Source organism: Pinus tabuliformis, chromosome 4_1, assembly GCF_031772625.1.
Source record: "Pinus tabuliformis cultivar Carrire ecotype Pingquan chromosome 4_1, CPIR1, whole genome shotgun sequence".
NCBI lineage: Eukaryota > Viridiplantae > Streptophyta > Pinopsida > Pinales > Pinaceae > Pinus > Pinus tabuliformis.
In genome coordinates, this window is record NC_142303.1 from 737,606,206 (window position 1) to 737,678,294 (window position 72,089).

General features: G+C 35.8%; 2 protein-coding genes across 7 annotated transcripts; both read right to left on the bottom strand.

Annotated features, from left to right (window-relative positions):
* Positions 1–31,498: 31,498 nt before the first annotated feature.
* Positions 31,499–57,854, bottom strand: LOC149178261 (uncharacterized). Of its 6 annotated transcripts, none has more exons than XM_089420303.1 (15): positions 57,410–57,854; positions 55,873–56,000; positions 51,405–51,491; positions 51,097–51,210; positions 48,223–48,336; positions 45,569–45,637; positions 45,417–45,473; positions 34,579–34,632; positions 34,408–34,470; positions 34,260–34,292; positions 33,578–33,742; positions 33,205–33,393; positions 32,678–32,758; positions 32,201–32,262; positions 31,499–32,049 (listed from the first exon to the last, which is right to left on the bottom strand). In XM_089420303.1, the coding sequence occupies exons 1-15, from the start codon at positions 57,573–57,575 to the stop codon at positions 31,962–31,964; spliced, it is 1,470 nt and encodes a 489-aa protein (XP_089276429.1). In that variant the 5' UTR covers positions 57,576–57,854; the 3' UTR covers positions 31,499–31,961. The 6 variants fall into 6 exon arrangements, with proteins under 6 accessions (XP_089276429.1, XP_089276427.1, XP_089276426.1 ...); XM_089420301.1 differs by having other exon boundaries at positions 31,499–32,046; positions 34,230–34,292; positions 57,410–57,853; XM_089420300.1 differs by having other exon boundaries at positions 34,230–34,292; positions 57,410–57,852.
* A 12,610-nt stretch (positions 57,855–70,464) lies between these two features.
* Positions 70,465–70,863, bottom strand: LOC149178262 (uncharacterized). The gene has a single exon (XM_089422037.1). It carries the CDS (start codon positions 70,861–70,863, stop codon positions 70,465–70,467), a length of 399 nt encoding a protein of 132 aa, XP_089278163.1.
* Between the last annotated feature and the right edge of the window lie 1,226 nt (positions 70,864–72,089).

Here is a 72,089-nt window from a genome sequence, read left to right on the forward strand (position 1 = left end):
CAGTCATATAGGAAATCTCTAAGAAATAGGAAAGTTTTATGATTTCATGGGATTTTCCATATTTTTAGTGATGGGATGGATGAGTTCGACTTGTATAGATAGGATATGGATAGACATAGCTATTAAAGACATTTTATATCAGTTTGTTTCATATTTTTCTATTTAAGCCAAAATATTGAAGACTTATGGTATGTAGAATTTGTATAATTTCATATTGAGACTTCTAAATACTTGGAGTTAATTTGAGGAACCTGTTCTATCTTCATTTTGATGTTCAATGGTGTGAATGATTTACTGAGTTTTCACTAGCTAATAATCTCTTCAAGTGTGCAAGGCAAGGGTGGAGGGCCCCCACTCCAAGCTACGTATACTACATGGTTAATCTAGCTTGATTTTCATAAACTAGTTTTGCTTCAGAACTGTTTATTTGATTTGATGTATGATGATTTATTATGTTTGTTGATGAATCTTGGTTTATTTATCATCTTTATATGAAAGGACAACCTAGTGTTCAAGTTGAACCCTCCTTCTCTTGGATTAATGAATAGAAACTAAAATTCATATTTCTTGATTTCAAGTGATTTTCTGATTTTTTTAGTTTTCTAACAATGGCATTAATGATGAATGAATTTGTAATGAAGAACAAAAAGAACCTCCTTATTTAGGAGCATCTTCCATTATTTGTTTATGCATGTTAAGCTATTATCCATTAGTGGTTTTTTATTTTTGTTTATAAAGTAGTATTCTAGAAGAAAGACAAATCTGGTTCTCCTAAGTTAAGAGCCACTTCTCCTACTTATTACATAATGAATTAGAAATTACTTAGTTGAATTTTATATTTGTAATATGCACTTCTAATTAGTTTATAATTGCATTTCCTTCAGTTTCCATAACTTATCTTCTAAAGTTGATTATAGTTGATATCCATACTTTTTGGAATGCTTCTAAGTTTTACAAACCTGGATTGATAATGAAATACTTATGTTAATTTACTCTATAAATTAGCCCAACAACATGCCTCAAATAAATTTTATTTACAAATATGATTCATATTTCAATATCACGAAAACAAATGAACATATTATGAAAGACCAACCATAGCTACAAAATTCAACAAGTGAAGCTCTTTATTTAAATCAAAATTGTCACCACTTTCTTCATTATGCTCCTGGTTGTGGCCTGAATACAAAAGATGAATTTACGGGACTATGGGTTCTTTTGTACATTGCTAGACACCTTAGTTTAGATAAGGCCATGGAGGATTCGAAATTGATGATTTACTAGGCAGATAATATTGCAAAAGTAAATGTTCCAATTCTAAATCATATTCTCAGAGAAATCTCTACATAAACAAGGTTGTTTGAATGGACCTCATATAGAGAATTGAATCAACAAACAGATAAGTTATCCAAAAAGGAATTGCAACTCTCAACTAAATCTTTTGGGCAAGATGAGTTAAAAAATGATCAAATAATTAATAGAATAAAATTTCATTTATAAAATTTAGTTTAGAATTTTATGAACAACTCTAAAACATGAATTTTATAAATGTTTTAAACCGATACATGATACATCAGCGTTATTTTCATAGATTTTAATTTTTTGAAATAGTCCTTTTAAACTCCACAATACAATTTTGTTATAGAATACAAAAATAATCCTTAAAAAAAAAAATTGTGAAAATATATATAAAATAAAAATATATTTATTATAAAAAAAAAAAAAGACAAATTACTAATTATCCTAAATAAAAATAAAATACCAAATGCCAAAAGTTAATTTTATCATAAAACTCTTGTAAAATATGTTTGACGAATCTCATCTCACTTAAATATAAATAAAATTCCAAATACCAAAAGTTAATTTTATCATCAAAACTCTTGTAAAATATGTTTGACGAATCTCATCTCACTTAAATATAAATAAACTAAATTCATAGAAGAGGGATCTTGTTAAATATGTTTGAAGAATCTCATCTCACTTAAATATAAATAAATTAAATTCATATAACGGGCTTATTTTCAAGTATCTTTGCATGTGTTGTATAAAAAATGCATATCCTACTAAATGTGAGCCAAATTATCGTTGATTAAATTATTTTAAAATATTTATTAAATGGTATTTTTTTTAAATGTAATAATATTAATTAAATTTTATATTTTAATAAATATAATTGAAATTATTAGTACTAAATTGTATTAATATATTTTTTTTTATTTTTTATTAAAAAAAATAAATGGTATAATATAATAATTTATTTTAATATTTTAGTTTTATTTTTCTATTTAATTTTGTTTAAAATCTTTAAATTTTTATATTTGTATTAAGTAATTTTAAAATCTAAATTCATAAAAATATTTAAAAATACGGAATACATTATATATTAAAAATGTATTTTAAACAACAACAAAATTACAATCACACTAAAATTTGTACCATCAAAAAATTATTTTAAAATTTGTAAAATACTAAATTGTAATTTTATTCTTACATTGATTCATTTTCTTTTTATCTCTACCACATGAAGTAGATAATGCATTCAGTTTTTTGGTCAAACCCAAATAATGCATTGAATTTTTTTGGTCAAACCCATATTAGTTTGGGTTTGACAAAAAAAATTGCAAAATTTCTATAGTTTAAGATTGCATATTAATTTTTTTTATTTTTTAACAATAATTTAATTTATTTCTCTTCAACCTTATTGGCTATTAATTTGCACATCTTATTGCTCATTTCCTCGATTAACGAACCCAAAAGTACGAAGGTCACATCGGTCTTAAGCTAATAGCAGGGTACGAGCTTTTATTTGAAACTGACCACATTCATGATTCAGCCCTGACACTTCTCTTACACTTCGCAATAGGCGTTGCTCATGCCTTTCCTGAGTAGTTGGACTACGCTGAGTCACCTTGTCAATGATGCACTGTAACTCATGGACTTGCGTAAATCCCAATAAAAAAAATTAATGTCTTGGTTATAACAGAAGGTTGTGGACTTGCATATTTCTCCATCTGAATTTTTTATTTATCTTAACATTGAATCTACACATCCACTATCAACCATTTGCATATTTCTTGCCTCCATTTATGTAATTTAAAAGCTTTGGAAAATGTGTTATTATCAAATTCAAAGATCTTTTTGTAAATATTTGGTTTTTGACTTTAGACGATCAAAATGTAAAGCAACCCAATGCAACGAAAGTTGAGTTAAGCTATAAGCTATTTGGGTCTTCCTTGTTTCATAGGTGATTGGAATCCAACCCAACTTATAAATCCAGATTCTTATGGATGAAGATATAATCTAGATAAATGCAAATCGATTGCAAACAGATTAAGGAATAACAGTACAAGTGGTATGCAAGGGAGACCATGAATGAGATATATAAAACAAAATACAATTTTACAAATCTTGTCCCATGCCCAAATGGTCGCAAAAAAGACAGATCTTCCAACTAATAGTCACCTATGTGGATCAAAAAAACAGAAGAAAATTGCACGTGCCTCAGAGCATGACAAAAAATCACAATATGAACTCCATATGCCTCACTTAGGTTTAATAGATGGCATCAATGAGCAAAAAAGGAAAAAGACAGCCCAGTTTAGTGCACAAAGGATCTAGCTTCTCTGATCACTCTATCAATGAGGAACTTAAAGAAAATCATACCATACTATAGAGAGATCCCATGCTTAGAAAGAATGTCTGCCTCCATATTCTGCGCCTAGAACACATGTAGGAAGGATATGTCTCTGAAAGCAGGTAACAAGGCTAAGATATTTTCCATCCAATGGTGGAGAAATGGGACTTCAAGAGAAGCCTTCCCCTGAACCCATTCAATGAATGTCCTAGAATCTTCTACAATCTTAATCCCATATTTTGCGAGCCAAATTGCACATTGGAGGGCTCCCCACAACACAACCACCTCAACCCTACAACAAGTACCGCTCCCTCCATACCAAAAGAACAAAATGAGCGTTCAGGGTAGAGATTTATGAAGACCCCACATCCACATCTACCCACATCGAAGAAGGCTATAGGGAGTGAATCCCCCAGATCCTTGAATAAAACAGATTGGTGCGACGGTCTAAGGTTCCATGTGTCAATCTCATTGAAGAAAGCAACAATCTTGAGGCAAGTGGCCAAGATATTTGGGGGTTCATTTTCAATGATGTAGGAATTCCTAAAGAGACAAATTCCCCATAAGACATATAGAGGGATTCTTTTGTATGCTTTCAGAATGTGATGACCAAAACCGAAGACAAGAGATTGAAGAGGATCTATCCACCTGTACGTGGATTTGGAGAAGGACACCAACTTCCTCCCAGTGTTATGAAACCAGCTCACAAAAAAATAGAAAAGATAGACCAACACCTTAGAAATAAGCCTCTTCGAGGGGGCAACCTCCTTTACATTACACAAATGAACAATTCTTTGATGATACAAATGACAATACCTCCTTTCTATATATAAGAGTCTAAGGGGTCATAATATAATCAGAGCCGACATAACAATAATAATGTAAGGGCACAATAATAACAATAGTGGGCTTCTATGCGGCACCATAATAACAATATGGGGATTGCATGGGCACAACAATATAATAAGGGGGTTGTACTAATAACAATAAGGGGTTACACTAGTAGTATATGGACTTAACATGCCCCTCTCCTTCAAAAAGTGTTGTCCTCAACGCTTGAGTAGTTCTTGATGCTTTTGTATAAAAAATTTGTCCTCCCATGTGGAATCTTCAACGAGTAAGTTCTTCCACTTGATGAGATACTCTGAAATTGATCGATTTTGTAGCTGTCGGGTTCTTGTTTCTGTGACTGCTCCGAGTTCCAATATGGTTTTTCCTTCCTCATCAAGTTCTGGCAATATTGTTTGAACTATAACCTTCTGCAACTTTTGAATGAGTGGCCACACTTCTTCATCCTTCTTCCATTCATCCCTTGCTTCGTTTATCCAATCTGGTTGGATAATAGAAATAACACAAAACAATGCTTCCACATCCTCATCCTTTTTTGAGAGTGCATTTGCAACAACATTTTGCTTCCCTTTTTTGTAGATGATTTCAAAGTCATAACCCAACATATTTGTGACCCATTCTTTTTGTTATTCTAAAGAAAAAATTTTGTTCTAAAAAGTATTTAAGACTATCATGATCCATTTTTACCTTGAATTGTCTTCCCATTAGGTAAGGTCGTCATTTCTTAAGTGCATGTAGTATTACCAACATTTCCTTCTCATAAATAGGTTGCTTGAGATGTAGCCGTAAAAAAACCCAATCGCCTACATCAAAACTTCTTTCACTACGATGTTGATTTCCCTGTTGTTTCATTCGATTCTACACCAAAGTGGCGTTATCCTTTAAAAGTTGGAGAACTTGTTGTTGATGTTCGATGTGATCTTTCACTGCTTGAATCTTTTTCTTCTTGATATGTCCTTCTATCTTGAGAGTTTGAGGAGTGGTAATTTTTTCCAATGCATTATAAGATATGGTCGAGTTCATTTCTTGATGCTCGATGTGATCTTTCACTTCTTGAACATTTTTCTTCTTGATATGTCCTTCTATCTTGATAGTTTGAGGAGTAGTAATTCCGGCCAATGCAGTACAATATATGGTCGGATTCATTTCTTCTTTCTCAATGTGATCTTTCACTTCTTGAACCTTTTTCTTCTTGATATGTCCTTCTATCTTGAGAGTTTGAGGAGTGGTAATTCTTGCCAATTCTTTACAAGATATGGTCAGATTCATTTCTTCCTTCTTAGGGGTTGGTTATTGGTGTATATCCTCTTCTTTTGATGTTTCTTGATCCTTTTCTTCCTCCTCTTCATAATCTATGTAAAATAATTTCTTCTCAGCACACTTATGACCTTTAGTGTATTTGTTATCAAAATTGTGACAAAGCCCTTTTTCTCTTTTTTCTTCCAATTTTTGTGGTGTAAACCTTGTAGGTTGTGGAAGGTAGGAGAAAAAACACTTCCATAAGTATAGTCATGAGTGGTGGGATTCCTTGTTTCCATAATTTCGCTTTCAATTTTTCTTTCCAACCTGAATGCCTTCTCCAATGAATCAAGTTCCCAAAGACGAACCTCATGTTGAATGTTATCCTTTAAATTCCCTATGAAGACATCAATCATTTGCTTCTCTGGAATATCAGTTACCCTTATATTCAATTTTTGAAAGTCCTTAATGTGCTCTACCATTGAACCCTTTTGTTTGAGATTTATCAATTGGCTAAAGAAGGTGTTTCTCTTTGTATCCTCATAATGTGCTATCATTTCCTCCGTGAAAATTGACCACGTAACAAGTGGTTTACGAGAACAAAGCCCTTTATACCATAAAAATTGATCCGGTTCTAAATATGAAGATGCAATACGTACCTTTTATAACAATTACACCTCATGTAGATCAAAATATTACTCCATCTGTAGTATCCAATTTACCAGATCCTTGCCATCAAACTTCATCATATCGGCTTTTCTTGATTTTAGGAGCTTGACCTTGAAACGACTATAACTCTGTAATTTTGGATCTTCTGGTTCTGAAATCGTGACCTGCAGTAACCCTCTGCATCCTCTTTCCAATTCCTCCAGTCTGGTCGAAATTGGATTCTCCAAGAAAGAGTTATGCACAATCTCCCAAGATGACCTACTTATATACCTTTTCAGAAGAGCGAACTTGTATGAAGTGCCACATGTCACTGTTTTGACCTTCGGATCTAAAAACAGATACACAGAAAACTACAGTCTGTCCTCTTTCTGTAGCTTCTTACAAAATTTCATTCTGATGCTTAGAGAGACAGTTATGACGATTTTCCCCGGGTCACTTGTTTGGGATGTAATTCGGGAGCCTGCAAAAACCCTATATGTCTTGGACTATATATCTGAAAATATAGCGAAACAAGATGTAAAATTCAGGCCCGAGATTCCCCACAATTTCTTCTCAAATGGGTTTTAATTTTGAGAGTTTGAACCTTCGTAGAAAACAAATTATAGTGAAACTTCCATGATGACCTGTTTGAGATGAAATTCTGGAGCTTTCAAAAACCTTAACTTGCTCAGATCATATCTCCGAAAATATAGTGAGACAAGATCTCAAATTTGGACCCAAGTTTCAGTGAGATTTCGTCTCAAATGGGTATTTTTAGCTTCTGAAACGTCGTAGAAAAACAGTTATAGCGAAAATTCCATGATGACCTATTTGGAGCAGCGAAACCCTAGAATACAAAGCTCTGATACCAAATGTTATGAAACCAGCTCACAAAAAGATAGAAAAGATAAATCAACGCCTTAGAAATAAGTCTCTTCGAGGGGGAAACATCCTTTACATTACACAAATGAACAATTCTTGGATGATGCAAATGACAAGACCTCCTTTCTATATATAGGAGTCTAAGGGGTCATAATATAATCAGAGCCGACATAACAATAATAATGTAAGGGCACAAAAATAACAATAGTGGGCTTCTATGGGGCACAATAATAACAATATGGGGACTACATGGGCACAACGATATAATAAGGGGGTTGTAATAATAATAATAAGGGGTTACACTGGTAATATAGGGACCTAACACGCAAACAACAATGGCAAAGTGACATAACAAAAACAAGTGAAGGCCATATTTTGCAGCACGGCCATAATGGATACAATAGCCTGGTCCCTGGTATCCTCTCTTCAACAGGTAGCCTAGACATCAGTACTTGCCCCGCCGATACGTATGTAGATTATATTATTAATCCTCAATTGGTTTAAACTGTAAATATCCCATTGTTTTATGATGTCTATGTCGTGAAACGCAAGTCGTGCCCACTACATTTTTTTTAGGTTCTCTATGTCATGAAACACAATTCGTCCCCATCTGCTCTACGCTAAAATGGACCAAAAGCATGCATTTATATATTTATGGCATTAATTACGTGAGATACGTACCTATGATATCAACAGCCCAAATTTTTAGCGCTAAGCAATTCGAGGCCATTGGGCTTATCCAAGTTAAAGTGTAAACAAGAAATCCCAAGTCACAGACTATGGAAATGAGAGGCTTATGTCCATCATTATTATCATAGATGTAGTCATCAAAATCATGCCCATAAACATGATGAAAGTTGGGCAATGATGTCGACTTAAAAAAATAACTCAAGTAACTATAAATATTGATTAAAAAGGGTAAAGATAATATGCATTGGTGAAACCAAACAATTATGAAGCTCAACCTATATACATGCCATGCACAACTAAAAGATACTAAGTATTGGTGAAACCAAACAATTATTAAGTTCAACCTAGATACGTGCAATGCATCTCTTTTCTTTATTTGTATTTTTCAGATAACAAAAAAACACTCTGAAGTGGAGAATCAATAGGTAGGGTCGAACCACTTCTCCAACGATAAAAACTAGGCCAAACTAAGTAGAAAATAGAGATTGAGGTATAGACCATAAAAATAAAAAGTAGAACATGAAAGACAATGAACATGCCCACTTATTTACATATTAGAGATGTAGGCACAATGGCTAAGCCAAAAACTATAATTTGAACCTAAACCAAAGCTCAAAAAAAATTAATAAGGATAATCGTAGCTACCACAACAAGGTAAGGAAAAACTATTTATGTCCATAATTTAACTACACTTAAATTTTTAAACCTAAACCAAAGCTCACGACAAATAGTAGAATTAATAAAACATTATTATCGTCGTTGAGTACAATTGGATTATCCACCGCTATAATGAGAAATTACAAATAACAAAATACCTCAATTTACCAACCAGTAAAACCTAAATTGACCGGATTCTAAACCTTAACACCAACTTGAATTTTGTTTTTTTATTTTAATTCAGTTATGTTTAAACTAAGTGACAGGGACTAGCTATTATGTAGCACTTGTTTTAAATACTAAGTTTTAATCCTATAATAAACTTTACACATAAATATTCACTTAATTTTTTTTCAAAGTTACTTCCCTAATTAAGATGTGTTCTAGACCTACCTATTTCAAACAAGTTCATTACTGCAAATAAAGTTTGGTGTGGTGTCTTGGTTCGGGAATGAGAAATCCCCAAGATCCCAGCTCACTGCGATGTCTATATGCACCCCCGGGACATATATTGAGCAAGAGAAGGCATGAAAGTTGATTGGGGAAGAGCATAATCCTTAAGGGAACCTCGCCAAATTATTCAAGACATGTGAAATGATATAAGGCTTTAGTATCAATGTAACTCCATAATTGTTTTACCAACTAGTCCCTCATCTAATTCATGATACAGAATGAAGTCCTTGGACTTTTCAACTTGGGAGAAGGGGAGACATCATACTTCACAACAACATGATTTTTAATTCATTTAGTATGGGGATTGTTATGATAGATCACTTTATAATGTGAATAGGCCACCATGAAGTAGGAAATAGATTTATTATCGACTAGTTCAGGCAAAAGTAGTGAGTTGGAGAGGTAGATGTCTTCCTTACTATGCAGTGATAAATATGAATTATGGGTAAATGGGTAAATATGAGGACTTAATGTATTCATATTTATCTTAATTGTAGATTTTGTAATCTTATAGAGTTAATTATTTCACTTCTCTCCTATATATCAAATTCTATAATATTAATATTTAATCCAAATAACCTAATGGTAGGACAAATTGTTTCACATAATATGATAATATATATTATGTCTAGATGTGTGCATTCAGAGAATAAATATTCCTATTCATTAAAGGTTAGCTTCTAGCTTCACCTATATAGGATTTTGGTCTCAAACGAGTAGATCTGAACTTGCTCCATTATTGGTGTTATGGTGATGGGGTTGATTGTTATAAGCATTTTTTCTGCATGATCAATATTATTACATCAAAGCATTTCATCTAGATAAGGAAACTTTGGGTCGATGTGATATGTTGAAAGGAAAAAACTACTATTGGTGCTATAGAGATGGGATTGATTGTTATAGGCATTTCTTTTGCATAATCAGTGTTATTACATCAAAGAATTTCATCTAGATAAAGGAACTTTGCGTCCATGTGATGTGTTGAAAGGAAAAAGTAGTGCAATATAGTGGAGTGAAGGAAAAACTCAGACAATGTGAAACATGGGAATGAAAAAAAATTCAAAGAATGTAAGAGAAAATTTGATATGAAACAATAAAAGATTTGTCATATAGATAAAAAGTTTTGCGCAATGTGATATATTGCATGAAAGATTCTTTGGTGCAATACACTAAAAAGGTGAAAACTTCTTCTCATGTGATGTGTCACATAAAAAGTAATTTTCTGAGTAATATGTTTTAGGAGCCGAAAGTTTTGGGCTATGTGATACATCGCTTTCAAACAAAAAAAATTGTGTGATGCAATGGGAGAAACAAAAATATAGGTCCATGCAATATGTTGCAAGAAAAAAAATAGTGTGATGTGGCAAGGTGAAGGAAAAATTTGATTTGCACAATACATCGCAAAGAAAGAAAAATTCAAAGAATGTGATGACAAGGGAAACGTTAAGGAGCTCTCTTAGAAATTTCCTTTTGTCACGATGAAAAGGGTTTGCAGCAATGTGATATGTCACAACCAAAAAGTGTTGAAGTGAAATACATGCTATGTTGCAGCAAAAGCAAGTTCAAGTGTGATACATCACAAGGGAGAAATTTTCTTAAAATGTGAAAAGGGAAATTTTGTGCAATTTTTTGAAGAATTTCAAGGCAAAACAACATGCTCTCCATTAAAAAAATAGACAAACTTTGGTTACATGTGTATCCAATAATAAAAATGTGGTGCAATGCAATAAATCTTTGTTGTAGACATAGAAAGCTTGGCACAATGCAAAATGACAAATATTTCTTTCCCTTTGACTCATTGAATGGACCAAAAGTTTCTACTTACACCACATACCATAGAGAATGAAGTTTTATTCCCTTGTGATATATCGTACAATTGTTTCCTTCATATAACATATCACATCTCCAAAAAAAGTATATATCTATGAGACACCACACCACACCAAAGTTTTGTTTCATACAATACATTAAAGACAAATTCTTTAATTGTGAAAAAATGCATATCGCACCTAAAATGCCTTTACGACGACAAATCACATCACTCCAAATTTCCCTTTGTCGTGACACATTGTTGCATTGAAATTTATTCCCATGCAACATACTACACTTTCTCAAACTTTCCTCTATTGTGACAAAGGGAAATTTCTAAAATAACTCCTTTTCGGCCTACCTAACATTGCATCATTAAATCTTTCTTTCCTTGCAAGTCATCGCATCAACCAAAAGTTTCAACTTGTGTGACATATCGCAAAGGATGAAGTTTTATTCCCTTGTGATATATTGGACAAAGTTTTCCTTAGTGCCACATATTGCATCTCCTCAAAATTCTATCTTTATGACACATTGCACCGATATATTCATTGAGATAGAAAGTTTGGTGCAATGTGACCTATTGCATGAAAAATGTTTTGGTGCAATACAACGCAAATGACAAAAACTTCATCTCATGTGATGTGTCACATAAAAAGTTATTTTTTGATCAATATGTCATAGGAGTGGAAATTTTGGTCTTATGTGATACATTGCATGCATAGAAAAGAATCCTGTGATACATTAGGAGAAAGGAAAATATAGGTCCATGAAACATCTTGTGAGAAAAAAAAAAAAATAGTGTGATATGGCAAGGTAAAGGAAAACTTTGTTTGGCACAATACATTGAAAAGAAATAATGATTTGAAAAATGTGATGACAAGGTTGATGCTAAGGAGAGCTCTTAGAAATTTCCCTTTCACTATGAAAAAAGTTTGTAGCAATGTGATATGTCACAACCAAAAAGGGTTGAAGTGCAATACATGTTATGTCACAACAAAAGAAATTTTAATCACAAGGGGGCAAGTCTTCAAGATGTGAAAAGGGAAATTTTGCGCAAATTTTGGAATAATTTCAAGGCAAAACAACTTTCTCGCCATTGAATAAAAAAAAACAACTTTGGTTACATAGGTATCTCATTAAAACAAAGTGTGTTGCAATGCAATAAAAATTATGTTGTAGACAAAAAAAGTTTGGCATGACGCAATATAACAAATCTTTCATTCCTTTTGACTCATTACATGGACTAGAAGTTTCCACTTACATGAGATATCATAGAGGATGAAGTTTTCTTCCCTCGTGATATATCATACAATGTTTTTCTTCGTCTGACATATCACATCTCCAAAAAAATTATATCTATATGACACACCACACCACACCCAAGTTTTGTTTCATATGATGCATCAAAGACAAAAAAAAATATTTAATTGCAACACAATGCATATCCCACCTAAAATGATTTTCGCCACAACCCATTGTAGGTTTTAACCCCGTACAGAAATTACCTACATACGAATTCTAAAACACAGAAAATAAACAATGCGAGAGCATAACGCATAAAACACATATACACAGAGATTTTCCCACTGGATCCCAAAACTGAAAATACCAGCTTGATTTTTCATTATATTCCTTTCAATGTTATAGTACATATTTATACATGCCAAAGAATTCAATACCATGGACCGAAAACCATAGGTAGGTTCGCCCAACCTAATATAGGGTCCAAAAAAAATTCTCGGGGCGCTACCCCGAACCCCATAGAGGAGGGCTACACACCCCCCTCAAACCCCCTATGACCCCCCCACTACGCAATCAGCGCAACGAAGGGGGGGCTCTACCCCCCTCTAACCTCCCGGTTCACTACATAGGTTAGTCGTGGAAAGAATATAACACAACCCAACATTCTCCCACTTGTTTTCTTTCCACAGGGGGCCACAGGAGAGCTTAGTCATTTTTCCAACCCTAAAACACCCATTGTTTCTATACACCAGGAGAACTTCTCAGAGCTCACAGATTTTTTCAATGCATCTTCAGTATTCTTCAAAGTGTCCACCTTTACCAGCAACATCTTTTTGTCTTCTATCATATCCCTCACAAAGTGATACTAAACATCAATGTGCTTTGTCTTTGAATGATAAGCAAGTTTTTTGCCAAGAAAATTGCACTTTGGCTGTCACAGACCATCCTTATAGCTCCCTGTACTAACCCAATACTTGAACACAATCTCTACAACCAAACTGCTTCCTTGCATGCATGAGTGGCTGCCATGTATTCTGCCTTGTAGTTGATAGTGCCACTACAGATTGTTTCTTACTCATCCAACTGACTGCTCCTCCAAATAGGCTAAACACATACCCACTTGTAGATCTTCTGATTCCTCCTATGTTGTAGAGTTTGATTCTTCCTCCTTTAGCTCAAACTTTATCTTCTCAGGTTCCTTTGGTTGGACTTCATGTTTAATAACATCTTTCACCTCTCTGAACACCACATCTTGGTTGTACACAACCTTCCTTGTTGTTGGGTTCCAAAGCTTATAACCCTTTAAACCATCCTTATACCCAATAAAGATGCACTTTTCAGATTTACTATCCAACTTGGTTCATTTCTCCTTTGGAACATGTACATATGCATCACATCCAAATACCCTTAGATGTGGAAGAGAGGGTTTCTTACCAGTCCATACCTGTTGTGGAGTCTTATCCTCCAACACTGATGAAGGTGATTTGTTGACCAGGTAACATGTTGTCTCCACCGCCTCTACCCAAAATTCTTATCCTAACCCGGCACCACTGAGCATGCTTCTTGCCCTTTCCATCAACGTCTTTTTCATTCTTTCTGAAACTCCATTTTGCTAAGGTGTATATGGAGTAGTCTTCTACCGTGCTATACCACACTTCTTACAGAATTCTTCAAATTCCTTACTGCAAAATTCTCCACCGTTATCTGTCCTCAACACCTTTATCTTCTTCTCTGTCTGGTTTTCCACCAGAGCCTTAAATTCTTTAAACCTGTCAAAGACTTCAGATTTATATTTAGGGAAATATATCTATGTATTCCTTGAGAAGTCATCTATAAATGATACATTGTACACAGACTTACCCAGTGATGGAACCTTCACAGGTCCAAACACATCACTGTGCACAAGCTCTAATATATGTTTCGCCCTCTTACCACCAGAGGGGAAACTCACGCAATTTTGCGTCCCATATACACAATTTTCACAAAAATCAAAATCCAAAGAGCTATTACTCATACCTTCTACCATACCTTTACCATGAAGTATTCGAAGGCCCTTCTCTCCAATATGTCCAAGCCTTTGATGCCACAGCATGGTCTTCTCTCCAGAGACCACTATATTTTCTGCTTCACTTTCAGGAACCACAGAACTGTTGCACCCATCAACAACAGTGCTACCTTGTAGCTTGTACAGAGTTCCAGTCCGAACTCCCCGCATCAATACCAGTGCTCCCCAAACCATCTTGCAAGTATCCTTCTCGAACACTGTTTTGACACCTGCATCATCTAGCTTGCTTACAAAAATCAGATTTCTGGCCAATGCAGGAATATGTAGAACACCCAGAAGTGTTCTAACCCTTCCACCTTGCAACTTCAACTTTACTTTTCTACGACCAATGATTCTATCCTTCCTATCATCCCCTAAAAAGACATCACCACCATCATATTTATCATACTCGCAGAACCACTCTCTATGGGGAGTGAAGTGAAAGGATGCACCTGAGTCAATCAACCATGCCTCATGATCTACATGTGTACTTGAAGAAGCCAAGTACACATCCCCACCTTCATCTGAGGTGGTTTTCGCCTCTACAGAAGAAGCATCATCAGATCCATTTCCTTTGTCAGGAGCTTTAGATTTACAGTCCCTTTTGTAGTGCCCTTCCTTTCCGCATTTCCAGTGTACCACCTTTACAGGTTTTCCTGGAGATTTAGATCTCCCTCTAGATTTAGATCTCCCACTCAATGACTTATTTGTGTTTCTGTTCTAGGATCGTCCTCGTACAAACAAGGCATCACCATTCTGGCTCTCCAAATTTTTCCATCTCATCTCCTCCGTCAGCAAGGATGAGACTATTTTATCAAACTGCAAGGCAGTTGCATTGCTACCTATTACAATAACCAGACTATCCCACGAATCTGGTAGAGAACACGACAAACTGATGCACTTATCTTCATTTGAAATTTTAATATCAACAGATAATAACTGACTTACCACTGTATTAAATGTGTTCAGATGCTCTGTCACTGAGTCTCCATCTTTCATCCTTAGGTTATACAGTTTTTTCTGTAGGAACAGTTTATGCATCAGAGATTTAGATTGGTACAAAGTCCCTAACTTGTCCCACAAAGCCTTCACCGTAGCTTCCCCTGATACATTCAGCAATACTGAATCTGAGACACACAATCGTATTGTGCTCTTAGCCTTCTGATCCAACTTCTTCCATTCTTCATCGGTCACTCCCGTTGGTTTAGTACCCGAATCTACCGCGATCCACTGATCTTTATCCACCAACAAATCCTCCATCTTGAGTTTCCACAACTCAAAACTCTGACCATTAAATTTCTTGATCTCTATCTTTCCACTGTTCGCCATCTTCTTTTGCCACTAGAATCGATGTCGCAGATCTCCCATGAACAGGGTCTACCATAGGCCCGAGCGAAACCCCTTAGCAACAAAGGCGTCCCCTTAAAGCCAAAACAGCTCTGATACCAAATGTAGGTTTTAACCCCGTACAGAAATTACCTGCATATGAATTCTAAAACATAGAAAATAAACAATGCGAGAGCATAACACATATACACAAAGATTTTCCCAATGAATCCCAAAACCGGGACTACCAACTTGATTTTTCATTATATTCCTTTCAATGTTACAATACATATTTATACATGCCAAAGCATCCAATACCATGGACCGAAAACCATAGGTAGGTTTGCCCAACCTAATATAGGGTCCAAAAAAAAAAATTCCTGAGGCGCTGCCCTGGACCCCGTAAAGGGGGGCTACCCACCCCCCTCAAACCCCCCACTACGCAATCGGCGCAACGAAGGAGGGGCTCCGCCCCCCCTCTAATCCCCCGGTTCACTACATAGGTTAGTCGTGGAAAGAATATAACACAACCCAAAACCCATCACATTGTTCAAAAGTTCCCTTCGACGGACATATCATGTTCATTGAAGTTTCCTTTCATGCAACATATTACACTTTCTCAAGCTTTCATTCATTGTGACAAGGGAAAATTTCTAAAATAACTCCTTTGCATCTTACCTGACATCACATAATTTGGATCTTTCTTTCTTTTAAATTCATCACATCAACCAAAAGTTTCAAGTTGTGTGACATATCACACAGGATGAAGATTATTCCCTTTTAATAAAACCCACAAAGTTTTTCTTAGTGCCAAAAAAATTACATCTCCTCAAACTTCTATCTTTGTGACATATCACATCGCACCAAAGTTTTTTTCATGCAATATGTAAAGCAAAAAACATTATTACATAACAGAAACACATAAGAGATGTATAGAAGTGCATATGGACATCAAAAGGACACCAATGGTTGTCGAATGGATCCTACTACCATGAGGTTACTAAAAAGGTATCAAAGGACGCCCACTTTTATAAGAGGAATAGTACATCATTGGTAGCCAAAGCACAAATGGATAGAAGTGCACATGGATGGTTAGAAGGCCACCAATGCTCATCAAACAAATATGATACCATAGGTGACTAAAGAGGAAACAATGGACATTTGCTTCTATAAGAGGAATAATGCATCATTGGAAATGACATGACAAATAGGCTTGACAAAACCTTAGGACAAAGCAAACACCACGTGTCAAAGCTATCAAGGCTAGTGTCAAAGAGTGAATAACAAAGTATGGCACGATGATTATCTAATAAGATCAAAGGAGATGGAATGACTCGGAGATAAAACCGGGATATAGATTAGACATAGACTACATAAGGAGAATGAACTATGGTTGAGTATGGTTTGCCATGTTTGGCTATGGTTGGCTTTGGTTAGACATGGTTATGTTGCATCATAATGTTTATCAAGGGTTTACCATGTTTTACTATGATTAACTATGGTTGACTATGGTTAGACATCGTTAAACATGGTTAACCATGTTTGACTATGATTCACCATAACCTATCGTTCAAAATGTACTATGGTGAACCACGTCTAGCCATGGTTTACAATGATTAGAAATTTTTTACCATGGTTCACCATGTTTAACAATGATTAATTATGGTTCACCATGTTTTAATATGGTTAATGATGTTTGATTATGTTTAACCATCGTTAACCATGGTTAAACACATTTGACTATGGTTGACTACAATCAACCATGTTTGAGCAAGGTTGACTATGGTCGAAGGGTGACTATGGATGATTATGGTTAAAGGGTGATTGTCGCTAACAATGGTTGACCATGTGGGATAATAGTTGACCATTTTTCACTATGATAATGGATGTCCATGGTTGGCTATTATTGACATGTTTTACTATGGTTTAATGTGGTCTACCATGTTTTATATGGTCGACTATTGTTGACCTTCATTATTAATGGCTTATTATGGTTGACCTTGCTTAGCCATGCTTGTTTATATTTGACCGTGGTTGACTACGATTGCACATGGTCAATCATGACAATATTTGACCATGGTCAACCATGTTTAACTATGATAATGTCTGATTGTGGCTGACAATGTTTGGCCATGTTTTTTCCATGGTTGACCACAATTGACATTGTTTGACTTTGACTATAGTTTATCATTATGACTAACTAAACATCATTGACCTTAGTTAAGTATAATTGGAAAGAGTTCCATATGGGTTATAATGGTTAATTAATGACAACTACAATATAGGATGTAGATATGGTTTGACCATGGTGAATATGATTGACCAAAGTAATTAAGATTGACCATGGTTCATTGTGATTGACAGGAGTTGAAGAGGTTATCTTTAATATTCAAATACATTGCAATGTTTATTAAGGGATATGGCACATTATGACAAAGGTTATATCTATTGTGATGCTCATCTAAGATGACTTATATTAAGTTGTCGTGTTCCTCACTAGTTATATTGCATTGAGATATTCATCAAGGTATATTTCACAATGTAGAATTCTTTAATTATTATGTTGGATTACAATCTTACTTAATAATTACGTCACATTGAAACATTCATCTTCGCTAACTTTGTTAAACATCCATGTTCCTCAATGATTATGTGGCAAGGAAACATTAATCAAGGGTTATGACACATTGACTTTGGTTGACTTTAGTAGGCCATGATGGACTATCGTTGATCATGGTTGATTATAATTAGCCATGTTTAGTCATGGTTGACCATGGATAAACATGGTTAACCATGTTTCGCTATGATTGACAATGTTTGAACATGGTCAACTATGGTTGGTGATGTTTGACCATGCTTGACTATGGTTTCTAGTTTCTCATGTTTAACCATGGTTTACTATGGTTCACTATGGTCTACTATGATAAACAATGGTTATATATGTTAAACCATGTTTAACTATGGTTCAGTATGGTTGAATATGTTTGACTATGATTGATCATGCTTGACAATGGTTGGTTGACTTTGGTTGACCATGTTTGGCTATGGTTGATTACAACTAAATTACTACATTCCTAAATGCTTATGTTGTATTGCAACATTCATCGAGTTGACCATGTTTAATGTTGGACACCTAATCCTAAGTGGGTTAGTGTGGAAGTCGAATGGACAAAAGGAGTCCAAGAGACCTTGGGATCTGAAACCCAGGAGTCACAACATTGTATTATAAATGTACATCTCCTGTTAATAAAAATGAACTCACTGATTTATCTTTCATATCTTTTGTGCTGTCCATGTGTGTTTAACATGGTATCAGAGCAGGCGTATTCCTGCCCTGCCTAATTTCTTTGAACCATTTGTTTTATGGTTTCTGCCATCACTTATGAATATTTTCTCAGCTAGAATTTAGCTGCCACCTCTTGCATATACCTGCGCTGCTCCTCCATATTCCTTTCTCTGTGTTTTGTCTGCCTGACCAGCGCTGTCCAAGATAAGCTTTGTGCACTTTCTGCCATAACGGTTGTCTGCTATTCGCTGCCACCCCTGTCTATCAGGTCTACTTCTTACATGCACCCAGCGGTTTCAGAAAATTATCCCTCTGCCATTTCTTCAGAAGTCTGACTCTGTCCCTCTGTCAATTTTCCTGTTTTGAAGATGATTTTCTCCGGCCTTACCGTCGCCTGGAGGAGCCTCCGAGAAGGTCGCCATTGATTAATATCATTGATACTCGGCGTTACTGTCAGCAATGGTGTCGTGCTCGTTCTGCGACTGCAGTTCAAATCACATAAAAGAAGTGCAACGTCCCTAATGCCTCGGCATAGTATCAGCCCAGGGTCGATTTTCTCTCATGATGTCGTTCATTGAAATTGAGTGTACGCTGGATTTGAATGCTAACAAATCGGAGGAACAGATTTCAGAGCCTCTTTTCATATCAGATTGCAATGAAATTGCGTGGCTGTGGGGTCGACCTATGCCAATGGACCGAGTCTGATGATGATGTTGAATTGACGGGCTAAGTGTTATGGTTGAGATTGCTCTACTAAGGCTACCGACAAATGAAACAATATAAGTTTTGAATGCAAAGCTATTATAGATGCTACCCATGAATCTATCGATAACGCCGGAGAGATAGAGTATTGTTTCTTTTCCATATAGCACGAGCCTTGTGGTACAGATGGCCCCGTCCTCGGAGACCCCTGTACTTCTTTCCTTCTGATGTAAGTCCACGAAGCTCCCTGTGCTTGTGAACTGCATTACAGATCCAGTTGATTCGAGGATCATTTCGTATTACCTTGTGTGCCTCGTCAACCAGTATCACTTCATAATACTTGTAGGTGGAGTCCTGATTGATCCAGTAAGAGTTCAAAACTCTCAATACTCCCAGCTTTCGTCCGGCTCTCTCTTAAACTCAGAGGATTCAATCCGTCGTTTTGCAAAGGCCTGAATGCTTGCGGGAGTTGCCTCAAGACTTCCGCAGCGCACCGACTGAGACGAATTGCTCAGGAGACCAAATTTTTCGTGGATCCACAGTTCAGGTCGTTCGAAGAACAATATCTCTGCATTGACCTGCTCATATCCCTGAGCAAGAAAATATAAAGCGCCACAAACCTTATCTGCAACATTTGGAGCGTCTTTAATGCTTTCCAACAGTGCCGCAACAATGGATTGAAGGTTTGCCGGAGTAATCACCGGGGACTGGACAGTGGGGCCATGCAAGAACTCAAAGATTCTACCAAGAGTCCAAGCTGAGGTATCTTTTACTTGATTGTTCTCATCTTTCAACTTTCAAGGCGTAAAGTATAAAATTCAATACCATATTGACAAGCGGTGCGAGTTTTTCCAAGGACGGTCCTTCAATAATAGACCCAAAAGCATAGGCCGAGCTTCTGTATAATCACCTGCAATACACCGCATAATAATGCCTGAGGATCACCTGCTTGCTTAGCCCGAGCCATATTTTCAAATTCAGGCCCATTCTTATATAAACTCTTCCTGAGTTGAGCTTTGTAGTTTAATCTACCACCAGATCCGATTTGGTGATTCCCCCGACAGTTCTTGAGGTTCTTGGAAGAGCACAAATATTTTCTTACTGGCATAACCTTCCTTCTTTCTGCGGCGGGAATTGCATTTTCCACTAGATTTAAGGTAGTCTGGAGTTCGACTCACTGCATCTCTAAAAATATTTAGTGATTCGAATCGTTACCTTACAGGCCTGCAAATTCTGCGGAGCTCGAGGTCGAGCTTCTCGCAATAGGAATTCGTTTTTATTATTACTGCATGTATTTGGAATGTCCTGGATTCTGTCGTGTATCGGTGTTCAGTGCGGTTTAAATTTGCTTCCAGAAGCCTTGAAGAAGAATTTACAACAGTCTTGAGAAAGCCTCTCAAAGCCATTTTGAGCAGACCTTGGAGTATCATCCTAGAGCACATTGTGAAGCACTTGAAGAATTGATTGGTGCAAAACTTGGGCAACTTATTGAAGATACCTTGAACTATCACCTGCTAAATTTCTTGAAGTAATTTGTTGGTTGTTTTTTCTCTTTAAGCTATAGGGCTTTCTTGTGTAACTTGAAGATATTTAGCAGCTTACATTTTTCTGTGGGATTTGGAGTTTTTTTTAAGGTGTAAAAAAATGGCTAAGCTTGAAAGAATATTAGAGTTATTGAGAACTCTAATCATGTCCACTTCTAACAGCACAATCAAAATTAACAAAGCCTCTCTTTCAGACATTCAAACATGTCTGCAATATGCACAAGAAAAGATAGAGTTTTTGCAGCTTGAATCACAACTGCAGCAGGAAGAATTACAGCAGTGGAGTCATCATTCTGAACCTGTTTCTGTTCAAAACAATGAAGCAGACTCCCATAAACAGCTAGTCAATATTGATCAAGTTCATTCAGATTCAGTACCCAATAAAGCAGCAGTTGAACATGCAGAAACTCAATCTGCACTTCCCAAGCCCATCATCACACCTTGGGAACAGCTTGTCCACAACAAGCACAAAACTGGTCTTGGATATGACAAGGACTTGTCCTTTCATATTCCAGACTATGCCAAGCCCATTCAGTTTCAGAGTGCTGGATTTATTCATGACAGTTCACCTGCTCTTCATGACAGTTCAGCTTCAGCTGTTCCAGATTCTGCCCCTCTTCCACAGCAACAACAACAACAAAAACAGCAGATCGTGAAATGCCAACACTGTGACCGAGTTGGCCATTTGAAAGATCACTGTTTTGATCTTCATCCATGTAAGCACTGTCATAAAACCAGCCATTCTTCACACAGATGCTTCAAAAACAAACATCCTGCAAGAACAAAGATTCATCTTGGATGGATCGCTTCTTGGCAATGGGCATCAACAGCCAAGAAGATATTCCAAACACATGTCAGAACTTGTTCCAGAGTATTGAACAGTCTTGCAGTTGAGTTTTCTCCATCATCTCACCTTGTATCTGACAGGGGGGTAAATGATGGTCATCTACAAGCTTCAAAGTCACATCAAGCGAGCCTAAGCCACAACCTGCCACACCAGTTTCAGAGTTGTAGCCAGAGACAAGATGCCTGAACATGCCTTCAGTTGGCAATCTGGGACACTTCCTCTAGCAGAAGACTCCAGCTTCTTGCCAATTTTGGAAGAGTTCTAGGAATTACAGAGTTGTTGGTCATCCTTAAACCATCACAGATTAAGAACACTTCCTCTAGCAGAAGACTCCAGCTTCTTGCAAGTTTTGGAAGAGTTCCAGGAATTGCATTAAGCATTCCAGAGTTGTTAGTCATCCTTAAACCATCACAGATTAAGAACACTTCCTCTAGCAGAAGACTCCAGCTTCTTGCCAGTTTTGGAAGAGTTCCGGGAACTGCACTAAGCGTTCCAGTGTTGGTGGTCATCCTTAAACCACCGCCCTTTATACCAACATTTCAGAGAGCACATTCAGCCTAGTGCTGCCATGCATTTTTTGCACATGTTGTATTACAGCTCTCTTCTTGGACTCATACATAACCCTTCGGATTAAGGGGGGGAATGTTGGACACCTAATCCTAAGTGGGTTAGTGTGGAAGTCGAATGGACAAAAGGAGTCCAAGAGACCTTGGGATCTGAAACCCAAGAGTCACAACATTGTATTATAAATGTACATCTCCTGTTAATAAAAAAATGAACTCACTGATTTATCTTTCATATCTTTTGTGTTGTCCATGTGTGTTTAACATTTAACTATGGTTAATTATGTCTAATAGTCTTCCTTTTATATCTTCCAAAAATTCTTGCTTAGGCAATGTCAGACTTAAACTTTGGTTGATCACAATAATGTGTATCGCACCTAAAATTCCTTTAGCTATGACATCATAATTTTTCAAAATTTCCTTTGTTGCAAGATATCACATCACATCAAAGTTTATTTCTATGTAACACATTGTTAACAACTATGGATAGGTCCAATCCTTTGGATCTTTTAATTCCTAGTGACTCATTGCATGGACCAGAAGTTTCCATTTATGCAACATATCATAGAGGATGAAGTTTTCTTGCTTCATGATACATCACACAATTTTTTCGTACATCTAACACATCGCATCTTCGCAAAATTTTATCTTTATGACAGATCACATCATGTTAGGTTATCCTTGACTTAGTAAATAAGTCATTGTTGTTGAAAAATGTAACTAGTTTCAATGTTCATAATCATCATTGTACTCATGGCATACTATATATCTTATGTAACAAGCAAAAGAAGAAAGAAAAATATTATTTTTCAAGCATGGGTTTCATGCTTCTTTTAATTAGTCAACTAGATTAAGCATGTTCTTCATGCTTCTTGGATTTTTCATGCCACACGAATAAGTGTCATGAGTCAAGAAAGTCAATATCATTTATATAAGACCCTATTGTGCAAATTGCAACATGTAAAAGGATTTATTTTGAGTTTAGAAAGTCAAAATAAGCCTCCAAGCACAATTCAGCCTTGTCAGTGATAAGTCGGCCTAGAAGAGGTTATTCAACCTCCTCAAATGTGTATATATAGAAGCAGTTTCGACCTCATTTGACACAGATACGATCTGCACAAGAAAAAAAATTGATCTGAAGAAAACAAGAAGAAGAAAGCAAGTCTCGAAAGGGTTAAAGAAATAGAAGAAATTTGATTGCATTCTCTCACATGTCTGGAAGTTAGGGCTTCTGCAACTAGTGGGAAATTGAAAATTGCAAATCTGAGCTACAGGTCTGAAATAGATGGTTGAAACTCTTCTTTGACCAAGAATCTTGAAGTTCGGCTTTCGTTGATCTTGTTGACTAGAGCTTGTTTGGAGTCTTTAGAGGGATGACTTGTGGCTTGGAGGAGGTCTTAACTTTGGCCTTTGGGTCTTGGTTTTCTCATTTGATCAGAGTCTATAAGAAGAGATTATTTCTAGGTTTTCCCCTTTGAAGGGTTTTGCCCTAGCTTGGAGCCTATATTTGTATCCATTGTTTTATTGTTTATGCTCTTGATAATTATTTGATAAAGATAACTAATAATATAAAGAAGCTAATATAAGATTGCAAACTTTTATCAAGGATAAGGAGATATGTTTTAATAGTTACCCTAGTAGTTTCTCCAACAATTGTATTACGGTCAACAGTGGTGGTTTACAAGCCCGTGGTTTTGGTAGCCAATGGCTTTATGCCCATGGATTTTGATGTAAAGAGACTTACGATACTCGATTGTAGAAGGCTCAATTGGCCAACTTAGCCAGATTTCATCAAGGGAAGAAAGATATCTTTGGATGGCTTTTCCCATAAGGATTTTCTAGAGTAAATCACATATCAATGATGTGTGCATGATTTACATGTTTTGATGTTGCTAATTGACTATTTCTAACATAGTATTTGGTTATTCCTAACAATTGATATTAGAGCCATGGTTGTTAATTATTACAAGAGGAATGAGTAATTGCCAATGGGGGTGTGCATGCGACGGTACATTTAGCATGTGACCGACCATTCGGGCCTGCCTCCCTTCCACGTGCCCATTAACTCCGCGACAGTGAAAAGACCTGCTCATTACTCCACATGCACGTCACGCCTCCTCGAGCGCTCTGAGGATATAAGCGAACCCATGTGCATGTCTTGGCTCAATTCGACGTTTTGGGCAATGAGTTTGGGTGGTAAGGAGTTGGATAGAGGTCAGGTTTGTGTCTATGGTGCCTCACTAGGGCTCTAGCCTTGGGTGAGGAAGGCAAATGACACTTGCAGCAGCTTGAAGTGGTTTGACATCGGTCTCCTGGTCTGCCCTTGGGACCCTGGTACGCAGACAGTGATGGTTCGGTCCTGCTCCCTCGCTTCTAGTGGAAATAAGGACTTTTCATCTCTCTGCCAACACCCGGATCCTCTCCCGCTCGAGCGTACCACCACGAGTATTTATAGGTGTGTGGGCTTTTATGTGGCTTTTGGTAATTTATGTTCAAAGGTCAGGTCTTGCCTTTGGCCCGAAGGACTTCACAATTTCTTGGCCAACTTTTGGGGGTGGGGGTCCTGTTCATGCGCAGTAATTGGGTGGTCCCAGAGGTACTCCGCTCCGACCCTAGGTTAGGTACACTGCAACCTCTCTCATCGTCCTAGTAGCAGTATTGGGATAGTGGCCCATCCTTGCTCGGGACTGTGGGTTTGCGGGTCAAGTGTTTACTATTTTCTTTGTAGTTATTTGACAATTTTCTCTACGAGCTAATATTGTGAGCCACCATAATCTGGGTATAACAAAATGCCATGTTAATGGGGCCACCCTCGCCACAGACGGGGGCAGTAGGCCCACGCAGGTCGCCATGTACCAAGAAATCACTCGTCCTCCACTACCTCTTCCAATCAAGAAACAGAGGCAGCCAAGGCACTTTCCCCTGCTAACTCGCTAGGCTGCCTAGTAGCTCTTGCCTCTATGGAAACGATCGCTGAGCAGTTGTGGCACATTCAAATTGACATTGACATTCTCTGCGACCACGGGTACGAAGATTGAAATGAAATTGTTACCTATCTCACTAGCATTCAATACAACGAAAATACCATCCTGAAGTAGTTGGACAACCTACAACGCAGCGAGCATCGCACAAAAGAATTTCCGTAGTTTAGAGACACGTGTGGAGCATATTGAATTCCACATTATGCTTGTGTGGGTTACTTTGTAGCTCCCCCTCCTTGATTCGTTGCCATTAGTTTGAATTTCTTTTTGTGTCTCGCATAATATGTTAAGACCCCATAACCATCCGGAAATAATATATGTAAAATGTCTATCTTGGTATTCTCCAACCCCTAATCTCAAAAAATTTAGTCAGAATGAGGGAGCAAGGGCTGTTGAGAACATTTTTGTACACTGTTATTTTGTATATCTAATGAAAGCCACTTTGAATAAGGAAAAACAAACAAACAAACAAACACTTCTATATATGAAATGCCTAATATAGCAAAGTTATCATAAATACTATCAATATATTCCTTTATCCTTACCACCTTTTTATAAAAATGTTTACCATGTCTTTTATTTGTCCAAAATGTTTACCATGTCTTTTATTTGTCCAAAATGTATTGTTTATTGTTTTCTGGTAATAATTTTTTCATTTTAATTTATTGTTTTAAATGTCATTCACTCTTAAAGATTTTATTAGAAGCAAGCTATATTCAACCAACAAAGTGTTTACAATTTATAAATTACTATTTATTCATTTAAAATTGGTTGGCTGGGAGAGTTGATAACGGTGAAAAAGTAAGAATGGGAAAAAAAATCTTAAATAAAGAGTGGAAATGCCCACAAAGTGTCCAAAAATGTTGCAGAAACATTATATAAAAGAATCTTCATTATGGCATAAACACGTAGATCTTTGAATTGATTACTTTGTATTCAAAGGAAGGTCTTTGCTTCAAGAAACAACAAAGCCATATTTTATAATGAGATAAATCTGTTGCACTTCCTTGGTTAAAAAATTTAGCTTTAGGAAAGTACATTGAATGATTCGGCTATAAAGCTATTGTTCCAAAGCTTGCAAAAGTGAGGCAGCGTGGTAATGAAAACATTGTAGAAGCTTTGTTAGGGGTAGGTGGATAATGGATAAAGAATCTAGGTTGTGAATATTAAAATCTTGGTTTATAGGAGGGAATTAAAAAATTGTGGAGTTTTATTTTTGTAATATCTTGGTTCTTTTGCTACTAAATTATAACTATTTGTTGACTTTAGTACTAATGTAACAAAAAAATCTAAAGAAATATGAACAGTTTTCTTTTTCTTAATAATATAATTAAATTGAATTTTTCAAATTCTAAAAAAGTTTAAGCTTCTCCCTTTATCACGTCTCTGGGAAACAAAATTTTAATCTAAATTTTGTCTTAAAAAAAATTCATATATAGTTAAAAGCTAACGAAATTGAGTAAAATACATCTTCCTGTTTCCAGCTTCGACTAAACTTTACTAATCAAAAAAACTTTACAAACGAATTACCATGTTATTCAATTGCAAGTATTTGTTGATCTCAATTAGTGCTAAAATCCTTTTAAAATTGTTACGGATTATCATGTTATTCAATTGCAAAGTATTTGTTGACTCCGAAGTATTTCCAATGTTATTATGATCAAATTCTCCACATCGTAAAACAATTTAAGCTTCTCTTTCTCGCATGTGTATCGGAAACCAAGTTTTAATCCATATTTCTATGTTTAAGAAATCTTTAAACATAGAACGGAGCTTTTATTCTTATTCTTATTCTTGATCCATATTCTCTCCAAGAAAGCTTAGAAAAATTAAAAGGTAGCTCAGTTAACCTATCATCACACTATGTTATATAACATTTTACAATATCACTGTCATAAATAAAAATAACATTATCATCTTTATAACATTATCATCTTATGTTATATAATATTTTACAATAAATATAATTAATAAATAATAATAATAATAAAATAAAACTACAAAAAAATTAAAATATGTGTGAAAACTTTCCAATCATAATTAATTTCAACATTGTGAAATACTAATTAACTTTTCAATTATAATCAATTTCAACATTCGAAAACTAGTGTAATATATGAATGATAGTGTCATATATGAATGATCGGTTATAAGTACATAATATTGATAATGAATTATGGGTTTTGAGTATGTAATATTGATAAGCCATAATATTGTAATAAAACCTATTTATAAATTACAAATCTCTATAATAAAATGGGGATGAACAAATTTGAACTTTTTAAGATAATTTTATGACCGCCATATACACACTAACATCAACATTTACCAGCCATATAATTTATATAGCTATGCTATTAATATCTTGATATACCTTAAGAATATCATCAATTATACATATGCTATTAATATCATTAATCTGTCTAAAAAATATCAACAATATTTACCATAATTTACGAGTAGCATGTGCGACTTTTTGAAAAGTTTAGTCTTGAAGTGCCTCTTTTTGGAAAGTTTTCCAGTTTATTTTCTACTCTAAATTTCTCTAAAATCCAACTAGTATTCATTAAAATCACATGCGTATTCATTGAAATCACATGCTTGACAACCGAAGTCTTCACAATGGAAGTTCCCCAAATTATTCGTGAGTGCAGAAACCATAATATGCAATCAAAAAACCATTTTAAACAACGCAAATCAAGACTTAGCCACAAAAAATTTCACTGAAATCCAATTTAAAATCCGCTAGAAACTCCAAAAAAATATAACTACGTTATTAATATGCCTTAAAAAATATTATCAATGGCTGTACAATGTTTAAAGGAAATGTTTAAAGGAAATATACGATCGTCTCCGAGTATAAGTTTCTGATATCCTTTACTTGACAAAAATATACGTTCCAACTTATTTGCCTTGAGGAATGACTGTACCACTTATTTGCCTTGAGGAATATCATCAATGACTGTACCGTGGTTGAAGGAGAGATGCAATCGTCCCTGAGTATAAGTTTCTGATATTCTCTACTTGACCAAAATATACATTGCAGGTTATTTCATTTTTCAACCACATATCCAATAGAAACAGCCAAAGTAAAACATAAGGAATTGTCAGCAGGGGGCACCAAAGGGGGCTTGGATCCAATCCGCCATTAATAACCCAACTATAGAAAACATGCATTAAATCTGCTTTTATCCAAGGATACAAATTACATATATTCCATTTACCTGTTTATGTAGCAAACACTCCTAAAATAAAACTACAACTCTCGAGTGTGATGCCTAGTAGCAGACCTCGGCCATTCTAGAGATTGTACGAAACTCAATCTCTCTGTAATATCCCGTACTTTCATATGGTACGTGTAAAATGTGATACTAAACTGACAAATTTTCTCCTGAGAAAATGCGATAACGACTGAACGGTGTATGTATTAATTGAATACCTACAACATGATATAAGGTATGTATCCATTAAAGCGTTAAACTAGATATTAGAGGGTATGTATTAATTCAATAACTAAAACATGATATAGAGTATGTATCCATTAAAGCGCTAAAACATATTTTTTTGCGTGAACCCTAGCGTCTGAGTACGGTTCAGAATCCAGATACATCTGGATGTCCGACTCCGCCTTCAGAGTGTCTAGAAGATCTTTTGTGTTGGATTTGACGCCTGGATTTTGTCATGCAAATATTTCATCTTATAGTGTAGTCCAACGAAGCCACAATTCAATTTTACAAGGGAAATTTTGATGTGTTGGATTTGACGCCTGGATTTTGTCATGCAATATTTCGTCTTATAGTAGTCTAACGAAGCCACACAGTAGTCTAACGAAGCCACAATTCAATTTTATAAGGGAAATTTTGATGGTCAAGCTAGGGTAAAGCTTCAGGACTTTGAGGTCTTTGAAGCAGGTTTTTTTTCTAGAGTTTTTTAAGTGTTAATCCATGTTACAACTGTCATTTTGAGGTCCCTTGACGTTTGGATAGCTAAATATTTTGGAAATCCATGTTACAGGTCCCTTGACGTTTGGATAGCTAAATATTTTGGAAATCCATGTTACAGCTGTCCAATAACATGTCCAATTTGGATTTTGAGGTTTGGATAGCTAAATATGAAAATCCATGTTACAGCTGTCAAATTGACAGCTTGGATTTTGTGGATTTTGAGGTTTGGATAGCTGAACATTTTGGAAATCCATGTTACAGCTGGATTTTGTGGATTTTGAGGTTTGGATAGCTAAATATTTTGGAAATCCATGTTATAGCTATCAAACTTGGATTTTGAGGTTTGGATGTAGCTTGAATATTTTGGAAATCGATGTTACAGCTGTCAAGCCTGGATAGCTTGGATTTTGAGGTTTAGATAGCTTGGATTTTGAAGTTTAGATGTCTCAAAAAATTTTAATATTTTGGAAATCCATGTTACGGTCAAGCTTGGATTTTGATTTTGATTTTGAGGTTTGAATGTTTCAAAAGTTCTTGATTTTCCCCAAATTCAAAAGTTCTTGATTCTCCTCATTCGGCAAAATTGTGGCCTCGGTAGACAACGCCTTTCATCTGTCTATTTACAATGGCACGCCTTTCGTCTGTGTCTTTTACAAGGAGTTGTTTTTAAAAAGACTTTTTGGAAGCTTTTCCGGTGAGCTTTTCCGGTCAAAATCCCGCAGCAATTTATTGAAATCGCAAGTTTGATAGCTAATTTCTGCACAAAGCGTCCCAGGGTTTTTCAGGGTGCTGAATCCAAATATGCAGTTAAAAAACCATTTTAAATAATACAAATCAAGAATTAACCTCAATTTTTCCGCCAAATTCCGTGACGAAATCTCCAAAAAAATACACCACAAGCAACTCCCAACTCCCTTTTACAATGGCATGTAGGACTCGAGGGTATCAGAGGGTATCAGACTCCCTTTTACACTCCCTTTTACAATGGCATGTATGACTCGAGGGTATCAGAGGGTATCAGACTCCCTTTTACAATGGCATGTATGACTCGAGGGTATCAGAGGGTATCAGATTCCACCCTAGACAGAAACCAAATTGATGTGGAACAAGGGGCCCAATCTAACCAGTGAGCAAGATGACTCGAGGGTATCAGAGGGTATCAGATTCCACCCTAGACAGAAACCAAATTGATGTGGAACAAGGGGCCCAATCTAACCAGTCATTTGACAGCAAGCCTACAAAGCTATAGCATTACACTCTGGTCAATAGAACATGGTCAGTAAACTGAGATCGTCCTGGCATCCATTAGCAAGCTCGTCCAGGCGTCCCCTGACATGCATATTTGATACTAGTTCTGGAACTTACCAACTAAAACACAATTATACCAAATATAAGTCCAGAAGGTTCCTAAGGAATTAAGGAGATATTCACTATCTACTGCCGTATATATTTCTATATTTCTGAATTCAAAGCTCGTAGTACGTTTTACTTACGCTGTTTACACCTTTAGTAGAAAAGGCGCTAAAGATTCATATACTTGAGCGTATATCATTTATGGTATCATGTCCACTTTGTTAAATGAACATATAAGACTACTTACAGTTATGTACCTACATTAATGAAAACAGTTTCATATCACAGCCAAGTTGAAGATTATTTGGGAAGACGTATTTAGATCAGAAACACTGGCATATTTGCTCTCCTTGCTTATGCATGGAGGGGAACTTGTGTGACCGCCGTTTGGCTCTGTGATGTACCATTCTTGACACACTTTATTTAGCAAAATATATATCAAATCGTTAAAGGGAAAACAAGAAAACGACAGAATACATAAAATACAAACAAAAATAATTTTTTCACAGAAAAGAGAATTGTAGCATTTCCTAATGCCAGTTGTATGGTTAGAAGCATATAATAGTATTTTCTTTCCAAATCTAGTGTCATGTTATTCCTAATGACATCTGTATGATTAGAGGCATATAATAGTATTTTCCTTTGAAATCTAGCGTCACATTACCCAGTGACTATTCTGACCCGGCAGAACTTTTGACAATACCGATTGCAAACAAAAGCAAGTTCTTAAATACAGGCATAAAACAAATGCTAGCCACGGTTAAATGCAAGAAGGCCTACTCCCCAAGGAGACAGAGATACATGGACCAAAGCGCCTCTGCAAATCTATATAATTGAGTTTCCGATAAAATTTGATCTCAGTTTAGCAATAATGGTAAAATTCAAGGTTCTTGCCATCTAATTACGATTGTACATTTCTCTCTAATTGTTTGCAGACTTGACTTGTTAAATTAGAAACCTCATTTTGATATGCTAAACAGCTGTGATTTGCTATAGCACTGCTTCATTTCGCACTGAGCTGTCATAACTCTTGTGACCAATATCCACTAAAATGAGAAATAGAAGCTGCATGGACTAGAACCCTTCAATAGTAGAGATAATAAATAAATCCAGTAACAGGCTGGCAATATACGCCTCAGCTCAACATTCCCAAAAGCCACTCGTTACAAGATTAATCCACAATCCCAATTCTGATCTTCACCTCTATGCGCTTCTCTTTAGACAATAAAACAAACTGCACACAAGAATTGACCCATTTCGCAGAATTACTTGTCAATATGTCTGCGCTTATGTTTCTTGTGTACATGACCAGTGGGATTGTTTCGACCGGGTTTGCGGGCCTTCTTACCACTGCTGCATTGTCAAAATCAGTGAGAGTTGGTAGCGAATATTTTGAGTACTAGAAACCAATATAACTCAATTGATAAAGAAACAGGTAAAAATGCCAATCTTTTTCTCCTAATTAATAACCTCAAGCTCTAAATAAAAGAGTTAATAAACGTACCTGTAAACGGATGAATACGCCATCAATATGCCGAACACTGGCAACGCCAACAAGGCAGATGCCTGTTCATAAAAGAACTAGGTTACAATCAACATAGACATCAGACGGATAACTATAATCAAAGACGAGTCACCATCATAAGGTGTGTTTAGCTGCATTCAACTCTCTCTCTGTCCACACATGCACAACATGCAACCCTAGAGATCACGACAGTTGAATTGTCCCGAAACGGTGCCAGGTGAGGGAGTGTATGCAAGTGCAGGACATATATTTCCATGAAAGAAGAGCCAAGGAAGTAAGTAATTCCAACGGCCCAGGTACGAGCCATAATACTACTCTCATGTGCTATCTATCAGAAAGAAATTCATAACATGACTAGAACCAAATTAAAAGAACCTAATTAAAAAAAACAGACCACATGTTAAATGTGATAACCAAAGCATCTTAAACATGTCAAAGTTAAAAAATAATACGCACCATAAACCAAACGAGCTCTTTCGTAGCCAAATCAGCTGTAAGCTCATACTTTTTTAATGTCTGTCTCACAGAACGTTGCAACTGCAGAGGAAAGACCATTGAGACCGTCAAACTAGTCTTCAATTGGAATGAAAATTTTAGGAAGGTAATAAAACGCAGTTCTCAATATGAATTGCTGAACTAAATACATGTCCAGAGAAAACAAAAAAATGCAGACGAGACTTGAGTTACATTTATGAGTTTTAATGCCTTGAAACCAAGCGTGGCAGAGGTATGCCATAGAACAAGAAACCAATTCCAACCTTGTCACTCATTTCTGCTGTCGTGAAAAATCAAAAAACAGCTCGCTATAACTAGTGTAACAATATATTGCAAAAGCTCCAACCATGTGAACCAATATTGCACTATATGATAAGCTATTTCATATCTAGGGCAAAGCTGCATAAATCAACATCTGGATTCTCACATTTTCTCAACCGCAACCGCAACCGCAAGATAAAAAATAGAATATAGATGATTTATGATACCTGGCGATGGTACTTTGTTGCGGTTGTGAGAAATCTTCCGTAGGCATTGGCAATAGGTTTTGTATATGGTTGCAAAATGACGGTCACTTTCTCAATATGAGGTTGTGAGGCAGCGACAACCTTTTCAATATGAGGTTGTGAAGCAGCAACGACTTGATCTATGTAAGGCCTACAAAGATCCTTAGCTGTCTGTTTACATCCAGATGAAACAGAGAAAACCATTCATGCAAGTTAGAAACTTAGAATGTATTGATTTTAAAAACCTAATATTGAAAAGCAATATTCATGCTGCATAAACCTGCACCAAGATTATTCCATTAAAAGCAATCCATAAAATCCAATCTACTGTTCTAGTCATAAAAAATAGACGCACCTGCACATGGGGACTTAACGATTCGTGAGCTTTAACAAGATGTGGCTTAATGGTATCCCTTGATACCTCATAACCCTCAATAGCTTTAGATTTTACAGTCTCCACATGTGGTGCAAGAGAAACCATGGCTTGCTGCCACTGTTTCTTCAGAGCAGGGCTCCAATGCTGCATAACACAGTGATTTCAATCATACAAACATAGGACATGATGGCATGATTTGCACCAGAATACAAAGGCAATAGAGAAAAGCATGGTAAGCTACACTACTACAAGGCACATAACCACAGAAGATTGGAGTATTTCTTGAAAAGAGAGGAAGAAGAATTTGAATTTAGTGATCTTGATATTTTTTCTAGTAACCAACTTTCTGGATGCATAGAGCTGGAACTAATTGCTTGAAATCACATTAATTCAGCCAATGGTTACGCAAACATGGAACGATTCTCAACTGGACGATACTCATGTCAATATTACATTCATGACCGTACTATATTTGTTTGGAGAGGAGCATAGAGCATATCAAGAGTCTTCGAAACATACAAAAGGATACATGCCATTACATTCTATTTGAGAACTATTCATTTGCTAGTCACTATGACATTCGTTTAGATAGGAGATGAGCGAAATAAACATCAATTTTTTTTCTACATACAGTCTTTGCTGTTTCAAGATGGGGTCTAACCCAGTTGTGAGCAATCGAAGCCTTTTCCGATGCCTGAAATTTAACAAACAAGTAGTTCATTTTCAATAATGTTACCAACACACATTGAATCAACACCAAGTTCAGCACTATCCATGAAACAAGACAATAAGTTTTGTGAGCCCATTACCTTCTCTAGAACAACATTTATAGCAGGCATCGCGCTTTTTGCCCAATGTTCCGCTGCATATGCCTGCTTTGAAGATGTTTAACTTTTAACAAAGGGAAAATGGAAAATCATTTTACAGATACTAACATGACTAGTGGTGCTTTTAGATTTAGAAAATACAACTGTTATCACCTGAAATTTGGCTAGACGAACTGCAAGCCAATGTGGCAGCCAGGCACCATGGACCTGATAAGACAAATGATTACATAAACAACTGAAAAATGTAAACTATGCGTTTAAGCAATTTCTTAAAAAAAAAAGCTTTGTAAGAAAAAGTATTCTGAGATATTTATTGAGAAATGTATTTTGCTAAGTAGGAAAAACAAAAGTAATTTAAATGGATTCATCGAATTACGTACGATCGAATACTCCTGATTACATTAGCCAACAACCTCTCATTTGGAGGAGCTTATGAATTAGTTGATTCATTCTCAGAGATATATAAGGGAAAAAGTTACCCTTAGATACTCTGTCGAACATTCATCCTCCACCAAAGATGGATATTATTGATAGAAACCTGAAACAATTTTACTACTATTGTTCTCAAGGGAGGATAACCCAACATTCTTTCAATCAAGCAAACAAACTATACTGAGGATACCTAATCCCGGTTTCTGGGTTAACCTGACTTGAAACTGTCGGTTCCTTGAAAGCGTATTGCACAGAAAAGGAATTTTGCGAAACACTAATCACCATTTTGAAAGAAATAGCAGTCTTTTAAGATCTTTGCCAGCTAGGTGCTTTGAATACACTATTAAATTCATCACTAGAAACAAGTTTGCTGTGCAGACTCGTAAATAAGATTCTTAGTTGATGACAAAATACAGTTCTTTCCATTGAAGTTGAAAATACACCATCATACACAACGTGCTACCTATCAGATTGAAGTGTATTGCCTGATTTGTTGATTGAGCTAAGACCTACTGTATGTTTGAGAGAGCCAGGATCAGCAACTAGCCATTTATAACCGACAGTAGCATACCTGATGAACCAACTCGTGCACTTTAGACAATTAAAGATTGTAAAGGTCAACGCGACCCCTGCCACAGGCCAGGGGTCCACTTCTAGAGGCTTCTTGTATTTTGCATCATCCAATACAGATATACTCGACTACTAGATCACCCACCTATGCTGCTTAAGAATGTGCAAACGGGGAACAAAGACTTCCGGGCATACCTGGTGAATCAACTCGCGCACTTTAGACAATTAAAGATTGTAAAGGTCAACGCGACCCCTGCCACAGGCCAGGGGTCCACTTCTAGAGGCTTCTTGTATTTTGCATCATCCGATACAGATATACTCGACTACTAGATCACCCACCTATGCTGCTTAAGAATGTGCAAACGGGGCAAAAAGACTTCCGGGTATAAGTGATGCCTTTTAAATATTTTTGTATTACCATTGAGAAATACAACAATGATCATTGGAAACAATATCGACCCTAAAAGATGTCACTTGCAATTATCAATAAGAGCACGGAACAACAGCAGATCAATAATATAGGGAGCAAGCGGCACCCTTTCGCCGAGAAAGGGTTCAAGATCTCTTTCTACATGGATTGCTCCATGCTTTTATAAATTGGGGTGTCACCCATTAGTTATAACTGAATAATCAACCAATGGTCACTGTAGATCAACCACCATAATTGAAACTTATTAAGCCAACTGGAATTAACCTTGCAGACAATAGAAAATAGTGAAAAAATGGCAATGTGGCTTGATGTTTAGATTAGGTATTAGATATTCACCATCACCACCTTTGGGCTAATAAACTCAGAAAAGATGTGACCAGCACATAGATAACATAAGAGAAAACTGCTAGATCACCACCTTTGGGCTAATAAACTCAGAAAAGATGTGACAAGCACATGGATAACATAAGAGAAAATTGCTGGTGAGGAGTGCACAACAAGATAATGCCAGGATGATAATCATTTATATATGAAACTTATGGAAGTATGGAAATTAGAATTAGCCTTGCAAACTATTTAAAATAGTGAAAAAGATAGAAATTGTGCATAGCTTAAGTATTAAACATTTTACCATGACCACCTTTGGGAATTTTACAAATCGATGACTATTTTGGAATGCACTATAAAATGTTAACATCTAATCATGGGGATTGGGTGAACAGTTGTAAATAATGTAAATAATAAATAATGGAAAAGGAAGAGTCATCGGGAGATGAAACCCAAGAGTCACTCCCTATATAACTATGAGCAATCTAAATGAATAAACAGATTTCATTTTTAGGAGTTACTCCTGGCCTGACATGGTACCAGAGCCAGCGCTTTTTTTAGTTTCCTATTGTTCTTGTAACTCCCTCCTCCCTATGTGACATGGTACCAGAGCCAGCGCTTTTTTTAGTTTCCTATTGCTCTTGTAACTCCCTCCTCCCTATGTTCTGCCTATTTTGCAGAATTGGGTGAACAGTTGTAAATAATGTAAGTAATAAAGAATGGAAATGGAAGAGTCATCGGGAGTTGAAACCCAAGAGTCACTCCCTCATGTATATAACTATGAACAATCTAGCAATAACTCCCTCCTCCCTATGTTCTGCCTATTTTGCAGAATTGGGTGAACAATTGTAAATAATGTAAGTAATAAAGAATGGAAATGGAAGAGTCATTGGGAGTTGAAACCCAAGAGTCACTCCCTCATGTATATAACTATGAACAATCTAAATGAATAATGTATATAACTATGAACAATCTAGCAATAACTCCCTCCTCCCTATGTTCTACCTATTTTGCAGAATTGGGTGAACAATTGTAAATAATGTAAGTAATAAAGAATGGAAATGGAAGAGTCATTGGGAGTTGAAACCCAAGAGTCACTCCCTCATGTATATAACTATGAACAATCTAGATGAATAAACAGATTTCATTTTAAGGAGTTACTCTTGGCCTGACATGGTATCAGAGCCAGCCCTTTTTTAGTTTCCCCTGCTCTTGTAACTCCCTCCTCCCTATGTTCCGCCTATTTTGTAGAACTGACACCTCTGCCATGCTCCTGAGGCCTGAAACCACCTTCCATACACTGTCATATGCGTTTTCTATTCCCACTGTCATATGCGTTTTCTATTCCCTCTGAACAGTCAGCCCTCTGACCCTCCATTGGCTCGGTGGTATCTCATTGAATCGTGTTCGGTGGTATCGCATTGAACCATATTACAATATGCTCAATGGTATCGTTGGAATCGTCGGAAACATAACGGTCTCATAGTACCCTCCCACTTGGTATCGACCTTGGCCTCTCCCCTCAACCTCGCTCCCATACACAGTCTGGTGGAGATGCAGGGTAATGATCCCCATATCTCAACTCCTCGCTCCCATAAGCAGTAAAAGAACTAAAAACATTACCACTCCCATTCGCAGCGACTCTAGAGTATTTGTGGAGCACGTTTTTAGTTTTACTCCCCATTGTGTTACCGCAGCCCATGCGTAACAATTAAAGGTGCCTTTGCTGGAACGGAAGAAGCTAGTGTCGAGGGCATCTGTGTGGCTCCACAAACACCAGTTGTTGTTCTGCCAAACATTGAATTGCCACTATGCACACCAAATGGACTTGAGTTAATGGTAGAGCTTTTGATGTGCCTCTACATGGTTGTCATTGTTTCTACTCGGGCCGCTAGAAATAAATTGTCCAAATTCCAACAATTGTGTAATCAGCAATGTGAGATCCGAGAAGTGTTGACAATGTGAAGGGTTGTATGTTTTTTGAAGCGCATTTTCCTGCCTTTGGTGAGTGCTGTACAGTCTTGAATTATATGAACTGTCGTATTGAATTATGTGCATTGCCCATGGTTGAAAAGGCAAATATGTGTTGACTACATTTTGATATATGGTGTGAATGTTTTAAAGGTTGTGATCCATGTCGTGTTCCCAAAAGGCCTCAGGATAAATGGATTAGTATTTGTTGCAGTGTTGGTCTGCCTAAATGTTGGTTGTGCTCCAAATGGATTGGAACTTGGTTGTCTGATATTATTCATTGTGAAATATAATATTATTCGATCCTGTTATTTTCCAAAAGAAGCCTTAGAAACCCCGATCTATGCAACTTGTTTCTTGATTGTCATACGAATTCAGAATATTGCTACTACAATGCAAAAAAAAAATTACATCAAAAGCGCATTGTTTTTGCCAGCAGAAGTATTTTTTTTACAGTACACAGATTTTAAAATGCATTCATTGATATCTATTGTGGGAGTCGTTCTCAATGGGAAGGAGAACTATCATGAGCGGTCTCGAAAGATTAAACACACTCTCATTTTTAATGAGCTATGGAAAAACCTACCTCAGACAAGGAATTTTCCATTTGGGAAAATACAAACAAGGTTTATGCCTTGATTGCAGCATTAGTAAATGAAGAGGTGAGTCGCCATATTTCACCATTTTCAAATGCTTTTGAAGCCTTACAAAAACTGAAGGAACTCTATGATTCACACTCTGCACTTAAAGTTGTTCAACTCATAATTAAATTGTTTAGCCTTGAATTACAAAATGATGATCCTCTTGCTCTTGCATCAGAAGTAAAATCTATTATGCATGATATCAAAGTCACTAATGTTGAGTTGGACATTCCTCTGCTAGCTTTTGTCAAAGCACTTTATCCCACTTACTCAAATTATCTTGAGTCATTGCAAACAAATGGAAACCTCAAAGAAATTACCTTTGACTCCCTTGTGAATAAATTCGCTGAGAAAGAGAAAGCTTTTGGGAAGAAGACAGCCCCTCAGTTTTCTAAAGACGTTGTGTGTCTTGCACATAGAAAAAAAAATGTTGAACTGGACATTCCTCTGATAGCTTTTGTCAAGGCACTTTATCCCACTAAATCAAATTATCTTGAGTCATTGCAAGCAAATGGAAACCTCAAAGAAATTACCTTTGACTCCCTTGTGAATAAATTTGCTAAGAGAGAGAGAGAGCTTTTGGGAAGAAGATAGCTCCTCAGTCTATTGAAGAGGCTGTGTTTTGCACATAGAGAAAAGAATCTTGCTCAAGATTCTTGTAGACAAATCAAAACTCAAGCCATCAGGGCTTGGCACAATCAAATTGCTTAGTCTTCCAGACTTTCTTCTGGAAAATGTTTTATATCTCCCATAGCTGAGGAAAAACTTGTTGTCCTTGGTCCACATCCATCAACAAGGACACTCCATTCATATGTTTGATGGCAAGGTTGAGGTGATAAAAGCATTAGATCACTCACTTGTCATGACGGGGATAGAAGAAGAAAGGCTTCTCAAGCTGCAAGGTACCTCTACTCGTGCACAAAATTTCTCATACAATTCTCATTATGATGAAGGTACAATTCCATCAAGTTTATTATGGCATGCTAGATTTTGACACTTGAACTATGACCGCCTCCACCTGTTGAATAAAAAGGGTGTTACTGGTTTGCCTACAATTCCTAGGAAACTTAACCATCATAGCATAGCAAATAGTCTTTTCATGATTCACATTCCAGAGCACATAGAAAACTTGACCTCATTTATTCAAGTTTATGTGGTCCAATGTGTGTTCCTTCTGCAAATGGAAATAAATATATGATGACATTTATTGATGACTACACCAAAATGTGTTGGGTTTATTTATTGAAGAACAAATTTGATGTTTTTCATACAATCAAGAACTTTCATACATGGATTGAAAATGATGCACAATCTCATATTGGCTCTATTTGCACTGATAATGGAAAAAATACACTTCAAATGAATTAGAAAACTATCTTCGCCAACATGGGATCCAACATCAAACAATTGTGTCTTATAATCCCCAACAGAACGGAGTAGCTAAAAGAATGGATAGAGCAATCTTAAATATGGTACGCTCCATGATGTTTTTCAAGAATGTAAAATTGATGTTATGGGCTGATGCAGTTCTAAGTGTTGTATATGTAAAGAATAGATGTTCATCTAATGCTATTAGAAACAAGACTCCTTATAAAATGTGGTATGGGCACATTCCTTCGGTAAAGCATCTCAGGGTCTTTAGTTCCACCTGTTATATGCCTTGATACCAAAGGTACATAAAAACAAACTTGGTGCAAGGAGTCATAAGTGTATCTTCTTGGGGTCTTCAAACACCTACAAAGCATACCGCCTCTATGATGAAGTTAATAAAAAGTTTATTGTATCTAGAGATGTAATCTTTCTTGAATCTTCCAAAGATGACAATGTTGTTGAGCGGCAACTTGATCACTTGGATAGATTCGCAAATGCAAAATCATTTCAAGAATTTGATAATCAAATTCCACATCTTGAAGGGGGGTTCCTATACTGGATGAACCTGTGGAATCTTCTTTTGAAGCACTATCTCCCCCGCATGAAACTCCAACCACTGACCCAGCCTGCCCCGTATCCCTGAGATCCTTTCCTTCCGCCACCCGAAATGTTGTTCGGTCCAATCTATCTGCAAGGGCATCCAGAGCCCGACATCTTTCTGTACCATGCATGGGTAGATGACCCACAGAATTCACAATAGAGAGTATTAGTTGCAGAAGAGTACTTTTGCAAAATAGGGCAGTGCCTAGGAGGGTGCCCATGAGTTCTGAAGATCTCATAATATTCATGACAGAATTAGGAGACTCAATCTTGATTCAATCCCAACTCAATCAATTGAGCAACCTAGACCATCTCAAAAAGGTCCCCCAAAGTGGCTGACAAAGGCACTTGAAAGTGTTCATCTTGATGAAGCTGGAAAGACAGGAACAAGAAATTCAACCCGGGAAAATCGAGATGGTGTAAATGACTCTGATTCACCTCTTGATATGGATGTTTCTTATGATTGTGATTTCGCTTTTCATGATGAATCGAAAAAAGCAATGCAAAAGGAGTATGATGTCTTGATAAAGAATGGCACTTGGACGCTAGTTGATCCTCCATTCGGAACCAAACCAATTGGCTGCAAGTGGGTCTACAAGAACAAGTATAAAGCTGATTGGCTCACTTGACAATCACAAAGCCAGGCTTGTGGCAAAAGGTTTTGCACTGAAGGAAGGGGTCAATTATGAGGAGACTTTTGACCCCACAACAAAATGGGCTACCATCCAAATACTCTTTGTTATAGCAGCTCAGAACGATTGGAAAGTCCATCAAATGGATGTAAAAACTACTTTCTTGAATGGAGATCTAAAATAGAATGTTTTTATGTTTCAGCCTGAAGGATTTGTTGTGAAAGGACATGAACATAAAGCATGCAAACTTGTAAAATCCTTGTATGGCCTCAAGCAAGCACTGCGAGCCTAGTATGAAAAGTTAACTGAGCATCTTCTGAAACTCAATTTCAAACATTATGACCTTGATGATGCAACTTTGTTTGTCAAGAAAATTGCCAAAACAGTTGTATATCTTGTGGCATATGTAGATGATCTTTTGATGACAAGGAACAATGAGAGCTACATTGCATCCATAAAAAAGAAATTGAAAAAAGGTTTTGAAATCACTGATTTGGGCTATCTTCATTACTATCTTGGTATTGAAGTAACTCAAAATCCTAAGTCTATATTCCTTTCTCAAAAGAAGTACAATGGAGATTTGTTGCACAGATTTGGCATGGCTGAGACTTGAGTGCAATCCTCTAACCACTACAATGGAACAAAACTTAAAGTTCACATCCATTGAAGGAAAAGAATTTGAGGATACAACAAAGTATAGACAACTTGTAAGAAGTCTCAACTACTACCAGACCAAACATTTCGTTTGTTGTTGGAATCCTCTCCAGGTTTATGCAAAAGCCTTGTGAGCGACATTGGTCTGCTGCAAAAAGAGTTCTAAAGAACTTGAAGGGAACTCAAGACTTTGGACTCAAGTATACACAGGTGAGCGACTTCAGCGTGATTGGATACTCTAATTCAAACTTCGATGGAGACAAAGAAACTGGGGTATCTACTTTTGGTTATGCGATGAGTCTTGGATCAGGCGTTGTCTCCTAGAGATCACATAAACAATCAGTTCCAACAGATTCCACAACAGAGGCAGAATTTGTGGCAGCAGCTGAGGCAACATTAGAAATTGTGTGGCTCGAGGAAATTTTGGAAGATTAGCAAGTAAAACAAGTACATTCGACTCCACTCATGATTGACAACACCTCTGCAATAAAGTTGGCCAAGAACCCAAAGTTCCATGATTGAACGAAGCACATCAAAAAAGTACCATCTGATTCGACATCATGTTGAGGCCAAGACAATCCATCTACGCCATTGTTCCACTAATGAACAGATTGCAGACATCTTCACCAAAGTGCTTGGAAGAGAAAAGCTTGAAAGATTCAGAACGATGTTTGGACTCACCAACATCCCTTCAGATTAAGGGGGGAATGTTGACACCTAATCATGGGGATTGGGTGAACAGTTGTAAATAATGTAAATAATAAATAATGGGAAAAGAAGAGTCACCGGGAGATTTCACTCTCTCATGTATATAACCTATGTCACACGGTTCGAGTTCGAATTCGAGTTCGACAATGATTAAGTTCAATTCGAATTCGAATTTTCTGATCAGGTTCGAATGAGGTTCGGCATTACGTTCGACTATACATATTTTTCAATATATATATATATATATATATATATATATATATGACAAAATAATAGAAAATTCAAAATCAATCCATAAACACATGAATACAAATATGTCTGCTTTTTTGTTGGCAATGGCATATTAAGATTCGAATTTAAATAAATGATAAAATAGTGAAATTCAAATATAAATAAAAATGGGTGAATCATACCACTGCTCAGTGCTATGTTTATTACCAGAGTCTTCAGTATTTATATCAGACCTTTAATTAGTTTAGCAGTCCTCCAAATTTTAATAAAATGCCAAACAATGTACTAAGTTAAAGTTTGAACAATGCAAATAACCTTCCAATTATATAAGATGACGACTGATTAGTTTTTAGGCCACTGTTAGATGTATTATGACACTGTACAGTGGCTACCAACCGGATGCATTTACATATGATATAATGATTAATTATGCTTGCAAGACAAGGAAGCTTGGAGGCGCACTTCAGTTCTTGGATAAAATGAAAGAAGAAGGGATTAAGCCTCTGTATGGTACTTATGCTCATCTCCTTGAGGGAATCCTCTTCGACAGAGATTTTGAGGAAGCATATTCATTCCTGATTCAACAGAGTGGAATGGATCCCAATTTGGATTCAGTAAACTATGAGTATTTGATCAGGATTTGTCACAAAGTAGGCCTAGAGGAAGAAGCACACCATCTTTTCACAGAGATGAAAGCTAAGGGTTTGGAACTTCTAGATGACAAATTGTACACACAGATTTTACATGAGAACAATGAGCCAAAACCGATTTGAAAACAATTTAGTACAAGTGTTGATTTTCCATTTAATATGGATATCCATCATTGCTATACCAATATATTCAGCCAAGTTTATTGTTGGAATGTCACATCATTTCAGGTATGCACCAAAGGCGTTTCTCAGTAAGATAATTTTGTAGCATTCGCGGCACATCGAATGCGGGAGTCATGATGGCTTTTGGCCTGATGGTAAATTTCATAGGAACTTCAAAAAAGATAGTTCCTCGATTTCAGCTGTAGTGCGTGAATGTTCATAGGTAAAAATCGATCCATAATTCAAATCATGCAGAAAATCTGAGCATGCAGATGCAGATGTTCGATAACACTGCCAAAAAAACCATCAAACCTCAAAAAAACCGTTGAAATTTGCGTTAAAATACGTACAAGTTCGATTTTTCAGGTTCAAATTTTAAGGTTTGATTTTCAGGTTCGATTAGTTTCGAATTCGTTCAGGTTCGCCGTTCAGGGTTGACTTTCAGGTTCAGCGAACCTGAACGAATTTCAATTTTTTTCCAGGTTCGCCAAATTTCGAACCTGAAACTTCAGGTTCGCCGAACCCTGTGAAACTATGAGCAATCTAAATGAATAAACAGATTTCATTTTGAGGAGTTACTCCTGGCCTGACATAAAATATGGATATGGATTATTCAAATGAGCAATAGTATTAAATCTAATGATGGTTTCGTTGCATACTATAACATATTGTAATGGAGGAGTTTAGGATTAATGGCTGTATAGGGTAAGATTAATGGCTGTAAAGGGAACGACAAAAATTAATGATAGGTAGACAAGCATATGAAAAACAAAATGAATAATGAATGCCACACATAAATCGAAACAGGACTTCAGTGGTGGCTAGACACTATGAAAGCAAGGCCTGACATAAAATATGGATATGGATTATTTAAATGAGCAATAGTTTTAAATCTAATGACGGTTCGTTGCATACTATAACATATTGTAATGGAGGAGAGTTTAAGATTAATGGCTGTATAGGGTAAGATTGTTGTATAGGGAACGACAAAAATTAATGATAGGTAGAAAAGCATACGAAAAACAAAATGAATAATGAATGCCACATAAATCAAAACAGGACTTCAGTGGTGGCTAGACACTATGAAAGCAAGGTGCTGCAGACCAAGACAACGGAGATGAGGTCAATGTAGTGCAACAATATGAAACCAAGAAATAGGGTAAATGTCTAGAGAATAAGATAGAAGCTTTCTGATGTGGAACCGGAAAAGTAATAATATTTGTTTGCCGTTTTTTGGTTTTTGATTTTTTTCTTACAATTGCAAAAGATCATCAAAATTTGAATTAAAATAGTTACGCCATCTAGTTCAATGACAACACAAAATGGTCCCAAGAATATACAATATTGTCATAAGTCGTGCATATAGGCATTCTATATTGACATTGCTCAGCAGTTATGTAATGTTGTTATTCAAATGACTGTTTGGATGCACTACACCAACCTTATTCAAAATTATTGACATTTTGCATTTAGTACAAAGCAAAGCATTGCTCAAGGAATAAATATCATCAAGATAAAAAAGGAGAGAAATTAACTAAACTGCAAAATAAAAGCGACACTAAATAATTAGAATCTGCTTTGACAAAGATGCAAATATTGATTCACTGAATACCTCCATTAGCTGCTCTGCCTTCAACTTAGCTTCAGATTGATATTTTAACATCGTTGCCTGCAAACACAATTCAGAGGGAGAAACTAAATTAGAATAACAAAATAAAGTGTTAATGTCCTCCAACATAGACAGAAGCTATATTATATAACAACCTCCGCAAACTGAAGTGCCTGTTCAACTTTTTGCATACGGGCTTTTTGTTCAGTAACAGCCTCTTGCAGCTGCAAATACATATAATGGTCAGAAACACAGTAATGCCTCTTGCAGCTGCAAATACATATAATGGTCAGAAACACAGTAATGCCTCTTGCAGCTGCAAATACATATAATGGTCAGAAACACAGTAATGCAGGAAAGTATTTGTCAATCAAAATGGGAAAGGTGAACCCAGTCATAAATAACATCACCAATTAATTTTGAGAAGATTAATTAAAAATTAAAATATGAACCAGAAAAAATTCCAAGGAAATACACATTGAAAGGAGATAGGCATAGCTTTTCAGCATAAGTTCATAGGATAATCGAAGCAGAAGTTCAAAGTGACAATTGGTACTGGCCCACTAACAAATGCTATAAATGGAAAAATCTATAGCTAGGAACGTAAAAAATGCATATTTTAGTTAGACTATGTAATTTCACAAATGACGATATTCCTTATAAAAATATTGAATAGTGGACGCATCACAGATGATTCCACATCCCTAAGGACTTGGTAACTTTAAAGGGGCATCCCCGATCCCCATGTCCCCTAAACATTTCCCGCAACTATTTTCACTACCATGATTGTGAGGTTGTACACTAACAACTGTTTTTAGTGTGAAGTTTTTAAATCTACGCTCTTCGCACACCGTATTTTGAAATTATTATTTAGGCATGGGTACTATTATTGTATTTTAAAGTCACCAATGCCATGTATGTCTCAGAGTCAATGACAACCAAGTCGAGTCAAATCATAGTATCAAAACAAAATAAGGGGTCTCATGCATCAATGTAGTGTCTGACCAAACTGTGACCTTAAATTATATTATTATTATCGTTATTATTATTATTAAATTGGCGTACCAAAAAGAGAACTCGTCAGAGCAAGGAAACAAGAACTAGTTGATCTTTGATTATCATGTTTGTTGTTAGCAATTTGACATTCCAAAGGTACAACAATAAAATTTGTGATTGCAGGGTTTCACAACAACATACAAAACAAAAACAAACAAACAAAAACAAAATATTGTGGAGAAAATAGTAAATGCCATCTTAACTTGAAGGTTGAAAATATTAAAAACAAGAAAGATTAAAAAACCAAGCAGACTACCCATCTACACTACACCATGGCTGACCCTACCCCACAAGCATTCAAAAAAACCATGTCAAAAAAACCATGTCCTTGAGTATGTATACCCTCCAGCATGAGATGTATGGCACTTCCTATCTATTCGCCCATTCCCTAGACCTATTATTTCTTCATTGTGGGGATAGGGAAGCCTACGTAAAGATGAGTAATAGAGCGATAGAGCCACCATTGATGAAGGATGAAATAACTCGCCCATCAAGTGATGGATGAGGGAAAGGCATAGTAGAGGCCAAGCGACAAATTATTCATTAGAATACCGAGTTACCAATCCAATATCATAAGAGTGACCCGTTAGAAGTATATATATAACTTGGATAAGTTGTAATAATTATTGAGATCTCCATCTTTCAAATCGAACACCCAAAAGAACCATTTAAATGACTTCATATCCAATCTAAGATGGGACACTGCACTAGGAAGTTATCTTGGTTAAAATTTGGCTAGTAGTTCGCCACTTTGACTGTAAACGATCTGATTTCTAACCAAATAAACAATAAATAAAATCAACTCATACGCTAGTAGGATTTATCATTTATGATGATTACCTCATTACTGCTCTAAGGGAAACCCACATTCTCTTATTCTCTTTCATCAACTAAAGAGGCATAATAATACTCACAAAGGGGTCTAAACAAATGATACGAGCTAGTTATTGCAATTCATAAAAACATCTTCAGCTTAACAATCTACTTATAAAGACCATCATACATGATGCATTCTACAGCCATGTTGGAAAACTCAACAAGGTAATATGTAGTTGTGGCACTATCTTGATGTGTGACTTAGTCACCTACATATTTGTAGATATATTTGTAGATAAATGAAAAAGTGTGTAATGGGATGTGCCTTTTTATCTCTCTTCTCTCTCTGAGAATACCATGACACTACTAGTATACAGATCCATCTTAACTCTGGATCTATTGAGCAAAATGGGGAATCAAAAAGAACCCAAATGTAAACCTCTCAACCTCGTATCTTTACATCTCAACCCCTAAAAGATATGAGGTTAAGAAGTATCTACACAGATATGACGTTATGAAGGATCTACACTATTTTATTTTATTATTTTATTTTAAAAAATCTGCTTTTCCTTTTTCTGACATTAATCATTGGACGTCTTTTTTTTCCAGTTCATGTTACCCACTTCGTACATCCACATAGATCTCTCCCGTCCTAGGTTGTAAGCCCACCTCACCTCTAGACCTAATAATGGAAATTTTACACTACACCATTCTTTCTTCAGTAGGCAACATATAACTATATTTCTATTCTTAAGATCATTTAGCACCCCAAATGAAACATCGAAATCATTTCTTGATGGAAATCATTAAGATGAACAAGGCATGCAAAATAGTGCAAAAAGAGGAAAACAAACACCATTCTGGTATTTGCGTCATTAACACTCCAAATGGAACAACATCAAAGGCATTTCTATATGGAAGTGACCTTTATGCTTACCTTTATATTTTTGTCAGAAAATTCTTTTGCTTGATTCTCAGCTTTGCTCGCCTGCAATTCTAAACTCTGTTGTCTTTGCTTTTGTTCTCTTAAATCCTCCTCCAGCTTTTCCATCTAGAATTTTTAGACACATAACTTGCCACCTGAGAATCATCATAGCATCTATTGCTTTTGGAAGTGAACTGGCTTCAATACTAAATGATCAAAACCTATGTACAATGCCAGCATGGAGCATCTACAACTTGAAAATTCCCTGACCAGGACTTTCATAGCGCCTTCTATTCTACAAATCTTCATGAAACCCTAGTGCATAAGCCACTTTGAATGTACACGATCTGATGTCTAACCAAATAAACAATAAATAAAATAATATCGAACCAAAACAAAAGGAAAACGTTTCAAAGACTCTATTAGGGCCTTAACTAATGTGCTATAAATGGGTTATAAAATCACCTCATAAGCTAGTATGATTTGGCTGACATTATCAATGGGCTATAAAATCACGTCATAAGCTAGTAGTATTTATCATTTACGATGATTACATTCTCTTATTCTCTTTCATCAACTAGAGAGGCATAATAATACTCACAAAGGGTCTAAACAAATGATAATCGAGCTAGTTATTGCACTTCATAAAAACATCTTCAACTTAAGAATCTACTTATAAAGACCATCATACATGATGCATTCAACAGCCGTGTTGGAAAACCCACAAGGTAATATGGAATCTACTTATAAATACCATCATATATGATGCATTCTACAGCCGTGTTGGAAAACCCAACAAGATAATATGGTATGGAATCTACTTATAAAGACCATCATATATGATGCATTCTACAGCCGTGTTGGAAAACACGGCACAAGGTAATATGTTTTCCAACAAGATAATATGGTATGGAATCTACTTATAAAGACCATCATATATGATGCATTCTACAGCCGTGTTGGAAAACACGGCACAAGGTAATATGTAGTTGGAAAACCCAACACAAGATAATATGGAATCTACTTATAAAGACCATCATACATGATGCATTCTTACATATTTGTAGATGAAGTGAAAATTAGTGTGTAATGGAATGTGCCCTTTAGGCTTTTATCTTTCTTCTCTTTGAAAATATTACCAGCATAGATCTAACATAAGCTGAGAGAGATCAAATTTCTATTACCAGCATAGATCTAACATAAAGCTGGGAGACATCAAATTTCTTTAGGTTCAAACTTATTTTAGAGTGCACAAAACAACGTGTAATTTTTAATTGTTTAAATTGTATTTTTGAATGTTTAGAAATTACATAATATATGTATTGAGTCATTTTATCAGGGACATTAAACTTGTTTTTTAGTTATTAATATATTTTTAAGTATACAACAATATTAATTCATAGTAAAATATAGTCATTTTATCGGGGACATTAAACGGTTTTTTAATGATTAATATATTTTTAAGTATACAACAATATTAATTCATAGTAAAATATAGTCATTTTATCGGGAACATTAAACTGGTTTTTTAATGATTAATATATTTTTAAGTATACGACAATATTAATTCATATTAAAATATTTTATTCACAACCCATATTGGATGTTTTATTCTATATAACATTAAAATATTTTCTTTTAATATTTTAACATTTTTATATTTTTAAGTATAAGTCAATATTAATTCATATTAAAATATTTTATTCACAACTCACATTGGATATTTTATTCTATATAATATTAAAATATTTTATTTTAATATTTTAACATTTTTTTCTAGATAGATATATATGAAGTTAGATCAATATTAATTCATATTATAATATTTTATTCATAACTCACATTGGATATTTTATTCGATATAACATTAAAATATTTTCTGTTAACATTCTTTTCTATATAGATATATATGAATTTGGGATCACGTGTTAATGTTATATATATAGATATAACATTAACATATTTTCTGTTAACATATTTTCTGTTAACATTCTTTTCTATATAGATATATATGAATTTGGGATCACGTGTTAATGTTATATATATAGATATAACATTAAAATATTTTCTGTTAACTTTTAATTACTTTATATAAAATTATATTAAGGTCACATGGACAACATGGACAACTAATTAGATATGCATGGCATATATTTTTCCTTTTTTATTATAATCAAGGTTACTTTTCTATTTAGAGAATATTTCATTTTTATTTTAAGAGAGAAGGACATACTTACACATCGCCTTCACACACTGGGCTGTAGAATGAGCCTCTGGGCTCAATGCCACTACTAGTATACAGATCCATCTTAACTCTGGTCTTAACTCTGGATCTATTAAGCACTGGATCTATTAAGCAAAATAGGAATCAGAAATTTTTATAAATAATAAACTAGAAAAAAAAACAAAATCAAAAAACAAAAAAACAGATCCAGATATAAACCTCTCACCCTCATATCTTTACATCTCAACCCCTGAAAGATACGAGGTTAAGAAGGATCTACACAAATAGATTTCTTTTCCTTTTTTGACATTAAACATTGGAGTGTTATTTTCCAGTTCAGGTTAGCCAATTCGTACATCCACATAGATATCTCCCATCCTAAGTTGTAAGACCACCTCACTTCTAGACCTAATAATGGAAATTTTACCCTACACAATTTTTCTTCAGTAGGCAACATATAACTGTATTTATATTCTTAAGATCATTAGCACCCCAAATGAAACATCAAAAACATTTCTTGATGGAAGTCATTAATATTAACAAGGCATGCAAAATAGTACAAAAAAGAGGAAAACAAACACCATTCTAGTATTTACATCATTAACACTCCAAATGGAACAACATCAAAGGGATTTCTATATCGAAGTGACCTTCATGCTTACCTTTTTACTTTTGTCAGAATATTCTTTTGCTTGATTCTCAGCTTTGCTTGCATGCAATTCTAAACTCTGTTGTCTTTGCTTCTGTTCTCTTAAAACCTCCTCGAGCTTTTCCACCTAGAATTTTTACAAACATAGCTTACCATCTGAGAATCATCATAGTATCTATTGCTTTTGGTAGTGAACTGGCTTCAAAACTAAATGATCAATATATATGTACAATGCCAGCATGGAGCATCTAAAACTTGAAAAATCCTTAACCAGGACTCTCATATCCGCTTCTATTCTACAAATCTTCATGAAACCCTAACCTGTTTCTCCAGTTCTTTAACTCGTGCATGAGCCTTGGTTGTCTCTGCCTCCAAAACTCCTGCTCCTTTTTTCTGCAGCGGCATAGGCTAGATCATAAGGGCCTCTCTTAGAACACAAACATGAAGATATCGTTTAAAACAATAAAGACAGATTAGTTAAGAATGTTATGTCAAACCACCATTATCATTAACAGGATGTTCGGAAGCAAAATTGGCATACATAGAACAAAGGTTTCATTGTAATTTCCATCCTGATGTGGAAGCTCAAATAATTGATTGAATAAAATCTTCTCTGTGACTGATTAATAGTGCTTACAAATTCATACTATATTTTCTAGTTGAAAAATTTTTATGTATTTTGTAATACAGTGGTCGATTAGCAACTAGAGGTGATCTGAGTGTTTACCAATCTAACAATATTTATCATTAGCTCAGACTTCGTGTTCGCCACTAGAGGTGATCTGAGTGTTTACCATTCTAACAATATTTATCGTTAGCTCAGATTTCGTATTCACCACTAGAGGTGATCTGAGTGTTTACCATTCTAACAATATTTATCATTAGCTCAGATTTCATATTCTCCAAAGACATGTTGTAGCCAGGCGCTTAGTGGCATTTATAAGTAATTGTATTTGACATGTTGTAGCCGTCCTGTTAGTGGCATTTATAAATAATGTATTTGACATGTTGTAGCCCGCCTGTTAGTGGCATTTGGCATTTATAAATAATTGTATTTAGTGTAATAGTGGCCGCCGACCTATTGTGGATGACTGTAAGTTTGAAGGAAGGATCGTTGGATAAAAGGTTATTGAATATGTGGAAGTAAAAGCATACCACAAGTTAAAGGATCGTTGGATAAAAGGTTATTGAATATGTGGAAGTAAAAGCATACCATAACTTGTTTAGCACAGGCATCGTTATGAGACCGAGTACCAGAAGTGAAAGGAAACTTATGCCAAGTATAGAGAGATAGAGATTCTCATTACTGTTAAAAAAATATCTCAAACCCCTCACAAATGCTAAACGCTTTGGCATGGCAAAAATAGTTGGCTCTTGTGAGTAATGTAGCTTTAGAACCCTCTCCATTTAATTCTCCAGAATTTTACTAAAAACATCTGTCGTACCTGCTATCGCTCATTATCAAAAGCTTCGGATAATTTATACTTCAGTTAAGCATAACACCTCATAACATTTCAAGCTTCTACTGATACAAATGCCAAACTTTTATAGTAACGTTTCTAAGCACAGGTTTTGGAAGAACTCTCTAAAGACAGTGATGGTATCGTTTCTTATTGTTTTTGCTTATTTTGTGCCTTTTTAATGACCTAAAGACCTGAATCTGTAATGGACTTTTAACAGAACTAGTTGATTGTAGGAAAGAATTTTGGATGGAAGGAACCAAAACTTTTTAATAGTCCCAGCTTTGGTTTCCTTTCAATGGAAGTATCTGGTAGCAACCCAACAAATCAGTAATATACTATTCTTTTTAACAGTGTACGCACAAGGACCACTTATCGTTTCCTCTTCTTCATTTCTATGAAAAGAACAACAAATTCGGAAGAACAATCTAAATTGTGATATCATTGACGACCACAATGTCTAGCTACCCTGTCAAGAAAAGCAAGCACAATTGTACAATCGCAATATCAAGTTGCCAAAAGAGGCAGCCCACAACTCAAACTGTAGAGATGAAGGTTGCGGGAATAAAAAGGCATGCAACCCAACATTGAAGGCCAGAAAACCAGGAAAACCAGTGTAAGCATACTTGGTTATGTCCGCTCAGATCAAATTCTGAAACAAGCTTTGTCAAAGCAGGATTAGGTTTGACTCAGCAAACAAGTCAAGACCTCAGGTTTGACTTGCAAGTTAAACCTAAATTCACGAGTCAAACCTGAACCTGAAAAGAGTATAGCAAGACAGTCAACTCACCAGGCAGCAGACACAACCCAGGTAAACAAAAGTGATATTTCATGTTTTTGCAGCATTTTATCCAGACCTCGCAGCAGACTGAGAGGATGTGTCAAACACAACTAGGGCTCACCAAGAGCAATTATTGCTGCAGGATTTTCACTGGTGTTCTCTCAACCGAAAGAAATCTCAAAATAGCTAGAGCACCATATTTCCAGATGTATTATGCTGAGGGACATGGATTTGAGATTTTCCATGGATGTAATGCACAATGGTCAAATGGCAGGGCAACTTTAGCAACAAACAAATGGATGGAGAACTCAATCAATTGAAATATTGTCTTGCCCAACCACAGGCATCCAGCAACAGGTAAAACCAGTCCTACCAGCTATTATAAGCACAAACAAGCAGCAATTATTTTGTCTGCCATTTTTGGGTTTTCAGGTCTTCAAATACACCAGCAGAAAATAAATTGGAAGAAGACGGCCTACTCTTGTTGCTGATGGAAAGTGGAACACAAACCCAAACTTCTCAACCTAACATCAGTGGTGGTATGGTGACTGTCATATTGCACCTCATACTAAACCTGGGGCCCAACCTGCTTTGGAGCCTGGCGGGTGAGCCAGGATGTTTAATTGGCTACTGCCAAAAAATTCTGACAATGAATCTCAGGTTACATTGCATTATTTCCTACATAGGAAACTTTAAGGACTGTAATTTGTTCAATACATGGGTGAGGTCCTAAAAGATGTTTATGAATTATGGAAACAGCTAGTTTCACGATGATGTTGAAGGGTGGGAGATTTGTCATTTGTATTGCAAGGCTATAGGAATGGAAATTAATTTACATAAGGCTACATTTTCAATAATATAAATGAACAAATAGGTGGTATTTAAGGCAACTATTCCCAGGACTGGATTGGAAATTCCATTATTAGGTGATCCCAATATCATGATATGTTACGACATAATGACAAAGTTCACAGATCCCAACCAATACAATAGTTTATATCACTACAAAGACCATTGATGATAACTCCAAAACCACGCCAAGATTCAACGGTTATGTCAATTGCTCAAACAAACTCAGTTGGCTCCTTTGAAAAATAGAAGAACAAGGTGTAGAATCATTTCACAATGATGAAACAGAACGAACAAACAAATGATTCAAAGGTAAACTTGTAATGGAATGCTTACTCGTAACAGAGCTGATGACAATTGAACTTTACACTTTAAACTTTACATGATCAAGTTTTGTTTACCCCATATCAAATAGTTGATCACGATTCTACAAATATATAGCAGGATGGCTATCAACTAGTACATTGAACTTCAAGACGTCTTTCAATTTTGAGTTGAAAAATGGCATGTTCACATTGACGAGGAAGTGGATTGTTCAGGTTGGTCAATGAATAAGATTAAGGGGGAACTATACAGCTAAATTCGGTTATATTGCTTTGCGTTCTGAGGAAAAGCAAGACTCAAAGCAGTGGTGGTCTAAACTCCAAAAGATAAGAGCTCCCACGAAATATCATACGCACATGGTTAGAATTGAGTAATAGAGCATTGATTTAGAAATTGTTTGAAAAGTGACAGGGGAAGGGGCGTATGGTAGCTTGTAATACACTTTTGTTTGAAGTTTGAACATAGAATCAAACTTTGTTTGAGGTTTCCGCTCAAGCAGCTGCTATAATTCAAGTTCTAGAAGTCATTCCCCTGGGGTTTCTTTGATGGGACCTGGCACGGAAATGATCATAAAAACAGTCTGGGGGACCTTTTATTTCTGGATGACAGGCACTACAAAATGTTGTGCATTGGATCTAACAATTATGATGAGATTATGGCTCTTAGGTGACCAATGACGCTGGCAAGTGCAAAAGGGCTCAATTGCTTGCAAATTTATGGTGATTCGATGAGCAGATTTAAGATATCATTCATCCTTTGGCGATACAATTAAATGAGAATAAATCACAATTTGAACTGATCACTTTTACTAGCACATAAAAAGAACACAGCATTGCAGCTGACACATTATCTAAATAAAATCTGCTACATAATCCTGGGTTTCTACTATTGGAAGAAATTCTTGGAGTTTCAACTGAAACTAGACTTAATATTAATTTGACAAGTACTTAGATAATTAGAGGTATTAAAACGTCTTTGAATCAATCTCTTCAGCTCATTTATTTTTGGTACTTTTGTTCCTTTTATAATTATCAAGAAGAATATAACTATGTCCAAACATTGGAATTTGATTAGTAGTTTCAGGAATGCATGATGAAAATGGCAGGCATATAGATAACATCCAAACAAATTGGAAGATGGGAGGCTACTGGAAAATCCCTTTTTGTTGTATTCTATGCTTCAGCACATGAAGAATGTGTTACATATTCTCTTAAATGTAAAATGCGATTTTTTCTTGGAAAATTTTTAAAAGAGTTAAATTCATGCTCAAACAGGCTTTGTCACCTGAATAGTACAACAATCATACACAGCAATCATGAACATGTACCACAATCAAACACAAAAGTTTCACTTATGGTCAAACAGGCTTTGTCACCTGAATTGACTCAATCTCACTCTGCAATATTGTCACAGCTTTGGACTTCTCTTCTAATAATTTCTCTCTTTCAGCAACGAGTGCCTCCTTTTCCCTTAAGGCAGATTTTTTCTCCTCAATCATCGACTCTGCATGATCGAAAAAAAAAATGGCTAAATCAGAAATGGTAAAGCAACACAAGAAAACAACAAATTCCTTTCAACCAACTTGGTCTATCAGACCTTCTGATCAAAAAATCTATTCATTTTTAGGTTACTGCTATGTAAAAGAAGTTTACAATAAGAAATCTTATAGAAAATAGTTGTTTCTTGTTCATAAAGATTTTTTGGATGACATGCACTTATGCGTGATAACATGTTCTCAAAAATTGCAACTCGCGAGGCCAACCGAACCGTATCACACACCATTTTTGCTGGAAAAAAATAAAATACATGTATATAATTGTTCAACAGTATCAAGTGGAAATTATCCAGAGTATACCCACTACATACTTAGAATCATCCGAATATTCATATTATAACCAAAAACAAAATTCAAGCCCGCCCCAAAACTTCCATATTCGACTCTCCACACTACCGACTTATTTTAACTATCCACCAGCCGTACTGCGCCTTTTAAACTTAAATTAGCATATCAAGATTCCACCAGACTCTAATTCACATCATAAGAACTTAACTGGACAGCGATTGCCCATAATATGCAATTTAGCATATTCTGCTCCGAAGCTTCTAAAATTCCAGGAGCCACCGTGCACCAATCCTCTGAGCTATAATGGCAGGGAAATAAATTCCAATAACCGAAAAAAAGGACCAGCCCTGGATTATATCACAAACATCATCTATTTCGGAAAAATGTCAACGTGTTGGATTGTAATGCAGGTTAATGATAGTGAGTGCCGGTTAATGATAATGAGTACCGTACCAGAGACCCCGGTTTGGTCTTATCCCTGTGTAAGTGGTTTCAGGTCTCACTACAGAATGGAGAAGCTGCTTGAAAGACATAGCCTCAGCAAACAATCAATATTTGATACCCGTGACAGACTTCCTTTGAGGGTAAAGGGAGGAATTTCGGTATCAACCTAAGATCCGCACATTACAATATAAAATTGACAGAAGAATTGGGGTGGGAGTGATACCTGACTTGCGTTACCGCGTTGAGTGCTAGGGATCATCTTGTATGAGAAGAGCTCGAATAAGGCCCACGAGATTCCAAACCATGACTGACCACTAATAAGCAATTCAAAATTACTAAAACCCACTTCGAACCCAATAGTAAACAAATGTTGAATCCCCCGTCCTATACAGATGATTTTTTCCTGAAATGCGATCTTAAGGACACCGATACCCAAGATTTCATAAAAATATAACAGGACCTAATCTGATTGCTACAAAATATTAATTACAGAACATGTTTATTTCGTTGACTTCAATTATAATGGCATATGTAATACTGTTAGTCCTCTAAAATGCAATACAATACCTATTTCTAGTTCTAATCGATTGAATTGTTATGAACAGAGGAAGCTTATAATGTGTACCTAGTGAGGAAGCCTTTGACTTGAGATCCTCCAGCTCCTTTACTAGATCCGAGCCTGGACATGTCTCGATTTGGGGCTCCTGTGGTTCGAATCCTGCATCTCCGCGGGCGCCGAGGGCAAGAAATACCAGCAGACACGCCAACACGATATACTTCGCCATTGCCATCGACTCAATCCGCGCTCACTCTTTCGCTCAAAACCACTGCACAGTGTAAAATTATACGTTTATATAGAGAATCTCGAATGACTCTGGTTCAGGGTTCTCGGGGATGTAGGGTTTGACGCGACCGCCACGTTACGGTCGGAGGATGGGTTCAAGGGCCTGGGAAGTCGGTCAAGCATGTTTTGAGAGCTGGGTCTGACAAATGTAGTGATTATTTTCACTCCACCTAAAAATACTGGTGGGGGCTTTAAATCTGGGCATCTGTGATGGATAATGTAACTAAACTAAACTCGGTGGGAGCTTTAAAGGCGGGCACCTCGATGGATTACGGGATTCTTTTGGTGTTGGTTGGGTAGTGGTGGGATTTTTCCTCTGAAAAAAAATGGGATTTTAGAATTGATTGTGAAAGTTGGGTTATCGATTATCACTGCATTTTTCACCTATATTTTTAAATAATTGGCCCAAAAAAAAGTATTTAACGTAATAAAATTTAGAATAATTATTTATCAATAACTTCTATATGATATTGGATTTTTTCCATATTTATATGTTTTATATTATTCTAATATTTTTTTATAAAAGATTGTATTGTCTTTTGAATTTAAATTTATTTTCATAAGTTGGGAATGTTAGGTATTTTACTAGTGAGATGGGACTATAGTCAAAATTACACTTTTCTTTAAGAGACTTGTAAAATCATGTTGAGTGCATACAAGAAAATTGGTTTAGAAATAGATCTATTTGGTTCTGAAACAAAAATAGCAATAACATAGATAACAAGTCTAAGAATCAGAATTTGTAGCAACCACCTAAATTGATTCATCCATGTTGTCAAGGGTGTTGTCGGTTGGTGGAGGAATACCCAAATGATGTTTGATGCGGCTTAGACACTAATCATTGTCCCAAATGTGCCTATGGGGGTGCTCTAGGGAGCATAAAATGTCAGCACTATGCTTAGTACAGTCCAACAATTTTATTCCAAGGAGGAACTTCAAATGCTAATACAAATCAATGGTATGCATATATTGGTTAAACCTACCATCAGTGTGCCCCACATTGGGAACCCCATCAGCTAGGTCCACTAAAACTTCAGTGTCTGAAAGTTGTTGTCGATGGGAGGTCCATTCCCTTTCCAAGTGGGCTAGTTCCTCCTAGATTGGCTCTAGGGTGAGGTCTCACACTAGTCAACAAACTCCTAAAGCATATGGTGTGCATGTGTATGCCCCTAAGAGGCACATTTTTTATAGTAGGTGGCCCCTTAGTGGGTGTGCACGCGTTGATAAGGCATAACGCCAAACCAACCCTGAAATGGTGAGAGACAAAGGGTGGGGCTAACAAATGGGCATTGATTGCAGTAAAGGGAGTCATGGAGAAAAGGGTGGAGGACACATAACCAGGGGAACAGAGCGAAGCATTGAAAGGGGAGAAGAGGAGTAATCAAACAACCATGAGGGAGCAAGAAGGTCACAAAGAAGGATGAGAGTGGATGATGAACTGGCTAGAGTGGGTAGCACCAAGGGTCAAGCCACTGCTAGAAGAGGGGCAGAAGGCAAGGATAGAAAACCTACAGAAGCGAGAAGGAGAAAAGAAAGGCAAGGGCATAGAAGGTTTAGAGAGAAAGTAAAGGAAAACATAATGAAGCCCAAGAACGAGAATTGAAGGAAAAAATAAGCACGGACCTGAGAAAGATAGACCAGAGGGCACTGTTAGTAAAAGAATGTTGTAGAGGGAGGAGACGATCGTGTTGTTACTACATGTTGTTAGTCAAGCATTCTCGCTTGTATGTTGAGAGGATGGAATCAAGAATAGAAATAACAAACTCGAGCTTGATAGCCACAAAGCCAAGTAGCGAGTAGTCGAATAGCACCAAAATTTTCAGATTATGTAGACAAGATTCCAACAACCAGTGGCACGGCCTAACCAAGCTTCACGAAGGTGGGGTAGCTAGAGCCCTCCATGGAGGAGGCTCAACACATAAGCTAGAGATACTGACCATAAGGCAAGGTGTCAAGTAATGGAAATCATATGAGCTCACCTCAAAGGGAGAGTCATGTTTATAAATGAGTTGATGCAATTCATTTCCCATACGAGGAAAAGATTGTCCTAGCAGAGTAGCTGCTTTTAAAGACGTTTATTACGCATGGTCTTTGGATCGAAGTTGGTGTGTACTGCTCATCTCAAGCGCAATGTAATTATTAGAGCTGATATTAATTCGCTTAAGGGGGTGTGTTGCCACGTCCCTAGCCACTTGGCCATAAGAGGTGGTGATAGCCCGTCCCTCCTCCTTTTGCTAAAAAAACACCCCATTTGGGATATATTACTTTAATAATTAATTAAGATATAATTTCGAAATTTTTTCCATATTTATGTATTTTTTTATTTAAAATAAGTATATAATCTTTTATAAATAAATTTTTTTAAAGAGAAACTTTATAATCCTTATTTTTAATACATTAACATAAATATTTTTTATTATTAATAAATTTTATATTTAATTTAAAGGTAACTGGTTAGATTGATTACTTTTTATTTTGACTATACAAAAACTTAATTATGAATAGGGTCTCAGGATAATCACAAACAATTAGGTAGAGGTGTATGCACCCCTTTAAGGATTAACATTTATAAACTCATCCAATGTGAAATCTTTGATAGTCATGGTGGATTTATCCATAATTATCAATCTAATGAACAACTTGAAAAAATTGTCAAATAGAAAATTAGTTTGTTTTTAGCTAGAATAAAATAGGAGGTTTTGAGGATATCAACTTTTTCGTGTTATGAGGAACCCAAATCAACAAATAGACAACCATGCCAAAAGAGCCTTGAAATTAAGTGAATAAATCCTAAGAAAATGAGAAAAAAAATGTTTTCAACTGATCTCATAGGGTTATGTATTCTATCATTATTTACATATTCCATGTTCTAATTAATTTATGGCACATATGCCATTACATCAAAGCAGTCATATGATATATATATGGAGGTGGAATGTAGTGTGCATCATCCTTGTGGCATATTTACATATGTCATTCTTAACTTATTACTAGTGTTCTTAAATAGTGAGAAACTCAATGCAAGAGAAAGGTGGGATTATGGATTATGAGAAAGGTGTTAATGTGAATACCAACGAGGGACTCTTGTGGCTATCATATTTGGCATGGTTGGATTTTCAAGTTAGATATTTTAATAGAGCACTATTGGTTTATTCAATGTTGGTCTAGTTATTTTAAGGCATAACCTTATGGTTTGAAATTCAATCTGGCGATGTTAGTCCTTCTTTAGATTTTGTTCACGGCGTTGGAAATCCATCAACCAAAAGGATCTCCTCGATGTGAAGTCCCAATTAAACCTCACATAGTTTGGAATAGGAGCCCCATCTAGAGTATCGAACCGATTGCCATATATCTTATAGATTTTTCTTGGCTTTAGCTGTCAGTAAGAGAGAGAAACATGTATGTGCCTTTGTGAAAAGCAAGTAAGTGTGTCTGGTGAATGTTTGGTTTCAAGTGTATCAAGGTTCTTCTACTGCAGAGGGAGGAAAGGTGAGCCTCTAAGAGAGAGGTAATAATACCACCCTAGTAGAGGCACACACAAGTGAAAAGAGAATCGCCTAACATCAAGCAAAATAATCCACATAGATGTGACGATTGTTACAACCATTACAACACATTTTCAATTCGATAAGCACTAAAATAACTGAAATAGTTCAACTGCTTTAGTACAGGTGAAAGCAAACATGAACCATAAACATTCACGGAATAGTCTTACAAATATTCACAATCTATGCATGAAAATGTTTTGGCCATCAGGCTTTAAGTATTAAGTAAAAGTCCCAAGATACATGAATACAATGAACATCACTAGCTCCAATAGTGGAGTGTTGGAGCCACAACTTGCTCCCCAAAAGTACTGACTCTATCTCTCTGATGCCTTATGGGAGAAGCCAAGGTGAAAATTCCTTTGCATGAACAATGAGGGTGTATATATAACAAATGGGGTGATCCTTCACCTCCCTTATGACTCTTGGACTACCCTCATGATTGTTTGACTTCTCATGACTTTTCGACTTCCTACATGACTCTTCACATTACATAGATGACTCTTGGACTTCCACTTTACATTACATTTTCCAATATAGAATTACATAATCCATAAATGATGTGGCACATGATGGCTCATGACATGACATTGATGACATGGCAATGTCAAGTCACTTTTTGTTGTTGCTTTCTTTGTGTCTTCTTGAAAATATGGTGCATGTTCTTCTTCTTCCTCCTCCTTATGACTTGAAGATAAGGAGTCTTCAATGTGGTCTTGATCTTCCATCTTCTGTTATAATCTAGTGTTCCTTTGTCTTCTTGCCTAATGATCATCTTATCTCCTCAACTCTGTAAGTGTCTTCTAGCATGGTCTCCTTCTCCATCTCCTTCATCATCATCCTGTCATGACATAATAGAATACCTGCGACTACAATCCACCCATGACAAGATGACATTAGTCTGATAAACCCCTAGCCTAAGATGCTTCATGAAATCACTTGTTAGGGTTAGAACTGGTGATTGGTTGAGTGACTAACTCAAGGATTGCGCAGTTCCAAAGGCCAAGGTCTAGGACTAAGGCTTGAGACTGTGCAATGCGCATTTCAGGATGGCCAGGGTCAAAGGATTGCGCAGTTGAGGGACTCAAGGACTCAGGCTGGAGGCTTGAGCCTTGAGATTGCGTAATGCGCAGTTTTGGAGGCATGGGAAAAGGGATTATGTAGTTGAGGGACTCAAGGGCTCAAGTTGAAGGCTTGAGGCTTGAGACTACACAATGCGTAGTTCTGAAGGACTGGGCTGAGTGACTGCAAAGTTGAGGGATTCAAGGATCCAGGTTGAGGGCTTAAGCACTAAGTTTGCCCACTGCGCAATGTTGGAAGGACAGGGAGGCTAAGTGATTGCATAATTACGCAATTCAGGAGCTTAAGGCTAGGGCTTGAGGACTGAGATTGCACAATGTGCAGTTCAGGCCTGGCTAGAGGGAAAGATTGTGTAGTTATGAAGCTCAAGGGCTAGGATTAAGCACTAGGATTGCGTAGTGTGTATTTCGAGGAGGCAAAAACTGCGCATTGCGCAGTGCCAAAAGACAAGAATGTTGCTTGAGGGCTCAGACTGCACAATGTGTAGTTCAGGCTGGCTAAAGGAGGCTGAGTGGTCCGGTTGAAGAGTTTTCCCAATTTGACTAAGTGTTGGATCAATGAGAGGAAGATAAGCAAAAGCATGACTTTGAACATGACCACACACTTAGATCACTTGACGACACAACATGGAACACTCAGAACACATGAACAACATCCTTTCCTTAATGCAACAACTTTGCGATGACCTACACCAAGTGCAACACCAAAGATACACTTTGTGACAACATTTGTGTGATAGTGCTTGAAACTTTGGAAATGAGTGTGATACATGTTTACACGATAAGACCAACTCATTTACACAAAGGTTACTCCTTGAAATCACCAAAACTAGCTTTCGTGCATTGTGTGACACTCCACATGCTAAAATATGACATTTACTATATGAAGAGAAAAGTACAAACGACACTTGCGATATGTGAACGACAATGAAAGTGACACATGCCAGAGTGAAGATAACATGAAAATGACACTCGCGAACACAAAGGTGCGCAAAAGCGATAGTTTGAAAAACTCACCAAAATAGAAGTACAAACGCGGCTAAAAGTGAGGGACTATCAATGACAATGCACACTGACTGTCGATATGGGCTGAACATTTCACATGCACTGTCTTGATGGGTTGTGCTATGCTTGTTCAAGCTTGCGTGAAAGAATGAGCTCATGAACTTGTTCCGAACTGAGCATGTGTGAGCAGGTGACTTCGACCGATCAAGAAGTGGCCATAGAATGACCGATCAGAAGATCCACAGTAAGCTCCAAAATTCAAGTACAGATAAATTTTGGAGGGTGTTTGTCGTTGCGACAACACATTCCATTTACATTGGAGCTTTGTGTTTTCTAACTTTAGTGTCTTTTTTCCATTTCATAGCATTTGTAGCAAGGGGGATTAGGTTCCTCACTCTCTTAATTTCAAATAGTCTTCTTTTGTGGGTTGTTTTGGATTTTCAATCATGGGTAATGAATGAGTATGTTAAGCAATGTTAGTTATCTTCAAAGTGGACTTTGAACTAGCAATTACGTAACCCTCTGGGCTTGCCTCTTCCTCTAGCTTGGAAAAGACTTGCTCATCTCTTTGTGTTTGATAGCTTCAGGGTTTCCTTTTAAGTATCTTGATATTGTTCCCTCCTTAATTTTGATGTCTATGATATACTTGGGCATTGCTAGAAGCTTTGGGTTATGGATTACTTGCGAACCATGGTATGCATCACAAGGAAATTCAATAAATTTATAGAGATTTGTATAGGCATGAAGATCTCACCAATAGTGACAAGACATCCATATTCTCAATAACAACTAAGGTACACATAATTGAGCACCAACACATTTCTCAAATGTAATAATTATGTAAAGCCTCCTACAACAAAATAGGAAAATTAAAGTCTTGGAATCAAAATGTTCATTCTGAAAAATATGGTCTTACAATCTCAACAAAATCTTAATCTAATACTTCTATTTTTAAAATGTCAATAAATCATGTCCCCAATGAACCCAAAGAAGAGGAAACATACAATTAAATGCTAGAATATATGGACTCACCAATCAAGAGTCCAAACCTACTAATGTTGATCAAAATAAGGTGCATATAATTTATTAGTATAAGATCTTATTGTGTTATACTAAACCATTATAATTTTAAATGTCCTTTTTAAAATTTATAATAACATAAACTTTTTGAAATTCTTTAAGAAGAATGATTTAATTTTTTTGTTTCTCTAGTTGTATGAGTTTAGTTTTCATAGACATTGTAATTGGCCTATTTATAGCATTTATAAAATAATTATATTTAATATAATAATGACAACCATTTTTTTTTCAAAATTATCCATTATAAAAATTTTGGATTTAAAAAAAAAAATAGAATTTTTTTATAATAAATACATATTGCTTAAACTATAATAATGTTTTTTTTTTTTAAATATGTTTTCACATTGTTACACTCGTATCTAACTTTTTAATATAAAATACTTTTCATTTTTATATTTATTTTAATATATAATTTACAATAACAAGTTATTGAAATAATTATAGTTTTTTTTGTTAAAAAATATGGTTTCATATATCTAACTTTTTAACCTAAAATATTTTTCATTTTTATATTTATTTTAATATATAATTTACCAATAACAAGTTATTGAAAGAATTTTATTTAATTTTTTGCTTGCGTCAAATTTAAGATAAATTAGGAAAAAGAAGTCAAAGTATGCCCTCCCTTTCTTGATTGGAGGTAGCCTTTTTAATATTCAAATTTAAACTTTACAAAATGTGTTTTTACATTCATAATTTATTTTAAGCTTAATGTATTATTCTTTATAGGGGCAACTTTATTATTAAATCATTTACTATCCTATACTTTCAAGGACGTCCTTGTCACTTGATGGCCCATAGGTTTAATCGTTGTACTTGAGTAGGTTAACTAGGACTAGTAGATGGTATGGGTTGTTTAATTGGACTATTTGGTTATGGCGGGTAGTTGGTATTATTAGTGGAGTAGGTAGTGTTGGTGTTTATTTGGTATATATATAGATCTAAGTACTTATGTTTTAAAATAATTATAAGAAATAAAGAGAATAGTTGTACATACTTTGTTTTAAAAAATATTAAAATATTGGATAAAGATATGAAAAGAGAGGAAGGTGTACAAGTAAACATACTAGTCATATAATTTAATTCATTGACTATTACTAATAAAAAGTGTTAATTCTTTGTGATTATTTTCATTGAAATATTGGTTAAAAGATATGGAAATTTATATATTATTGTAAATTGATTTTAATAATAATTTTATGATAGATATATTTTAAATGTATTTCATTGAGATATTGGTTAAAAGATATGGAAATTTATATATTATTGTAAATTGATTTTTTTAATTAATATGAGATATATTGTAATAATAATTTTATGATAGATATATTTTAAATGTATATGGTTTATTTCGTGAATGTTTAGAAATTTATGGGAAACAGATAATATGGAGTTTGTTGGTTTAAATATAGAAGAATTAAAAGAATCAGTAATTTCTAAAGATTATTTAAATGAGGTTCAATTTCAAAGTCATTTTGGTTATTATTGTAATTTTTAGGTTAGTATCAACAGTGTATAAGTTAGTACTTAACAAGAAATTTATGATTTAGTAAGGGTTAAGATAGCTGAAGACACATCTATAAGAGGGTTTCACTTATGAGGAGGCCAACATGTTATTTGTGGGAATTAAATTTAGTGGTGAAGAGAATAAACTATCTATCCAACCACTCACTTTATGAACCTTTTACCATCTAGACATAGCCTAGGTCAATGTTGAAAATAGTAACAAAAAATGATAAAAATAGAATCTAGAAATTCCAGTTTAATTTGTCCTTAAATTAAACTGAGAATTAAAGTCGAATTCTATTCTCATAGCAACTTGTAATAGTTAACTAGAGTGAGTTGACTTAATTAACTTAGAAATTTCGAGTTGGAAGTCTTTTTGAAGTCATGTATATGTTCTCCCTATATTATAAGGCTCCACGATGAGTTAAGTATGAGTTGTAATTAGTTAACTCAGTTTATTGAGTTAAGTCCAGTTAAATTAGTTCCAAACTGTTTGAGGAACTAATAGTGAGTTAACGGTCGGTTGATGCATTAGTGCACTCAACTAGTGCTACTCCAGTTAACTAAAGATTCCCTCATCAGAAACTCATGCATGTCGATTCTGAGAAAGACCCAGTTGAGACTAGAGTGCAGGGACAATGTGCTATTTGTTGTATAATTTTCTGAGTTGTACAGATGGTGCATGAAATCAGGAACTGAACCTAGAAGGGATTGCATAGTTATGGATGAGGAACTTCCCTTTAAATATGGCTTATTTCTCTCATGAATTGTGCAAAGAATTAAAAGCTTGGAGGCTTGGAAAATTGGCTAAGTATTGGCCAAAGGAAGTCATCAGGCGGAGGATAGGAAATACTTGTGCAGGTTAAGCTCAAGGTTGAGCAGAGCATATTGTATTTATCCAAATTTTTTGACCAAGGGCGTAAAGAAATAGAAGGCTTGGAGAGCAGAGAAGAGGCCTGGATTTGGCTTGAGCTTGCTTATGAGTTAGGAGAATGATTTTACTAAGTGTTGGGATTGTTTTTGTGAGAACAAGCATTGTATTATCATCTTGGATTTCTGATTAATGCAGTTCAGATAGTAGGGTTTTGAGCTGTGGCTTTCCTCAAATATTTATTGTGTTATGTGTCTTTGATTCTCTTACTCTATTAATTATTGTTTGCTCGATCTTTATGGGCTTTCGCTATAAAGAGTAGAAATAAATTCTTATCTCTTGTTTTAGTAGATTACATAAGTTTATAAATCTACACGATTTTCTATAACGAAAAATAACTCTAATATTAAATTAAAAAACAATATTAAATATTATATAAGAGGAAAGTCAAACAAAATTCCAACCATAAATATATGACATAAATGTAATTATAATTTTATATATGCATGTTAATAGTACACAAGTATAATGTGAAGTTTTTATATATGCATGTTAATAGTACATAAGTATAATGTGAAGTTATGTCCTTTGGAATATTAGTTTTTGGATTATTATGCAATGGAACTTTTATGAACTTCATTTAAGAGAGGACATTTTATCGTTGTGTAATAAATTCAAAGATGCCTTTAAGTTTGTATTCATAAATGTATCACCTATCCTATCATGTAACTTATGTTATTGGAATCTAAGATTTTTTGGATTATTGTAGAATGACTTTTATTTATTTATTGAAAGGATAAGATTCGGTAAGGACAAGCAATTTCAAGAAGCCACAAAATATAAGAATAAGGTTAAACTTTTTATGATTTTGACTATTTTTTGCTAAATTTTTCATTATAATTGTAATTTGGATTGTTAATTTTTTTTTTTTAATAGGTAAATTCAACATTTTCGAATATCTAAATTGTAATCTAATTTTGAAATATTTATGATTAATATTTCACAATTTTGTCAATCTAAAATACTTTTCTTGAATGTCAAAGTAAAAATGTTAATTTCTTTCTTAGTATTTTGAATGGCTTAAAAAAGTAACGTCGTGGAATTTTAAAACCACATCTATTCCATTGTAGTTTTACACACGTGCGCTTACACAATAAATCTTAGAGAGGAGAGGAAAATTGAATAAGAAAATATACTCTCTTGGCAACAAATTCACTATAATGTTAATAAAAGACATCACTCATTTTTGGTTGCCCCATTGACTAAGGATAATAAAATGTTTTGGACAAACCCTCACAATTAATGTGCAATAACAACAAAGAAAAAAAAGAATATAATGGATAAAAATATGGATGTTGTAATAAAAAAAATAACATTATATGGATATTGTAATTTTAAGCTTATATTTGATGGTTAAGTAGGGTGATTATATTCTCATTAAACATTTAGATTTCAAAAATTATATTTGTGTGAGGAAGAAACTTAATTATTAATTATTATTTAATATAATTAGATTAAACAAATTAAAATTGATAAAAAAAAATAAAAATAAAATTGATAATAAATCAATAATATCTCTTATAATGGTATGTTTTTTTTTTTTTTTAAAAAACTAACAACATTTATATTTAGGTTGATAGGCCTTTTTTTGAACCAGTTTAGTAGTCTATACTTTCATTTTCTGATTGACATTTGGCATATGGTTTTCTCTCTGACATCTGGCTACATATCTCTCTCCAAAATGGACAATTTCTCCCTCTCCAAAACCATTCCGGTTTCTATTATGCACGACCTGCTTCCATGACTTGCTGCCATAACAATGCTTCTGATTTCTGTTGTGCACGACCTGCTGCCATAACAATGAACAATTATGCTGTCGTCTGGCCTTATAGCTCATTCAGTATTCTGCTATACCCTGTTCAGAAGTTGTTCAGTGCTCATTCAATATTCTGCTATACCCTGTTCAGAAGTTCAGTGCTCAAGATCTCACAGACAACCCAGGGAGACTAGAGAAGGAGCGTTAAAGCCCTTTAGGTAGGCGCTAAATGCAAAAATTTATCACCGGTATTTTGTAGGGTTTGTCTGCAGCATTCTCATTTGGTAGATTTAAAATTTTATAGTTAAAGAAATGCAGATAGAATTGATTTATCACCTGTAGACCTCATACGAGATGAAAATGTGAAAGAAACCACATCCATGCTCTTGCTGCAACTCTGAGAATCTTGTTGAGTATTCCATTCACCTCTTAATTCCACCGTTTCCCTTTCCCTTTGGTAGTGGTTCTTTAAGATTTTTGGAGGAACCTTTGGTAGTACGATCGCTGCTTAGATTCCTATTTGAAGCCACTAAATCCTTTGCACCATAAAAATTTCTCGTGTTTTGTTGCTGACTACACTGATTATTTTTAGATGACCTTTTTTCCCAACTTACCAACTGATTGCTTGGTCTATTAACAGACATAGATGGGTTCTGCCTCGCTGATCTAGAAATCCCACATATGGTTCATTCATCATGTTAAAAAGTGCTTCCTATCATCAGACCAATTTCATTTAGACCTCAAATAAATCTATGGAAGAATCTAGTTGATGTTTAAACAAATGATTGCAGAAAACCTTGATAACTCAAAAATAAATGTTTATTTGTTTTATGTTTTTCGTCCAGATTTCTGGTTCCATAGTTCAGTTTGCAAGCAAAATTAAAGTTAGGATTGATTTTTCTTTTCAATTTTTTTTTTTGGAGTCCAGACATTTAATGGCAATTTTCCATGTTTGCAAATGTAATTGGATAAAAAATCCATGTCACCAGATTGTGAATAATCCCAATGTTTGCTAGACAATATGGTAGATAATAATGTCACCCCAATGGTCTATAGACATGCACTACACAATGGAAAATGACCAACAGTTCAGCTGTTGAGACATGAGAGGTAAAAATTCAGAAATCAAGATTAAGGAATACGTGTGCGAAAGATTGTTTTAATGAATACCAATAAATCAAACCAGAGGAAGCATTGCAAATTAATTGGCTAACTTAAATTCAATTTTCCATACAGATAATTGCTGCAGATATTTCATGTTTTTATGCTGCAGGTCTGCATGGTATTTCACTTTAGGTTTGACAGTTTTTCAGTTTTCTGAGTCTCAGAGTTTTGATATCTTGGAGACTGTCTTTCTAGGGAAGATATTGGAGTTTTGCACATAAATTCGGGAATTTGGATGGAGGTGGCAGACCTTGTGGGGTCTCTTTCGACCTTTTAACCTCTGCCAATAAGTACATCCTCCCTTAGGTTGGTAGACAAGCCTTTTGTTCTTTCAAAAATAAAGTTCATTATACCTTCACTCTCTTAGAATAGATCTTCAGCTTTGTAACAAAGATTAGGGATGGATATGGGTGATCAAGAGATTTGATCCTTTTGTCAATGGATACATACTATATATGGATATTATATTAGTCCTTATGTCTCATTGAACAAGGCTTGTATGCCCTCCAAATGCTTTCGCTAGGCTTGGTATTTTTTTTTTACAAGAACGGGTATGGGTTTATATTAGAACTGTGGCTAAAATGCCTTTCATCGGTTACAATAATTCAGGCCAAGCCCATGAACTTTCTTCCACCAGATGATCAAAGGCCCCAAGATTTGGGTGCCAATGTTTCTTACTCGGAACTAGAGAATCTATTTCCGTTATTTTCCCTATCTTATGGACACAAACAAACTGATTTAGTATAATGCAGTAAAACATGAGAACAAGATTATGGAATGGAGTCCCACTCCTCGACCCCATCTCTCAAGAGAGAGCCAACTGCAAGAGGCACCGCTTTGTTGGCTTCCAAGTCAGCATCCTTATTGTTCTCCCTCAATACATGAAAGAAATTAACAGACTGAAGAGATTTCACCAAAAGTCTGATTCTTGACACCACTCTAGCTAATCTAAGATCAGCAGGAGGAGAATTCTCCACTATGACTTTAATAATGGACTGAGAATCTCCGATAACATTTACCTCTGTTAAACCAAGGGCCTTGACGTGCTTGAGACCTTGAAGAAGTGCCAAGGCTTCAGCTTGGATACTTGTGGAGTACTCTATTCCCCAAGCAAAGTTAGTCACAATTTTGCCTTCCTTGTTCTTTATAACTCCTCCTGCCCCTGCCATACCGGGGTTTCCTTTCGCTGCCCCATCAAAGAACAAGGTATGCCTGGATTGCCTGGTGAGCCATTTTGATAGTTCATTCTCCTTCCCTCTGAATTGCCATTCTTTTTTTTCCTTGTGATGTCTTATTTCTCGAGAGAAATGGAGATCCAACGAAGTGCCCCAATCTAAGTCCTGCTGACTTAGATTCGAATCTAACAAATGCTCACACAGACTTTCTTTCCATTGGCTTTTTATCTTGATTATGATGAAATTCGGATTTTGCCCTTCATCTCTGAAAACTCTTCTATTTCTCTCAAGCCAAATTTGCTAGCAGATAAATTTTGGCAAGGAGAGCCAAGCAGCCTTAAAGCTTTCATTTTTTCGAAGTGTTTCTGGATAAAAATTTCTCCAGGTTGCAAATAAATCAGAGATAGAAATTGGCAAGATGAACCCTCTTTTCCTTCTGCCAGATTTCTACTGAGTATTTTCATTCCAACATTAAATGGTGGGCATTCTCTTCGCTGTCACAACACAATTGGCATCGTGAGGGTCCATGGAATCCTTTCTTCTTTAACCTGTCCTCAGTAAGAATTCCTTTGTGGCATAACAACCAACAAAAAAAGTCCACCTTTGGCATGGTCTTGTAACTCCATAGACCCTTCCACACAACAGGATTTGGTGGAACATGTGGACGCTCCTGCAATGATTTATACCCCTGCGCTACTGTATATGTTCCAGGCTTAGCTCCCCAACCACGGGCATCCTTCTTCCCTGCACGCAGAGGTGCCTTCCCATTCAACAGCGTGAGCAGAGTGTCCCGATCGTTGGTCAACTCAGCTGGCATGGGTGGCAGGTTCCAACGTAGCCAAGTGTTGCCTGTCCATGTCGAGACGTCCCAAAGTGTAAAGAGCCCAGTGCCATCCAACCACGAACGCAGCTCTTGAAGGGAGCCGTTGCTCGACAGGGGAGGGTACATCATGATACCGTCATCCTAGAGACCGATTTCTTTTCCATTGTCGGGTATCCAAAACGTGTTGTTTTTAATTAGAGGAATTGCTTTGTGACAGAGTTTTAACAATTGCAATCCGGTGGTGGGCAGGGAATTGTCCAAGCATCTTTTCCGTGCCCCAGTAAAATACTTCTTCCATAATGCTCTTTGCACCTAGCATGGATGAGGACCAGTGATTTTCCAAAAAATCTTGGCTCCCATGGCTGTGTTTTCAAGACTGAGATCCTTAAAGTTGAGA

Bases quoted from the DNA above. Each gene is read 5' to 3' on its own strand.
- LOC149178261 (XM_089420300.1), bottom strand. From the start codon at position 57,575: ATGGCAATGGCGAAGTATATCGTGTTGGCGTGTCTGCTGGTATTTCTT. The intron at 34,633-45,416 runs GTATTCAGTGAA...TTGTCTTATCAG, and splicing joins AGGCAGAGCAGCTAATGGAG to GTCCATGGTGCCTGGCTGCC. The intron at 32,759-33,204 runs GTATCATAAATC...TTTCCTCTGCAG, and splicing joins CAACAAAGTACCATCGCCAG to TTGCAACGTTCTGTGAGACA.
- LOC149178262 (XM_089422037.1), bottom strand. From the start codon at position 70,863: ATGGCAGGGGCAGGAGGAGTTATAAAGAACAAGGAAGGCAAAATTGTG.